Genomic DNA, 72,089 nt, shown 5'->3' with positions numbered 1-72,089 from the left:
CCTCATTCTTGCCACATGAAGGACTGCAGAAAACTGCATTACTTAGGGCTACTCTTATTATTCCCTAACAACTCATAGTTCAGTTGCTTTTTTTACTGTCTGCTTGAAAAGGTGATGATTAATATGTTTAGTGTTTATTCCAATTAAGTTTGGCATTTATTCCATTCTGTTATTATTTTATACACTGGGTTAAATATGTCATTAATTTTTAATAAGTCAATGGCAAATATAAAAGAATTCTCTAAGTAATATGGGTCATCTACTTGGCTGCTGTTTGTTGATCTGTTATTGTAGATGAATATCCAGCACCCTGTTCTCTAAGGTAATTTCCTCTCATCAAGTGATATCAACAAAGGTTAAAGTCAGTTCCTTAACATATAGCTATCTAGAAGAAAACTACAAAGTAAAGATGTATAAAGAGTGAGCCTGATGATAAGCCCAGAAATATTATAGGAGCTGTAGTAAGATGAGGCCCTGATATGAGGCCTAAGGCTAAACTAAAGTAATGGTCAAGACTTTGCTAACATAAAGCAAAGTTAAGCTGTGAGCCAGAGGGAGGCCCTGCTCACAGAAGCTGGCAAGGAAAGAGCTGATGCTCCAAAAAGAGACATACCTAAAAGGTACTAAGCACTAGTAAGAAAAACATGTGCCAGGATTGTACCAGAAATTACAGTACTAACACATTTCCACATAGGTAACAAGGAACAGGCTGACCCATCCTAAAGACAGGATCAAAAGGGTAATATGGTGGATAGAGGTTTTATTCGAACCAACATGTACCAAGAGAGAGGCAGCACCCCAACACAGAGAGGAGTTGTACCTAAATATGTCAGGAGTGATGTGTAACTCGTTTCTACCTGTGTCTAAGAATGCACCCCTGAGGAATTGTCTTTGTCTGGCCTAGGGGGAAGTGGAGAATCCCACCACAGACTGGTCCATTGTCAGACATGTAAACATCTAATCTGGGGAGCTAGAGACTGTGTTTCTTTTGGCAATAAACCTGGCCGGGTACCTTCGTACCTTATCAGAGTCTGTGGTCCTTGGGGTTTCTCTCGGGGTTTGCTGTGTCAGCTATCTGCGCAGAGCTGAGGCAGCACACAGACCGCACAAAGCCAACGGTGGGGGCAATTCCTATGTTTCTAAACTTTAATCCTTAGAATTAAGGTTGAAACTTCACATTTCACACTGTATTGTGCAAGATGTATTGTAGCAGCATGATACATAAGACAGTGTTTGGAATCCATCAAAAAATCAGACACAGAGAGAACTAAGAATGTAGTGAAAGGCAATCTTGGCACTATAAATGAGGGTTCCAGGGTTTACTTAGGGCTGAGTCCACAGCACTGCATTTGTCAAGACTGATTTTCAGAAAGTATTTCTGTTCTTTAGTTAATGCTTGTGCAGCCTCACATACACATGTTAAACCCACATCCGATATTCATTTTGTATATCATGTGAATCACTTTTGGAGTCTGAAACTCATAATGCTAAGTCCAAAGTACATCATGCAGAAAATTCACAAATGCAAAGTAGTGAGTTATAAGCTTCCTTAGCTGTGTCCAACTTAATGCTGCCAACCTGCCTCTGATTTCATCTCTTAGGGATACTTATATGTCCAATGGGAACAGTGGCATTGCAGCATGGCATGCCAACAAAATTCATACAACCTGGTGACATTCCTCAGCAATCTGCTGTTAAAGGTGAGGCTGCCCATCTGCAAGGAATGACCTCCCAGTCACAGTCTGCAAGGCTAGCTACCTATTCTCACTCACCACTGAACCAAAGCTCACTGAAGTCAATGAAAAATATCCCCAATGATTTCAGTGGGTTTGGGTCAGGCCCATAGATGCCTCCTAGATTATTAGTTCTTGCATAGTGCCCAGAAGGTTAGATGTTCAGGTTAGTCATCACCTTGATCAATCAGTCCTTCAGATCTCGTATAGATTGTGCTGATCACAACACCTCTTCCATTCTTCTTGTATCCTGGCCTTCCTTCTCCATATGAAGCCATGTCTTTTCACAGTAAAATCTTCCCACCTCTTTGGAGGTTGACCGAGTGGTCATTTCAGTTCCCGTGGGTGCCACTCAGCAAAAGCTGCAATTCATCGATTGTCAGTGAGCCTCATTATATACCTGGCCTATCACATTTTATCATGCCTGCTCTTAACAGTGTCCTGCACTCCACTCTGCTTTCGATCACTTCTTCGGGGACTCGGTCGCAGATTAAAATCCCTGGAATTCTTCTTTCCATTGCCTTCTCCATGACAGACAGTTGCTGCTCCTCTGTCTTCCTCAGTGCCCATGTTTCACTGCTGTACAACATTGCTGGCAATACTGTTGAGTTGAAGAAGCTGGTGCGTGTTGCCTTGTTGATTTTTCTTTGGAGGACATCCTTGATAGTATTGAATGCAAGCCAACCTGCTTTCTTTCTTCGCGAGAGTTCACCTTCCTGATCCTGGCGCATGTTAATTTCTTTGGCCCAAATAGGCATATTGCTCAACTTCGTCTATTCGTTCTCCCTTGATTGCTATTTGGGCTTTTGGCCAGGTATCAGACCACATAAATTTTGACTTGACTGCTTTTTGTGCCAAGTTCTTGCAGCATTGTCTGTAGTTTGATAGCATTTTTGGCGATCAACACAATATCGTCCACGAATCTGAGGTGGGTTACCTGCTCTCCACTGATGTTGATTTCACCCTTCCAATTCATCCACCTCATTACCATTTCGAGGCAGGCTGTGAAGAGTTTCAGTGAAACCGTGTCTCCTTGTTTCACACCTTTCTTAACTGGGATGTGAACGGGAGTATCAAATAAAGTTATATCTATAGTGCAGTCAGAATTTGCTTCCTTTAATAGTCTGATATAGTTTGTGTTGATGCCCTGCTCTGCAAGAGCTTTCAATACTGCATTGATCTTTACCCTGTCAAATGTTTTTTCATAGTCGATAAAGGCAATACATAAAGGGAATTTGTATTCCCTTGAGCATTCCAATAGCTGGCTTATAGTGAAAATATGGTCCATTGTGCTGAAATTCCTTCAAAAGCCTGCCTGCTCGCTCAGCTGCTGCTGGTCCAGGCTCTGTGAGAGTCAGTTTGTTATTATTTTGGTGAACATCTTGTAGACATGTGAGAGCAGGCATATTGGACGATACTTCTTTAGATCTTCATGATCGCCCTTCTTATACAGCAGAACAGTGTTGGACTCCTTCCAGCTAGATAGTATCTTCTGCATTTCCAAATAACGGCTAAACTTCTGAGCAAGGGTTTCCTCCAGCCTCCATTTCTTATCATTTCACTTATCAATCCATCTTTACAAGGGCCTTTCCTTCCTTCATTTAGTGAACTTCATGTTGAACTTCTCTGACAAGGACTGGGAATACATGCTCATTGGTCTGTTGAAGTGTTGGTCCTGGTACATTTATCTGAGACACAAACAGTTTCATGTCACAATTAAGTGAAAACAAACTAGCTCAAGTTATTCCCTCCTCTAGGTTTCCCCCCATTCATTTTTAGATTACAAGCTCCTTGTGGCAAAGACTACTCTTATTTCTTTTGTTTTACACCACTGAGCACATTAATTTAGAGCAGTGGTGGGCAACCTGTGGCCCCTGGGCCACACGCGGCTCATTGAGGTAATCTGCTGGTGGCAAGACATTTTGTTTACGTTGACTGTCCACAGGCACGGCTCCCAGAGCTCCCAGTAGCTGCAGTTCGTCATTCCCAGCCAATGGGAGCTGTAGAAAGCAGCACTGGGCTGCAGGGACATGCTGGCTGCCGCTTCCCGCAGTTCCCCTTCACCAGAAATGGTGTACCGCAGCCACTGGGAGCTGCGGGGGGCCATGCCTGTGGAAGATCAACATAAACAAAATATCTCGTGACCCGCCAGCAGATTATTCTGATGGGCCACATGCGGCCTGCAAACTGCAGGTAGCCCACCATTGATTTAGAGCATTTACAATTTAAAAACCAGCATTGCACTTACCAAAGAATAGTAATTACATAGAAATATAATTAATATAACATATGAAGATGATTCTGCCATGGCTGAAGTGTGGGACACTGGCTATGGTTCTAACTTAGGATTTAAGGAACCCAGGTTGAGTTCTGTTCTGTCACAAACATCTTGTGTGACTTTCGCCTCATCACGTAGGCCCAGATCCTCAAAGATATTTAGGGGCCTGAGTCCCACTTGACTCAATAGCACTAGGCACCTAAATAGCTTTTGAAGATCTGGGCCATAGCCTCTCTGTGCTTCTGTTCCCTGTCTGTAAAATTCAGATTACAGCACTTGGCTGTTGTGAGACAATGAATACAACCAAGATTGCGAGGACCCCTGATGCTAGGGTAATGGGGACATATAAGTACCTTGGATAGATAGCATATAAGTAAGACAATGACATGTTTTTCTCAGTTGTCTTGCCTTGAAATATTTCTCTTAGAGCAAAATGCTCCTCCATCCATCTTCTGTATGGAAGGGTGTAAATTAGTGCAATAGGCCCAGTTAGCATTATTTATAGAAGATTCTTTAACTTCTGCTTGCCCAATAAAGAGCTGCAAAAGGAATAATGACCTACACTACTATGTAAATAGCAGCAATGGGCTGGGCTATGTAAACTTTGGGAGTTATTAATATTGTTCTACTTTGATTTCTCTGAAGAGAGCAGTCAATGTTCTTCTGCTTTATTTTCCAGAGTCTGCTCCCTGGCATGGTTAATTTTAATCTTTTCTGAAGACATGAGACTTGCAGCCTACACACTCTGCTGCACTGTCCTATAGCTATGGACTTGGAATACTTGTTCCTGTGTCCGTAATGGGGTTAAATTCAGAATTATGATATTCCTGATACAGTTTAGGAAATACATTGTTTACAACTGCCTGGCACTGGTGTTGAAAATAGAAGGGATATCAGTGGATTGAAAAACTAAATGGACTTGCCAGTCCTTTAACACATCTGATAGCTGCCTAGACATCTCCCTCATTCCCTCAGAGGTCCGCTTGCAGCCTGTCATGTTGATTCCCTCTCCACCAGACTGTAGCCACTATATCATATCCATTGTGGTTGTTTAGAAACTTCACTAAACTCAGGCAGTTTTCCTTGCTGGAGCCCGTAAAGACCATCTGTCTGGAGGAATGAGCAGTAACTTTCTAATCAGCTGCACCACTCTTACCAACACGTGCATTTTATTGGTTTCACAATACTCTCACTTAGTATTTCTGTGCCTTGTCCTCTGAGAAAAAGTACCACCACTGCCATCTACTGGCTCTATATCAATTTTGCATTTAGTACATTAACTGCAAAAAGAACAGGAGTACTTGTGGCACCTTAGAGACTAACAAATTTATTTGAGCATAAGCTTTCGTGAGCTACAGCCCACTTCACTGGATGCATAGAATGGAACATATAGTGAGGAGATATATATACACATACAGAGAGCATGAAAAGGTGGGAGTTGTCCTACTAACTCTAAGAGGCTAATTAAGAGAAAAAACTTTTGTAGTGATAATCAAGATAGCCCATTACAGACAGTTTTTCCAGAGATGTGAGAATACTTGATTGAGATTACTGAAGTGAAGTTTAATTATATTAGAAGACTGAAGTCTTTGTATACAGAGCGCTGAATTTTCTCGGAACGCCTTGTTTTGAAAACTTCTCTATGCCATTGTGCACTGCATGAATAGAAAATCATGTGCCCACACTGCCTGCTGAATGTTCTTCACATTTAAGGTGCTTGGGTCATTGTATTTGGTGAATGAGATAATCTGCAATTGCTGGGCAGCACTGCAATGCATTTTGTTCTATACAGATATTTGTTTGTGTAATAGGTCAAATTCAGTGCTAGCTGCAGGTGCAGCTCCAGCTGAATTCACCTGAGGGATATAATTGGGCCTATGGTTATTATTTTGCAGCTATAAATAGTTCAAAAGTGTGGTCTAACAGTTAGCACAGACGAATGTGAGTCAAGACGCATAGGATATGTGCCCAGTTCTGCTTCTTACTCTTCTCTGAGACTTTGGAAAATTCACTTTAACCTATTTCTACCTCAGTGTGCCTATTTGTACAATGAGGATGATAATACTTACTTAGCTCACAGCTGTGCTGTGAGGCTTAAATTAATCTTGTTCTTAAACAGGCAGAGTAGGTCTGTTCAACATAGCTCAGACTGGGGCCCGTGGGCACCTATCCCACCCTAGAGGGGGCAAGAGAGAGGTCTTCTGCAGAGAGGCAGACTGCCTTCCAGAGATTCTTGGTGTGCTGGTAGGACCAGGGCCGCCCAGAGGGGAGGGCAAGTGGGGCAATTTGCCCCAGCCCTGGGCTCCGCAGGGCCCCCCAAGAGAACGACCGAGGCTCCCACCTCAGCCCCTCTCCTGGAGCCTCAGCGCAACAAGCAACGTTCCCGCATGGCGCTGCAGAGTCCATCCGGCGCACCTCCTGAGTTCCACCCCGCTCAGAGCCGAGTGGTCAGGGGGCGGGGCTGCGAGCTCCGGGCTGAGCGGAAGGAGCTCGGGAGGCCATCTGGAGGCGCGCTGCAGCTGTTCGGGGGCGCGCTGAGCTCTGGGTGAGCCGGGGTCAGGGAGTCTTGGGGTCAGTCAGGGAGGGGGCAGAGGTTGGGAGGGCGGTCAGGGGACAGGGAACAGGGGGTTGGATTGTGGGCATTCGGGGGGTTTGTCAGGAACTCAGTGGGGGTGGAATGGAGTCGGTGCAGTCAAGGGGACAAGGAGCGGGGTGGGATCCCTGGGTGTGATGGGTGGTTTTCTGGTGGACAGTGAAGGGAACAAGGAGCAGGGATGGTCAGGCTTCTGATGACGGGCAGTCGAAGGGGCAGGACGTGGTGGGGGTCAGATAGGGCAGGTCCAGGCTGTTTGGAGGTACAGCCTCCTGCCTAAGAGCTCATTCAGCATTTGAGGCTTGCAGAAGAGCCAGCTGTTAGGTTTTCGTTAGGGCTACCATCCCTTTCATTCTCAATGCCAAATTATAGTCAATATTTAATTTTCAGTGGCCCATCGGGAGATTCATGCAAGGGAGGGTAGCTTGCATTTAAAAATTAGCCCCTGGAGGAAGGATCACATGAGAAGGCTAATAGCCTTCCCAACCCTTACCAGTGGCAGATCCTCCCTCCCCTGCCATTCCCTGAGGCTTCAAAGGGGTTAAATTCAGTGGTTCACAACACTTTTGTCCTGGGTGACCCCTTTCAGAACATGAGCAAACCATGCTGAGCTGCGAACGCCTCTCCCTTATAAATTGAAAACACTTTTATTATTTAACACTATATAAATGCTGGCGGAAAGCGGGGCTTGAGTGGAGCGACAGCTGCGACCCCCAGTAATACCTCAGACCCACTGAGGGTCCCCAACCTCCAGTTTGAGAAACCCTGGTTAATTAATTTTAGCACCGTGGTGCCATTACATGCATTGCTATTTTGAGCATTCAGTTTCACAACATGAGAAATCATCCAGATTCGGCAACAAGAGCTAATATGCTCAGTTCGTGGAGTATGTGCATTAAGCTAATGTAAGGAGAAACCACAGTAACCATCTCCAGTTTTGAGGGACTCCATGGACCAGTCTCTAGGAAACAGATAAATGCATGGAGGGTTAAGTCCATTAAGGCTTTAGCCAGGACTGGGTAAGAAATGGTGTTCCCAGACCTCTGTTTTGTCAGAGCTGAATGATGGATGCGAAGGCAGAAGAGATCACTATCGATCTACCTGATAAGGTTCACCTTATGGGGCACTTGGCAATTGGCCATTGCAGTAGCAGACAGACTGGGCTGGATGGACCCTTTGGTTGACCCATATAGCTGTTCTAATGTTTCTACCTAAACGAAAGCCAAGTTATGGATATGAGTCAAGGAAGCCAGCAGTGTAATCAGAAACCTGAAAAATCTCTGACTGGATGGGCTCAGGCATTTGGTCACAAGTAGGGTAGTTCAAAGTTTGGAATTTTTTAAACAGAATTTTTTTATTGTTTCTTTAAACAAATCAACACAGCAAGCAGCAAAACAATTGGCCATACAGTTCTGAAACCTCAAACCATGTTCAGGTTTTGGCAGATGAATTTCAGCTTTTCAATTAAAAAAAAAACACAACAAATTTTGATGGAAAGCAGACATTGTCCATGATTTTTTTCTGCTTTTTAAAAACGCCTAGTTTATGATCCAAAAAAAGTTTTGATGGAAAATATTTGTCCAACCCTTTCAATGAGCTTTAGTGCCTTTTAGTGCTAGCTGATGCTGAGAACCAGCAATACCTTGTAAAGCAGTTTTCTCAAAACTGGGTTTGTGCTGAGATGTGGAAGGTTTATTTTTCCCCAGGTCTGCCTGTGGAGGGGAGCAAATGGGACAATTTGCCCTGGGCTCCACAGGGGCCCCCATGAGAATATAGTATTGCAATTTTTTTATGGAAGGGGCCTCCGAAATTGCTTTGCCCCAGGCCCCCTGAATCCTCTGGGCAGCCCTGGGTAGGACTGCAAACTGCTGCACCCATTTAAGGGTACAGCATAGTCATGTAGTTGTGGCTGTCCAGCTCTTCTGGCCAGCACATAATGCCACTTTCCAGGATCAGTATTTCATGTTTTTATCTAACTTCTCTGTATGCCGGATGTGTTTTTCCCAAATAAGGAACATTGAGTGAATAATAGGAGGTGATGACTCTGTGAAGATGATCTCAAGCCTCTGTGATTAGGAGAAAAGCTGAGACTTTTCAGTGGCCTCTTGACTATAAGGACTATTGGGGACTATCATCTTCCTGGTCACAACTCATGTCCCTTTGTCCTTTGACTTACAAAAGTACAAAAATACTTCCTCACCCATTCACACATCTCCTTCTTACACTTCCTCAAGATGGACAAGGCCTCTTAAATAATAAAAGAATTTGCAGAACTGTTACCACATCTGGGATACTGGGTGAAAGGTTACTTCACTCTATCAAGGCTCAAAGTCAAGCTGCATCAAAGCTACTTATTAATGCCGTAACATAAAGCGAATGTTTACACTTGGTGTTTCCATGACTATGTGCCTTTATGTCACGCACAGGTCTTCTACGTGTCAGTAAAGACCATGGCAGTCTTTCATCGCATTAACCCTATCAATTCTATGGTTGCTGTTAACATGCGGCTATGGTTGTCTCTGATTGTCTCAAGTTATGGACTCCCATTTGTGATTTTTATGGACCTTGGGAGGGGGACAGAGTTGTCCTTAATTGTTTATTGTTTATTGTGCACTTTTAACTAGATATCCTTTTTCTAAGGGGGTTTACTGACATTTCAAATTTATGTGGGGGGAACTGATTTTTTTTAAATGAGTTTTTTTGTTTGTTTTTGGCATCTATCATGCTTCAATCAGATCTTTTCTTCTGCTTCCTTTAAATATTTGACTTGTCCTTTTCCCAAGCACTGCTTTTCATATTTAATTCTGGCCAGATTGGGCCTAGTTTGTGGGAAAAGGGCAGACCATTACATCGTCTAATCTGACTTCCTGTACAACACAGGCCATAGAATTTCACCCGGTTACTCTTGTATTGAGCCCAACAACTTGTGTCTGACTAAACTATATCTTCCAGAAAAACATTCAGTCTTGAGATGAAGACTCTCCCACTTTTGTAATACCCCAGCTTTTCTGGAGGCTGTTGGATCAGGAGAGCAAAGAAAGGAAGCAGCATAAGTTGGCTGCTTAGATGTAGCCTTATGGTGTTTACAATATGTGGGGGGGACATTAAAAAAAGTGGGGAGCCTGAAACAGATGCTCTGAGAGCAAGGGGTCTAGAGAATTCCAAGAACTCTCAAGCAGTTGAAGCAAGCTGAGCTCGAGCTCCGAATGGTTTGAGGGGGAAAGAGGAAAAGAAAAAAATCATCATCAGCTTCTCCTCTCCCCGCAAAGTGCTGCTGCGACCAGGCCAAAAAGCCAGTGGTTTAAATGTCTGGTGAAGTCTGGAGAGAAGCTGCACAGTACTGGGAGAGAAAGGCCAGAAGCAAGCGAGGCAGCAACTGCACCAGAAAAGAAGGGACACAGAAGGAGGCCAGTGCACAGGGACCCCGGCGGCTGAGTTGTGGCATTGGAGAAGCTGAAAGGAAGAAAGTCCAGGTCAGAAGAGACAAGAAAAACAGAAATAGTAGGAACAATAGGGATAGAAACAAAAGGAACTGTAGCTAGAAAGAGGAAAGGTAGTGGTATAAGGGAAATTGGCTAAGTTAAAGGAAGAACACTACAGTTATACAAGGGGCAAAATAACTAGAGTTTTAAATTATATGCAGTGTTGTTGTAGCCATGTTGGCCTCAGGATATTAGAGAGACAAGGTGGGTGAGGTACTATCTTCTATTGGACCAACTTCTGCTGGTGAGAGAGACAAGCTTTCTAGCATACAGAGAGCTCTTCAATCTGGGAAAGGTAATCAGCGGGTCACAGCTAAATACAAGGTGGAACAGAGTGTTTAGCATAAGTAGTTAACACATATTTCAAGGGACCATTCAAGGTAAAGTGTTAGTATCAGTTATTTGTTCTTTATTTATCATTCAAGCTAGAAGGAAATTATATACGTGTCAGGTAATTTACTAGTAATTGTCATTTCTTATATTCTGTGCAATCAATCAATTTATACATGGTTCTGGTTCTACTTATTGGGCCAACAGTGAATATTTTTTGCACAATAAAGCAAACTATTTTAATAAATTGTGAAGGGAAAACAAAATTCTACTGAAAAATCAAATTATGGGTAAAAAAAGTAATTATTAAAAATCCCAAGTTCTGTTACCTGATTTCTTTTGTAAATACCCTGTACAGTAGAACCTCAGAGTTACAAACACCTTGGAAATTCATAATGCCGTACAAAACATTATGGTTGTTCTGTCAAAAGTTTACAACTTAATACCGATTTTAAACTTTATTATGAAGAATGTTGCTTTCCCTTTGATTTTTAATAGTTTACTGTCAACAGAATACTGTATTGTATTTGCCTTTTATTTTATTTTATTTTTTTTGGTCTCTTCTGCTGCCAAATGAGGTGTGTGTTTTACTGTTCAGTTTGTAACTGGTGTTCATAACCAGGGGCGGCTCTAGGCACTGGCAAATCAAGCAGGTGCTTGGGGCAGCCCATTTCCAGGGCGGGCAGCTGGCAGGGATCCAGCCTAGGACTTGAGAACCAACAGCTGTAGTTCCTTGGTTAGCTCCCCGTCTATAGAGCCAGTCCTGGAGCAGGGAGAGAACTACATTTCCCAGCATTCCCTTGGCTGCTATCAACAGGAAAGGGAGGGGGAGGGAGTCTGGAAGCTGAGACTTCATGCTGCAGCTTGCTATGAATGGAGAACTCACTGTTAGAGTGGGGTGGCACTGTGAATGGGGAGCAGCTGTGCCCAAGTAGTAGAAGGCTTTGGCCCAGATATTCCCTTCAGAAGACATCCCCAGACTGGCTTAGGGATACTGGTTTGAGCTCACCTTGCAGCCCCTAAAGAAGGAATTGAGTGGACTAAATGGACAGGTCCCCTCTCTATCTGAAGCCTAGCAAGGGAGGTATGTGGATCCCACTAGAATTTAAAATGAAAAGTAAGGGAGGGGAGGCTCTGGACCTGGGCAGCTTTAGATAGGGTACCAGGCCTGTAGGAGGAGCTCCACTTCTGAGTCATGGAAGCAGAAATTAACTTTTCCTTTCCAGATTTAGCTAATATTCAGAAAGGGAATCTAGCACCTGCCTTCCAGATTTGAACACCTCAAAATTCAGGAGTGCTCAAGCTCAATTTGGGCAGCTGTTACATCATTTCTCCCAGATCAAATATACTGATCCCCTGTAATTTGCTGTAGAAAAAGTAGTATAAAACTGAGCAAGAAATGCTTCTCAGTGGTTTTTAGGACTGGAATTGCTATTTTCAACAGCAATTGCCTTTTTTTTTTTAAGTTTTATTTGTTTAAAAGGAAGACAGTGATATTGCATTGGCAAATTCCCCATAGAAACAAAGTGGGACAAAAGAATAATAAAGACACCTCAACTTTTCCTCATTTATGGAGGACAGTCTTATAATATGCATCCAGATATCCTCCAATCACACAAGCTGAAAATTGTCCACCTTACTGCAGTTCTGTAACCATATGAGAACCAATCCTGTCTGTGTTCTGTGCATATCCAAATTTCCTGCTGAATGACCCACGATGGGAGCAAGTTACCAGTGACCCAGGGCTGGGGTGGAAGGAGGGTGCAAGTGGGTGTGGGGAGAGCCCAGGACTGGGGCGGCAGGGGGTGTAGGTGGAGGGGGAACAGCTCAGGGCTGGGGTGGCAGGAGGTGTGTGGGTGAAGGAGAAAGAGGGAGCCCAGAACTGGACCAGCACCGGGTGTGGTGGGGAGAGCCCAGGCCTGGGGTGGCAGGGGGTGTGGGTTAGGGGAGAGAGCCCGGAGCTGGCGAAGAAGGAGGGTTGCAGGTGGGTCGGGGTAGAGCCCAGGGCTGGGGCAGCAGGGGGTGCGGGTGGAGGGGGAAGAGCCCAGGGCTGGGGCAGCAGGAGGTGTGTGGGTGGAGGAGAAAGGGGGAGCCCAGAACTGGACCAGCACCGGGTCTGGGGGGGGAGAGCCCAGGGCTGGGGTGGCACGGGGTGTGGGTTAGGGGGGAGAGCCCAGAGCTGGGGAAGAAGGAGGGTGCAGGTGGGTGGGGGGAGAGCCCAGGGCTGGGGCAGCAGGGGGTGCGGGTGGAGGGGGAAGAGCCCAGGGCTGGGGCGGCAGGAGGTGTGTAGGTGGGGAGGAAAGGGGGAGCCCAGAACTGGGGCAGCACGGGGTGTGGTGGGGAGAGCCCAGGGCTCGGGTGACAGGGGGTGCAGGTGAGGAGGGAGAGCCCACGGCTGGGATGGCAGGGAGGTGCAGGTTTGGGGGGGGGAAGCCCAGAGCTGGGGCAGCAGGGGGTGCGGGTGGGGTGAGGCCCAGAGCTGGGGCGGCAGAGGGTGTAGTTGTGGGGGGGAGATCCCAGGGCTGGGCCAGCAGTGGGGTGCAGGGGGGAGCCCAGGGCTGGGGTGGGGGCAGCCAAAATTTTTTTTGCTTAGGGCGGCAAAAAACCTAGAGCCGGCCCTGTTCATAATGCTGAGGTTCTACTGTAGTTCTCTTTTGCCTTTTTGGCATACACTAGTCCATATTACTGAATAAGACTCAAAATTCACTTTAATTCATTTAGTTTATTTAATACCTTTTAAAGTTGAAAAATAAACATAGTCATGCATTGTTTGTGTTGACTAAAGAAACAGTGGACTCATAAGGCACTGGAACAATTGAAATAAATATAAAATGGATTAAAAACTTTGACTTTAAAACACCAAAAAGTATAATTTTAACATTTTGAAATGGATAGTCAGATTGTCAGCTGTTGTAAATCGGCATCACTCTAATGAACATCAGTGGAGCTGTGTCAATTTACAGCAGGGGTGGATCGGACCTGGACTGCTCTCAATTGATCTATATTAGAGCTAGATTGCAGCCTCCTTCCCTGAGTGTCTCATAACTCTTGGTGTTTGCCATCTCTTCCTGGTTTCTACAGTGTCATTCAGGCTAATGGTTTCCTCTGAGCCTGATTTAGGCATCTTGCTGTTTCACCATCCTCACTCTGGCTTGTTGTAAAGATGCCATGGACAGTGGTTTCCATGGGGACACACCAGTATGAAAACATTTTCACATTCCATAACTCCAGAATCTCAAGCTGGTGTCTCCACACCCCTGGTATCAATCCTGCTGTCCTGACCCATTCTTTACACGTATGAAATCCCAATGATCTAATGGAATTTTTCCTAAGGTAAGGGCTGCAAAATTAGCCCTAATTACTTAAATAGTGGTCACCACTGGTATGTTCCTGAGAGGTGCCAAGAACCTCTTACAAGATGCTACACGCCCTCAAATTATTGGAGTTGTTTGTCCTTGCCATCTCACAGGATGCATTCAGCATCTTGAAGGGGGATCTGGTTTGGTTCTGCATTAATTTTAAACGATCTAATGTCCCTTGAAATGCTAATCATTTTCTTCTCTCTCCTCCTATTAAATTAATTCAGTTCCAGACTGACATAAGCTATATAGTTCCCATATATACAGTATAGATTTGGTGGTAGATAAACAGAGTTTCTTCACAGAATCATTCTCTATAAATCCCTATTCCCACAATAATATTTCCATTTGCGATAGGCTGTTCTACAGCCTGCAGCATGGTACCCAAATTGAAAGTGATTAGCACAAGAATATGGAGTTTGTTTTCAAGACACGAACAATTCTTTTACTCCAAATGCTATATTGAAACTGCAGTGGTCCGTTGAAAAAGTAGATGTAACCTATGGAGGAAAAGACTTGTTAAAAGGGATTGCAATCAGAAATGAATATCATTTGGGGATTTAACAACAGTATTATTTGAAATAAAAATAAATCCTGGATTTTCAGACTAAGTCTCTTCAGCAGAATGATTTGCTATTTGAAACTCTGAGCTAAATTTTCAAATTGGCCTCATTCTCGCTCTTAAATTGGTCCCAGCGGTCAATATTTTGATGCTCAGAAACTCGGTTCTTCTCTTTTTACATAGCATATGCTTGTGAAAATCATGTGGTTACTCATTTATTTAATTCTCTGATTTTCAAATGCTATTTAGAGATGATATAGTCTGGTCTCAGAGACATGGACACATTGCATAGAGTTCTGATGCTGAATTCTGACCAGATTCTACCAGAGACCTGTTGCGTGGTTCTGGAAAAGATACTTCATCTTCCTTTCTAAGTTTCCCTCCTACAAAATCCTAAAACCTGACCACCAAACTCACTCTTTTGAATATGTAAAGCACTGTACAATTAAAAAGGAAGAAAACAATTTAAAATCTCAGGAAATAATACATAGTGATTACAGCTGGCTGAAAATTTTCAAATGGAACACTTTTCCATCAGAAAATGTTGAATGACTATCACAAGAACATATTGATTGCATGGAAAACTTTGACAAAATCTTTGAAACATTTCCTTTCTATAAGATCAATGTGCTTTGATTCAACTTTATCAGTTTGATTTTTATATATTATGTTACTTGAAATTTAATATTTCTATAAGATCAAAATGAAATATTTTTAAACAAAATGGAATAAGGTTGTTAAAATTTCCAAAAAGAATTTTTTTCAGATATTTAATTTCACAGGAAAATTTCAACTTTTTGTTTTGATTTGGGATGGAAAGAAATTTGTAAATGCTGGAAATTCTGAATTTGAACCAGTTCTAATGATAGTAATGAAAGGGAAAAAATACCATTTTTTTGGTAGACTGCATCCACTCTATTGCCAATCCCTGGGAATTCTTCCTCTATCAGTCTGGGGTAGCCTTTTTCCATAACTTGGTTTTCCTCATCATAGCTATGTTAAACAGGGAAAAAATACAAATTCAATGAACTTGCATGACTTGCAATCTAATAAATGTCCTATCGCCTTTAGGTGCCTTGTTCAAAGATACCCAGGTTGCAAATAGCTGGAAATCACTAGATTGTCTATGCCAAATGAAATGGTGAGTTTGAGTTCAATTCTGTAGGCCTCCTTATACCAAAAACACAACCTCAGCTGATACAAGAACAATAAAGGTAAATTTTTAAAGGTTGGGTAATAAACTACAGAACTGAAAGGCTAGATTGTACCTGGATTGTACCTAGATATATAGGGGTGATGGTGCTGCATGTCTGTCACTGGAGCAGATAGGCAGAAAGTGTCAGGGGATAGATGTAACATTGGCTCTAGGCCCACATCATTGACCAGCACAAGAAAATTAGAACAAAGTGGACCAAATCTGCTGCTAGTTTAGGGCAGCAGTAACTTGAAATCCTGTGCCACACAAAACAATTGGCCCTTTTGTATGCAATTAAGCTTGGCAGTATTGAAAATAAGAACTAGTAAATCTCTAACATACCTCCAGTACTTGTCTCCAGTAAAAAAGAGAGTCTTGCCAGTGTCTTTAATGTGGACAGCCCCATCTATTGTTTTCATCTCTCTGGGGAATCCCAATTCATATATTTTTTTAGGGTAACCTTCAACTATGTCATAGGCATTCAGAGCCCAGAATTTCTTGCCTGTAAATAATGATGACAAAATGTTGATCTTTTATAAGCATCAATGAAAAGGTATCAGAAGAGTAAAACCCAGCAATAGTGAATACATTGTTATTAGTTGACATTATAAGTTTTATGTGACTTAGATTATATGGGGCCAGATCCTCAGCTGGTGTAAAATGAAGCCATTACACCAGATGAGGACCTAACCTTCTACTCTAAATTCTGCACTCTCTAGTCCGTTGAAGATCTTGTAGTGTTGCATGGGGTGAAACCAATGGAAGTTTTGTTTGAGTGAGGACTGTAGGATTTAACCCTAAGTAGCTTTATTAGATGAGACTGATTAAGATACTTCCACTTTTCTGCCATTTGCAAAAAGCTTACCCCTGAATATGAACACATGATCTTTCATGGGGTTTTCATAGGCAGCGTCAATCTTGTTTGGAAGTTCTGGCCAAAATGACTTAATTAACACCAGTTCTGCTTCAACCATCTGAGGATGTAGGCGCCAGAAGAACCTAATTCAGAAAGAGAAACTTTTTATCATCTTCTTCATGGTATGGCATGGTATTGTTTTCACAGTGTTTCACAAATATTAACTAATTTGGGTTTCTCAGTCTTTTCTATACTGTGGAGCACATTTTAATTCAAGGAGAAACTTATAGACCATCATCTCCTCTCCTAGCCATGATGGTTCAGACTACCTAGCTCATTCATAACATAAACACTTTCACAGGAGAGAAAAAACTGATGTTTTGATTTCATTTTGTCCAACTTTTTTCCCTTAAGAAGAGAAAGTACAGATAAATGTGGCAGTGCACCATGTGAGATTACTGTGTGCAATGCAATTTTGCACAGAAAATTAAATAATTTCTGAATTTTGGAGAAAATTCAGTGCAATCCCATGAAACGGTAAATATGTCTGTTTGGCCATGTGGAGACTGAGCCTTATCCACACCAGTTTCACATCAATATACTGTAACTGCATTGTCTTCCAGGAATTCTTGATTGTCACGAGTGTGATGGGGAGTCAAGCCCATATTTGTGTTCTAAAGGCTGTTTAAATGTGATATGCTGTACAGCTCTTACAGTCATTTCTGTTGATTTCACAACCTGTTCTAGTTGTGCTTAGTAAAAGAGATTAACCTCTAAAGGAGAAAGTTAGCAGATTTTTTGGAAGATAGAAAAAGATCTAATCAATTTTATTTTCAAAAACAAATGATAAAGTAATGGAAATTAAAAAGGGTTTGGGGCCAGTTTCTTTTCTCAGTTGTACCAAATGTAGTTCTAGTAGTGAGTTGGTTGGGCCCTATACAGCAAAAGAAGCGTGTGTGTAAACCACCCATTGCATCATTTATTGTTATCTCACTTGTCCTTGAAGATCACCATTTCTCCTCGAAGTTCTGTTATTGCATCAAGTGACAAATTGTCATCACATTTCTCTGGAGTTTTGGGGTGTTTGGGGTTGGGATCTCTGTCTCCTGCACCTGTAACCATAAATTATAACTTAGCTTTGGCTGCTTTTGTTCTTCTTCCATGTAAGATAATTATGTACTAAATGGGACACTGAAGAGATCACCAGTGCCAGAATGAATACAACTGTCAAGGACAAACTGTCTGGACTAATTATATTCGCTTTCCCTTCTTATTCTTCTTCTGGCAAATCACGTCCCTACATTTTGAGGTTTAGTTACGTTGCAAAAATATTTGAGGCTAAAACTAAATGGGTGCCATTGACACCATGTCTTTAGGGCCTCTGAGAAGATTGCTTCCTCCCAAGGTCTCCCATATGGGCATTTCTGTTTCTCCTACTTCATAGTCTTCTATCATCCTCCCCTGGGAGACAGCTCAGAGACCTTAAGTCCACTATAGCAGGTAACCAGCTAGCAGCAATCACCTGTGCACTTGATGCAGTTTCTGCCTGACTGTTTAATGTGGGTGTCTTCGGACCCTGAGGACCGGTTCCCAGGATCCAGGGTTTCTATCTTAATTTACCATGGCAGTGACCATTAAGCAATAGGAACACCAACTGCAGATTGCTAACCCTAAGGTAAACTGTAGTGCAAAATGTACATTCCAGGATACATGGATAAAATAGCAAAAGGAAGACAAACCATAGAGAGCTTGGATCCCTTGCACATCATCGTCAGGAAGCAAGAACCCAGTGTTGCCAGTGTACGTGTAAATAGGGAACATCAGAGCTCCCGGGTCTCTGGAGTGCTCAAGTCCCAAAGAGTGACCAAATTCGTGGGCAGCCACAAGAAACAAGTTGTATCCTATAAGAAAGCAAAGCAAAAGCAAAAATATTTGTTAAAACAATATACACATGTATCTGAATGGAGTTTATTGCCTTATCCTCTTCACATTGTCTTTTTTGCACTGATGATACAAAACAATTAGATAGATCTCTGCATCTTTTAAGAAGTGAAAATTCATGAAATAATTAACCCTAAATATTATTAACTCCATTTTACAGATGGGGATGCTGAGATACACAGTCCAATCCTGCTGTCTTCATTCAGGACAATGGGAATTTTGTTTGAGTAAGGGTCTAATAGCCTGAGCCCCTTAAGCTTTTTCTTACACTAAATTGTATTTGAAAAATGTCTCACTATCACCAACCCTAGTTCAGCTCAACCATCTTAGCAATGTTGGAAGTTGTAGGGTGAAACCCTGGTCCAATGAAGTTAATGGAAGTTTTACCAGGATTCCATCCCTAGTGTAGATAGTTCATTGACCATCAATGTTATTTCCAGCATTGGATCTATTAAATCTGTTCCTAGCAAAGCTAGATGAAATGGTGCTGAAAAACAGTGTTCACAGTTGAAAAAATGTTAGTGACAACTGGATCCATTTTTCAAAAATGGCTCCTTGTGCAGACAAGGGCAAATATTTTCAAACTTCGTAAAAGTGGCCTGATTTTCAGATGTGGTGAGTATCTACAACTCCCACTGGCTCTGCTGGGGGTCAAACCATCTGTCTGATATCCAAGCTGGATACCCTCAAACTGCAAGTGAAACAATGAGATGTTTGAATAGTAAAAAACCCAAACTGCCTTGTTTCTCTGGGTTCATGGGTCATGTGATACATTATTCTGGTGTATTCAGACAACTGACAAGTATTCTGGAAGAAAGTTGCAAATTCCAAATTTTAACACAAATAATTGTTTTGTCCATAATTCATGCAAGGCATGTACCATGCTCCTATCTACAATCTGGGATTAAAAACAGCTCCCTGAGACTTCAGTAACCAGACACACAACATAAATAATAAAAAACAAATAGGGAACAGTCAAAGCAAACTGTTCACAAACAACATGTAGGATGAACATTATCCATCCAAAGTATCTGGCAAATATTCTGAGTAGCAAATACATTTTATGAAATCAGGATGAGATTGTGAATGATTTGCCATCCAAAAGGGACAAAATTCATAACCAATATGATTTGAAACAAATAGTGCATCCAGCTCTAGCTAAAGTGATCTTTAGAACATATGTTACCTCTGGAATCAGTTGACCAGGTTTCATCATCGTCAAAATGGGCATCTCCTCCATAATTTGGTCCAGGAGGAAAAGCATGAGCCAGTAATCCAGAAGGTCCATCAAAGGGATAAAAGTCACCATGTTCTACAAAGCAACATTTAAAATACCGACAGTATTTACATCTAATTTTTAAACAAGTGAAAATATAATTAAACTGCCAAAAAGTAATCTTTCTCTGTTACCTTTAGTTCCAAAGGAAATCATGATATCAGCAGTGCCACTACGAATTCTAGTAAAGTTCAGTGGTGTCACTTGAGACCAAACCTTGAATGCCTTTTTGAATGCTCTGTCCACTTCAGCACGTGTCAGATCTCGAGTGTAATTCACAATTCTATCAATCAGATAAAGTATCTTCAATTAACCTTTCTACAGGGCCAAGGAACTTTGCAATGAACCTCCATGAAAACCTACTTTTGACTGGGAGACAGCCATTTCTCAAAAGCTATCCCTAAAGTGTACTTATCTCAAAACAAAGAATTGGATTACTGATGTATAGTACTCCAAATATAAAACTATACATTTCCATCTATCAGTGTCATTGAGAAAGATAATGACCTAACAGTTTAGGATTCATTTTTTTGTTTGTTTTTTTGTCATTGTTATATGCACTAGAGAAACCCCAGAAAACTAAAAGTATGTTCTTTATTAATATATTTTGTATAGATAATATGGGACTTTATTCAGTATATTTTACTACACATATTTTGAGAGATATGAAATATCTCATGCACCTGACCATTCTGGAGCGACAATACGTGATCGAGGGGACATTAAAGAGATACAGTGGTCATCATTACAAAACAATGTTTAACAGCTTACTACATAGCAATATCAAAGATACCACTTTTATTCCCGTATTCAATACATAAGGAAAATAGCCCTCTCTCTTTCTCTCTTGTTTACCACTCTTTGGTTTCTGGCAAATAGTGACTTTTTAATGGCATCATTGTATCATATTTTGATAACTGAGTTCATTAAAGAAATTTAGATAGGCCCTGATCCAAAGCCCACTAAAGTTAATGGTAAGAATCACATTGACTTGCATGAGCTATAGATCAGGGCCATGTGATTTTAAAACTGCAGCATGAGATTTTTACAAAGTCTGAACTACCCTTTCTTCTTGCTGAGCTTGTCAACCTAATATACAATATAATGGCTGTTGAACAACTATATAGCAGGATAACTTGAAAATACGAAACAATAACACTAACTATTATAATTTTACCTGTATGTTAAATTATTTTTTGACCATTTTAGTTTTCTCGGGAAAAAGTTGTATTCCCCCACATCGGGGACACCACATCTTGGCTGTTGCATCAGCTCATATGTTTCTTCATCTAATATGCCAGTCACCTCCAGCCCAAAATAAGACTGCATTTCTCGAAGTTTGGCTGCCACTGAGTTGGCATTCTTCTTCCTTATGCCAGCAGGACTGGAATGTAGGTTGTAATGTGTCTTTAGATAGCGCTAGGGAAAAAATACAATCATATTTCCAGTTTCCAAAGAACAAAGGCAATCAAACAGCCAACCTTAATATGTGAAGATTGATTTTATACTGTACCTCTGCAAACTGGAGGTCTTCTGTTGTGAATTCATCACTGTCTTCATGAGGAATAGGCAGCGTCAAACAATATGACAAGCCCAGCAAGAAAAGGAAGGCAGCTGCAAGGCTTGGATGCATCATGCTGAATTCTTGGGTTCTGAAACTCTGATTTTTAGAGTGTAAATACCTTTACTTTTATAGACCTAAACTGGTGAGTCATCTCTTGTGGACAAGTTAGAATGTCCTTGTCATTGCAAAGTAAACATGCTTACACAGCTGCTTTATTTCTTCATTCCAAGAAGTCCTGGTTTGGGCATCTGTGGTCCCACTAAGGGCTTAGAAACCATATCTTTATATAAACATGCTCTAAGCATATTTACAGATGCTGTGGGAAGTATTGTGAAGAAGCAACTCAGCATTATTTCATTACTTTGCAATAACGTACACTGACCTACTTTTTTGCTTTTGATAGAATAATTACTTTCCTTTTATTTTGTCAAAGTGACACTATATGACGAGCTCTGTGAACAGATGGATTGTCTTAAAGTAAAATAATTGCATTATTTTAATGTCTATCCTAATTCATTAGCATGTCAATTGTTAAGCAAACTTACCATCTTGATTCATAAGACAACAACAATGTGGAGTATATTATATAACTAACATGTTCCTGTTTTGGGGTTTCTTTATGTGTTTTAATTTTTAGTCTAAAACTATAACAGCAATTTTGTTGCTGGAATCGTGATAGTAGTTGGTCTAGTAAAGATCAGAATCATTTACAGACACATTTTCAGAAATGGATTTGGATGACCCAGATTTTGGCTCCTAGTTGAGATGTACCTGAAAACACAGCAACTGAAAATCAGTATTCACTTTTGAAAATGCTGGCCTTAGAGAAGTGTTTGATCAATGGCAACTATGAGCCTGTAAAATGGCTAGTTCGTGGAATCTGACTTCGCTTAAAAACAATAATATAATTTATGTGGGATACTGTCATAGGTCCATTAGGCACACAGTTACTGCTGTCATGTGGGCTGTGTAAAAACTTAAATAGGTAGATTCTGTTTGTGTACAAGGGATGATAGAAGCATGTGATTATGATAATTTACAAAGCACAAGATGTAGTGAAACTAGTAATATGACAGCAGGGAATGCAACAGAATTTTTGAGTTTGAGGCTACTCCTTTTCTCCATAAAGTCAACTCAATCTCAGCGCATTCTGCGCTTTGGAAAATACAGACTGGCTACCATCATTGATTCTGTCCATGTCACATTACATATTCTTACTTGCCTGTATGTCAGATCAAGGTTCTCTCAGTGTTGAAATTCATCCACCACCTTCATTTAGTCTGATCTTCCATCAGAGACTTTATACTACACAACACGTCTCAGCGTAATTCAGCATGTTGATGAAACAGGATCCAGTGAAGCTAAATAGGTAAAAATTCAGCCAGTTTCTCAAATGACAAATAATGTTTTATCAAGAGATGACAAATTGCAAAAATAGATGAAAGTGGGTGGAATTTTGTGCTGGATTATTTAACGGCAAGTTTGAACTGATGCTAAATATAGTCATAGCAATTAGAGATGGAAAACACCTATTAAATCATCTTGTCCATTCGCCTACAAATGCAGGATTTTCCCTTTCTAATATGCTGATGTGGACACTGAAGCAAGAACATATGCCAGAGTATAGTTAAATGTGGAGGCCTTTGTTTTTTTAAACCATTAGGCAATGAGAAACACCTCCCTGGACTGCCCAGCAGAGCTGTTCTAGTGTGGAATTTAGCTGGGCCCTGGGTTCTACAAACCTTAGGATGGGTCTGAGGGCAATTCCCGTTCTACATGCCCAGGCCTGCCCTGGTGGCAATCAGAGTCCCAACCCATTCCTCTCCTCCAGGCTGGAGCTAGGAGAGATGAGCCATGAAGGCTTACTTCCTTACCATGCAGTGTTGTGCTCTGAGCCCATTGGGTTACAGAGGCCTCACATCAGGCTCTTTCTTAACGCACCAACCGCACTGGAGCTTGCCAACATTGTGACAAATGTAATGTAAAGCCCTAAACCAGATATCCAAGATGCCAGATGGAAGGTGAAAAAATGTCAAAGTCATTTCTCAATTTTCCCATATGGGACAAAAAATCCCTTTCAGATCCTCCATAAAATCTGGTGATCAGTATAGTTCCCACCAGCCCAAGAACTCCAGAAATAAGGGTGTGAAAGGGTGGTGCTGGAACAAAGCTAAAATGGCTACAAGCCAGCAGTGGGCAGAAACAACCCCTGCTTCCTCCCCTGGCCTCTGGAAGTGGGAGCCAGTCGGTCAGTCTGTCCTGACCCCAGTCATCCAATTGCAGTAGGAACAGATAGGAGAGGCTCAGAGCTCAGACCCAGTTAAAGCCAAACCCCTGTCCCAGGGAGGGAGGGGAAAGGGAAATCAAGTGGAGCCAAATTCTCCTCCTTTTCTCCTCTTCTCCCCCTTCCCCCGCCCATCACCCACAGGGGAGAGGAAGGCAAGGGTTATCTGCACCCTCGCCACTCCATGGCTTTCTAGTTACACATCCCAGTTAGCAGGTGAGTGTTATCCAGTCCACCTTTAGATCCTTCCACGTGCACTCAGATACTGTGGTAATAGGAAGGTAAATTCTCGTCTCTTCTTAAAATACAATTCTACTCTAAGAAGCAACTTTGACATAATAGGATTGTGGGGTTTCACGTTCTCGTGTTTCATTCATTCCTTGTCAAACTCACTAGGTTTGCCACTAAAAAGATAATTTTTTTAACTGCAGCATCTGCAAACTCCCCCTGGGTTGTGACCATTACACTGGTTTCTTTTCCTCTCATGCATCAACATCAGCAATAACTAGCTAAGTTCTTTTGCTTTGCTCATCCCCTCTCTCCTGCCCCTTCTCACTTGGTTGTGACTGGCAGCTCAGTTCTGGTGCTCTGCCCAGTCCCTACTCCTCACCCTACACTGATGCATCTCAGGTCATTGGTGCATTCCCACTCACTCTGCATATCGTATAGCTGGTGACTCAATGCATAGGCAAATCACAGGTAATAACACTGTAAATTCTGGCAAATAATCTTTCTAATAATGCATCCAATAATGATTTATAGATCTCCTACTTCCTTCTCTCTAAAAAAAACCCCACCCTGAGTCAGTCAATTCTCAATATTGCATTACTGACATATGTGGTATTGCATGTAACGGGATTAAGTGGTAGTGGCAGATTCTCGGTTAGTATTAATTGTCATAGCTTCACTGACATCAGAAGAGCTATGACAATTAACCCCACCTGAGTATCCGCCTTGTAGTGTTTAAAATAATCTTTGAAAGTAACCCTTTATTAAATTCAATCCCAACTGTTGTTGTGAAGTTCTGAGCATCACTGCTGTGTGAAACAGCAGCAAATCTGAGTCCTAAGCAGTCTCAAAGATGTGTGTTAGTGTCCAGGAATAATTTAAACTCCTGTGAATCTCAGACGCTCTGAAATTAACTTCTTCTAACTAAGGGAGTATGTAATAGAACAGTTGGCGTGTTTGTGCACCACTGCCCACTATAGGCTGGAATTAGAAGTGACCCACTGTGAGTCTTAAACTCTATGCTACTAATATCAACTCTTTTCTTGATCAGGTGGTAGGAGCAGTGCTTAATTTGTTATGAAAGAGTTGCTGGGGCTCAAACAATTTTTTTACTGACATGGCAAGCCTAGAGGTGCCGGGACCATGAACTGCCAAACCTAGAGGTGCCAGGGCTCAGACCCCACAAGCCCTGGCACAAATCCAGCATTAGGTAGAAGTCTGTGTTTTTGGACTATGCTCATTGTCATAGTGAAGTTCTGAGTGGCTATGGTGTGCAACACGGTGACACTGGCAAATACCTAGGTGATCACAGAGTAGGGTGACAAGATAGTAAATGTAACAAATTGGGACAGGAGGTGGGGGGTAATAGGTGCCTGCATTAAGACAAAGCCCGAAATATCAGGACTGTCCCTATAAAATCAGGACATCTGATCACCCTACCATAGAGTTATTACAATAAGTATAGATTGGCTAAGTGATGCTTAAAGGTGAGGATGGATAACCACCTACAAACATTTGAAGGTTATAAACATAGTAGTGAGAGTACTTATTCAGGGACAAATGGGCAAAATTAAGAAAAGGGAACAGTGTTAGACTGTAGTATCATTCCCCCAAGGAAATAGTTTGAAGCCCATAACTTCGACTATTTAGAGTGAGACTAGTCAAAACACCAGTAAATATACTACCAAGGACTGTCCTGCACTAGCAGGAGGTTGGACTAGATAACCAAAAAGTCCCCTTCCATCTCTAAGTTCTATGATTTAATGAGTGTTTTAAAGCTACTGTATTCAGGCTTCTGGGTACCTTGAAGCCCATAATGAAAGCACTCTTCTAAGACTCTGTTTTTATGTCTTTTCAATAATTACCCTGAGCCCCCATGGCCCAAAGACATAGACATTTTATTTATAGAAAAAAATTACAGTGGGAATGATTTTTTTTCTAGGCAAACACCGTAACTTATTCAGACATGCATTAAAAGGCATAAAGTTAAATATAGAAGGAAAAGGGGTAGATTTTTGAACTTTAAATGTTAAAAGAAAAAGGAAAAACAATCCACCCAACAGAAGATTCTGCATAATAAATGTTTGTCCTTTTCTATTTAAAGGCAATGTCCACAAATGAAAAGAAACTCCAGTAGTTTGGATGGTCTTTGCTGGTGGGTAGAAAGACATACACCAAAGAAAAAGAATAGACTGAAAGGTTGTTTGAGTACATAATTATTTTATCACAAACACTAAACAAAAATTTCTCAAAACATTAAAATAGAAGTTGATTGATGAAAGATCATTTATAAAAGCCACCTTAAGTGCAGGCAATGGGCTGAATCCTGCATTCCATGCACACCCCGTTGTTTTCATTAGGAAATTTTGGACATACAAGGAATGCAGGCATGGATTGTATTACTATCATTATTTCTATTACACTCGTGGCACAAAGTCCCAAAAGAGATGCAGGCTCCTTTTGCTAGACACTAATGGGAAAACACTATCTAAATAAAAAAGGCGGACAAGGGGTAGGAGGAACTGGAAGTGAGTCATAGAAAGATCACATGACTTAAGATAAGAGAGCAATTCCATGACAGAGCTGGGAATTGAACCCACCTCTCCTGAGTCCCAGTCCAGTTTCTTAACCAGAAACAGCAGTAAAGCCTGTTGTTATTAGCTGATGTTTCCAGCTACCAATTATTTGCAGTGATACCAAAGCGGTCTGACAATGTCCGATGGTGTGAAGTATAAAATGTCATAAACATACAGTTAAGGGTAGCATAAAATCCCTCTTTACCCTGTAAATGGTTGATTCGTCTTTACCCTGTAAAGGGTTAAGAAGCTCAGATAACCTGGGGACACCTGACCAAAAGGACCAATAAGGAGAGAAGATACTTCCAAATCAATGGGGGAAGGTTTTTTGTCTATGTCTCTCAGAGCCAGCCAGGAAACAGGGCGGGGGAAAATACATCTCCCTAGCTATATCTGAACTAAGCATCTAGTCTTGCAGAAATAGTAAGTAATAGCAGAAAAGAAATGAGTTAGATTACCTTTTGTTTTAGCTTGTGACTTTTCCCTGTGCTAAGATGGAGGTTTATCTCTGTTTTTGTAACTTTAAAGTTTTGCCTAGAGAGGAGATCCTCTGTGTTTCTGAGTCTTTTGTTATTCTTTTAAAGTATTTACCATCCTGATTTTACCTTTTCTTTAATTAAAATTCCTCTTTTAAGAACCCAGTTGATTTTTCATTGTTCTTAAGATCCAAGGGTTTGGATCTGTGTTCACCTGTACCAATTGGTGAGGATATTATTTTCAAGCCTCCCCAGGAAAGGGGGTGTATGGGCTGTGGGAGATATTTGGAGAAGGTAGGGCTCCAAGTGGCCCTCCCTGAATGTTTGGTTAAATCACTTGGTGGTGGCAGCGAAGGAATTTGTGCCTGGGGGAAGTTTTAACCTAAGCTGGTAAAAATAAGCTTAAGGGTTCTTTCATGCGGGTCCCCACATCTGTACCCCAGAGTTCAGAGTGGGAAGGAACCCTGACAAGCATGTTGATATTAGCTGATGTTTCCAACTGGCAGTTATTTGCAGTGACACCAAAGCGGTCTGACAATGTCCGATGGTGTGAAGAATAAAATACTATCCACATAGGTTCAGCTGATAACAGATGACACCACTATTAATGTTAAAAACATCCCGTGAAGAGGGTTGTGAAATAAAGCTTAAGCTGGGTACTGAGTGTCATAGGCCTTGTGCTGGTCCTTTGCACATAGGTAAATTTCACCCAGTACAAATGCGCCAGCACAAACTGTGACAGCAACAAACACCTGTCAGGAATGATCTAGTTTTACTTAGACCTGCCTTGAGTGAAGGGGACTGAACTAGATGACCTATTGAGGTCCCTTCCAGTCCTACACTTCTGTGATTCTATGATTTTGCAAGTGTGCAAGTCTGCCAAATTGCTGAACGATACGCTAACAACAATTTCTGTAATTCTCATATTTTGGGGTCATGTGTAAGGTAAGTGGAATTGATGGTCATTTTCCAGGGAGTTGAGAGGTAGGAGTTTTCATGAAGAATCTTTTTTTCCCCCCGGAAAGACATAGACAGTGAGGAAGAGAGGTGGTGGGATTGATTAACTCCAAACAAGCACTGAAGTGCTAATCATTCAAAAACAAAGACCATGCCAAGAAAATGGTTTCAAAACAAGTTAAACAAATGAAAATAATTGAAGCTGTGCCATATTTTGATTTATTCCAAACCATCAGTGCCCAAAATAGCATTAGAAGGCTTTTTTTTTTCCTGTGACCCTAAGCTGGCAAACAGTGAACTTTAGACAAACAAACAGAAGTGCATAGGCCACTTTGTCAACCTCTGCTATAGCAAGTTAACTTTAAAATAGAAACATCTCTGATACTTAGGGCTAGCTCACTATATTCAGTAACACTTTGCTTCCTAACATCTGTGTGTGATAGGAAAGTATTAAAAGGCCTATTTTACAGCTGAGTAAAGTAAGTACTGGAGCAGTTAAGTCGCCTTCCCAGGTCACACATAAAGGCTGTGCTCCTGCAACTATACAGGCAGATAGCTGCAGCCGTGTCATTTAAATGGGGCTCCACCCACTTCTGGGAATCCACTTGCAGCACCAGGGCCAAGGAAAGTTGGGAATAGAACCAAGGACTCTTGGGTTCTAGTGTCCTGGTCTAACCACTGCATCCTCATTTCACTTGCAGACAGTTGCTAGGGCTATCTAATAGAGCTGGTTAGGAAACAGTTTTTCTGTCCCTGGAAAACATTTGAGATTTCAAAAAATGTTCCCATCACGAATCAGGACAAAAATTCAATCTCCACAATGTTTGCACATTGACAAACCATAAACATTTCAGTTTGGCTCAATTAAAATGCTTTGTTTTGATCATTTCAAAATGTTTCATTTTTATTTTGGCCATTTTTTATTTTATACACGTTTTTATTTTTTACTATAATTAATTCACAGTTCAACACAAGAAGTTGTTTTGAGCTGAGACCCCAGAATTTTTCATTCTGAAAATGTCAAAACAGGCTGATTCAACAATTTTGAAACTTTTTTTTAAAAAATTTTTAGTTGAGAAATTCATCAAAACTGACTTTTTCCCATAAACAGTTTTGGTTTTGACAATTTGACTTTAAAACAAAACAAAACAGGAAAACAGTTCCTCAGAAAATTCCTGTCCCATTCTAGTATCTGAGCTACTATAGTTTTTTTGTTGCTTCAGCAGTGAATGTATTGTGCTAGCTATGTGGTATCTCTCGGCAATTGTTGACTTTTTAATGGCAATCACAGTACATACATGTAGACTTTGTCATTAAGAACTAGAACCCATAGGACTACTAGTCTGACATGTTCAACTGACTCACTTGTCGTGCTTACTGACTGAGAAGTGGGTTAACAGCACAATATGCAGTTTGCACTCAAAATGTGAAGAACATACTTATGGTAGATTGCTTTGATCCATGGAAGAAATAGATGGAACCTACAAGAAAAGAAAATCAGTTTAAGAATCATTGCAGCCATCATGTTACTTATGCTTTAAGAAGGTAGAAATATTGCTTTCTTTCATTCCAGTAAGTTTATCACTTTACTAGTTTGAACAATGTAGCTACAAAGTATCCAATGATCTCTCTGGCTGTCACAATATTGGAAAACAACCACCTTGTAGGCCAGCCAACTTCAGCTCACCCTTCTTCGAAATGGGAAGGAATTAGTTTGGTTTATTCTTTTTAAAAAAAGGAAGACAAAAAGCCAGAGGATACAGTAATAGTGCAAAACTTAATTTTCTGTATTGTTTTTGAGACTTCTAACACATTACATTTCTATTTTAAAGAATTCTAATATTAACATTAATACAAAAATCTGTTTCAACACTATGTTGGTAGCACTAGGCCTCTTTTACATAATTAGAGCTTGTTATGTTTTAATGCACTAATTTCTGTATGTCAGTCTCTGGGCACATCGAGCCATTATGGCAAAGCATTTTTACTAGCATGAAAACTTACCATTTTCTTGGTATGCTGCATCAATTTTATTTTCAGTTCCTGGGAAATCTTTCTCTATTAGTTTTGGATAACCATTTTCCACAGAATGACGTTGTTCATCATAGCTGTAGTAAAAATGAACAGGAAAAAACAAATTGTCATAAGCATAAATCCCAATTCTGAACCTTAGAGTCCAAAATGTGGGTGCCTGCATGAAACCTCCAAGCTTAATTACCAGCTTGGATCTGATATCGCTGCCACCAGCCAAAAATTCCCAGTGTTTTGGCTCAGGTCTGGTCTCCCCAAAACCTTCCCTGGGGGACCCCAAGACTCAAGCGCCCTGAGTCTTACCACAAATGGAAATAACCCCCCTTCCCCTTGGATCTTCTTCTTTTAACTTCGCTCCCCGTCTTCCCCTCCGTGGGTTTATCTGGAAGATTTACTGTACTTAACTCCTTTGAATTACAAAACAGAGAGGGCAACTTTACCTTCCCCCCTCCTTTCTTTTTCCCACTCCCCAGTCTTCCCTGAGAGAGACCGTAATCTGCACAGGATTTCTATCCCCTAGAGCCTCACTTAGAAAGAAAATCGCAACAGGTTTTAAAAAGGAAAAGTTTATATAAAGAGAAGAAAGACATAAAAATGCTCCTGTATCCAATGATAACAATATCACTAGGGTCAATTGCTTAAAAGAAAAAATATGAATAAACAGCCTTATTCAAAAAGAGATACATTTAAATCCCAGCAACACACACATGTAAATTACAAAAAACATATAAAAAACCTATTGTCTTTCTACCTATGTTACTCACAACTTGGGAAATGAGATTAGAAGCTTGAAATAGAAGTCCTCTCATAGCCGAGAGACAGACAAAAGACCCAGACAAAGGGACACACACCCAAACATTCCCTCCGTGAGCTTTTAAAAAATCTTGTTTCCTGATTGGTCCTCTGGTCAGGTGTTTGGTTCCCTTTGTTAACCCTTTACAGGTGAAAGAAACATTAACCCGTAGGTATCTGTTTATCACACAAATTGAAACAGATTATCTAATTGACGGTGATTCAGCAGTTCTTTTAAGCTGAGACAGCTCAAGGTGGAGACATATAGTGGGAAGGAAGGGAAAACCTTGCACATCTAATGCCTGTGCTGTATCTGTTCTGTGGATAAATTGAGGAATTTGATCTCCAAGTCTATGGATTCTACGCCTTCCACAAACTCTAAAATAGAGATATTAAATATAGAGCTAGCACTAACCTTGCTGAACTCAAATATTTGGATTGAATTGACAACACAAGCAGGTCATCCAACTTCTTTATCTCCCACCAATACTATACCTCCAGTACTTGTCTCCTATGAAAAACTTGGTCTTTCCAGTCTTTGTATCATGAAATGCAGCATCTACCTTCTGGAGGGCTCTTGGAAATCCAAGTTCATAAATCAGAGGCATAGCCATGTTAGTCTGGTCTGTAAAAGCAGCAAAGAGTCCTGTGGCACCTTATAGACTAACAGACATATTGGAGCATGAGCTTTCATGGGTGAATACTCATGCATCCAGCGAAGTGGATATTCACCCATGAAAGCTCATGCTCCAATACATCTGTCAGTCTATAAAGTGCCACAGGACTCTTTGCTGCAAGTTCATAAAGTTTCTTGGGGTAGCCTTCAAGTATGACATGTCCTTTTAGAGACCAAAATTTCTTTCCTGCATGAAGTATTGATGAAAGGAAAAACACTATAAATTTAATGATACAAAATCAATAGGGGAATTTTCAAAAAAACAGAGATGAGCATGAAGAGCAACCCCTACACTTTTCTATTCCATCTAAGTTTTTGTATCTCACATACTATTGCAGAATCTGAGCAACTGAGAGAAGCCTGCCAGGGTGGCACATGATTCCGTCCTTTCTCAAACCAACCTCAGGCACTATGGCCCTGAACTCTTGATGGGATGCATTCAGATGGTACCAAGGATGAAAACATAAACTCACCTATTTTAATATGAAGAAATTGCCAAAAATAGATTAAGGACCCAATCCTGTGGGATCTTGTCCTTAGTCTACTTTTGGCAACTTCTTTGTATTAAAAGAGATGAGCTTGCACTTGTCTAAATTTAAGCCAGTGAGTAGTGCCACTGGCAGTACGTACATGCATAAGTGTTTGCAGGATTGTGGTCTTAATTAGGACAGTGGTTTATTCAGGGTAATAGAATTCCTCTACCTCTACCCTCTGCTCCTGTAGTCTCAGAGGTGGGAAGGCTTTGTCTGGACCAGCAGGAGAAAGAAAACCCTTGACCCTTTTAAGGATTCCACCCTCCATTTTTCCTCCTCTCTTTGTGGGCACTCAGCACTACTTGTGGGTTTGAGAGGTGGAGTAAGGAGACTCTGTGTCTGATTGCTTGGACAGAAGGGTGAAGAGAAATCCTATTGGCTCCCGCACCCACAAGAGGAGGGTTTATAAGCCCTTCCCACTGCCTCAGGGTGCTATTCTGTGCTGGGAAGAAATGCTCCTGTCCCCCTCATGTCCCTTAGGATTAGAGATTTGGGCTTTGCTATGGATATTCTACTAGTCACCTTTTCTTGGCTGGGAAGGAATTTTTCCCACATTTTCAGATTGGCCTAGGCAATGTGGGTTTTCTCATCTTTCTCTCAGCAGCACAGAAACAAACATAGTGGGTAGGGTAATATTGTAAAATTCATTTGTTGCAACTTAGCAGGTGCTCAGTACAGGTGCTTGTTCAATAGTAAGCCTGATTCCCTGAATAACCAGTACTGGAAGTGGATTGGGAAAAGGCATTTCCTAGAGAAGATGGGGGAGGGGGTTGAGCCGCGTAATGTCAGGTACAGCAAGAAGACAAACCCCCTCCCTCCTCACTCCCTTTGTATGAGGGTGTTGGGGTGCCAGCGGTGTTGTGGGACCACATTAACTGTGTGGAGGGGGAGAAAGCGGATGACAGCCCTCCCCCCGGCGATATAGATGACAGAAGGAAGAATAACCTGCACTGGATGAGGTATTGCTGGGTAGTTCCCAAGTGTGTAACATAATAAAGTTGTCGCCTAATTAAACCATATTCCTGGTGTCTTGTCCTTCGTTCCTTGCAGAGCCAAAACCTGCCATTGACTTCAGTGGGAGTTGTGAGGTGCACAAGTAATTCAGGATAATGTCAAAAGATTCTGCTGAATCACACTAACATTGAAAATTAATGCTGTCATCAGTGCAGACTGAAGACAACAGGCTGTCCTTAAAAAAAAAAAAAGCTGGAAAAAAGTAGCTGTTGAAGTGAGGGCTACTGTGAATGTTTGTTTTGGGGAATTTTGAGAAACAAGAACAATATTTTGTTAAAGCATTTAAGTAAAGGAAAAAGAATCATTCAAGCCCTGGTTTTTGTTTGTCAACCACAGTTATTTTGTATGTTCAGCTGCTATTTTGAAAAGCAATTTTCAACTCCATTGTAAAGTCTCTTCAGAAAAACATTTTAGGAAGAAAGAAATAGAAATTCTCACAGAACATCTGGTGCATTAAGTTTTCAATGGAAAAGCTACAAGCAAGTAGTAAACTTACCATTTAGGATTTCAATTACTGGTAAATTATTGCCCAAATGAGGATTTAAGAAAACTCCTATTGCTGCCTGTAAAGTGTATGTTTTCAGCCTGCAGAGATGATCTTTATCACAGGTGGCATACAAATAAGTATCTGATATTTCTCTATCACAGTGAGGAATTGTGTTGAATGTTTATTTACTTTTTCAAAAGTTCAGTCCTTCACATCTTGAAAATAAGTTATTGATCATTTGTATACAAATTACATAGCTAATTTTCCAAGTCAAGAAGGACTATACACATCTAAGCAGAGACCCAAGCATTGGACAAATCATTCATATGATTATTATTTGTTGTTTTTTATGTAGCACCTAACCTTCAGTCATGGACCACTGTGCTAGGAACTGTACAGATATTGAACAAAGAGACAGTCCCTGCTCTGAATGGCCACATTTACACTTTGGATGGTTACATGAAAGCAATATAAGTAAAATAAAATGGAATTCTAGTCTGAAGTCAAGGGGAAAGTTACTTACCTCTAAACATCAACACAAGATCTTGCCTGGTCGTTCATAAGCTGCATCAATCTGGTTTGGAAGATCTGGGCAAACTGAATTAACAACAGGTGCATTTTCTCCTGTCAGCTGAGAGGTTTGATGAGAGAAAAATCTAATTTAAAAAGCAAAAATACATACATATATTGATATTCATTTATTTATGTAAATGATCTTCAGATTAAAGAGGGAAAAGATAGTGGAAGATGTATGCAGAGAATGCAAAGGAGCTTGATACTAGGAATTACTAACATGATGCCAGGGATATGTTAAGAGTAAGGAATGTCCTGTGGAATGACAATAACTAGCACTGTGAGAACATTTCCAAGTTCTTTTTATGAGGGGGTTGTGACTATTTTGTGACCATTCATGAACTAGACTGAATGGGTTTGTTGGCTCTGAAGTTTATAAAGTTTGGGTATGAATGAACCCAGTTTTCCCAGGCTTGAATGTCATTATGAGCCAAGGTTCAACGGGTTCTTGCATGTTCACACTGGTTTTGCTGGTTCATCCTGAACCAGAAGCAGGAATAGTAGTCACACTGAGAGAATGTCATGTGACCTTCCTCATGTGACTTCTCCTAGTAAACAAAGTTCAAACTCAAAATTCATTGATGAACAACAGCCCAAGTGTATCAGTAGCTCTCCAGTTGGGGCCAAATTTGGCACCTAGATTTTGGTGAACAACTCATGAAAAGTAAAAGGTTCTGATTTACAAATGCAGGTCAAATTTCAGCTAATGCTAATTCTGAATAGGTCAGTCTGATTAAGACCGCTAGGTGCTACCATTGTACAAAAAAATAACAAAATAATAATTCAAGCATTTTGCACAGGTCCCTTTAATGCTATCAAGCACCATGCACACCGACAGGATAGTGCTAGTGCAGTTAATGGATTCTGCAATATGTAAATAGAAGTTATAGAAAGGTACATTTCCTTCATTCTTCCTTCCCTCTCTTCTTTTACACTCAACACAAAAATAGGTGCAGAGGTGCAATAATAAATAGCAGTACTCTGGGGATAAAGTCTGGAAGGCTTTGTTCTCTGCATGGTTCCTCAGTAGGATACGCTCACCATCTCCTGTTTTGTGGCCTTAAAAGTAACTAAGCGGATAGCTGTGGAATGAAATGCAAATGATAGGGGTGAATTTCATTGGCATTTACATGTCCTTAATTTATTATACACATTATAGTTAGTATGGCAACACTCATTTTTTCATGTTCTCTGTGTATATATATATATATATATCTTCCTACTGTGTTTTCTACTGCATGCATCCAATGAAGTGAGTTTTAGCCCATGAAACCTTATGCTCAAATAAATTTGTTAGGCTCTAAGGTGCCACAGGTACTCCTGTTCTTTTTGCTGATACAGACTAACACGGCTACCACTCTGAAACCTTTTCCCCCATGTATCTCTGTAATGGCATCTGCTGAGAAGTTCGGATCACATCTCTCTGGGACTTTGGCATTCACAGTTCTTTCTTCTGGAATTGCAAATATTGAGATGTGACGTTCACTCAGCCATTACCTCTGGCCCAGCAGACACAGTGCTTCTGTTTCATTTCTGTGATCAAAACCATCTGCTGGTAAACAGGATTAGTTGGGGAGGTTAACATGCCACAGAGAAATAGTTTGGAATGATGTTGGTAGGCAGACATGACAGAAACTGCAAAAACAACATGAGCTTCCTGAGAAATGCTAGTTAACTTTCACATAATACCATAAAGAGCTTGGATGCCTTCCATATCATCTTCGAGAAGAACAAAGTCCCTAGTTCCAGTGTAGGTGTAAAGAGGGTACATTAGAGCTTCACGATTGCTGGAGTGGTCTAGTCACAAAGCATGGTCAATCTCATGAGCAGCAACTATAAACAGATTAATGGCTGCAAAACAGCAAAGCCAAATCAGAATTAGCCAAAGCAATTCAGTTTACAGGCTATACTACAAAAGTGGCTGGGAGTGTCACTGGCTTTCACTGAATTAGATATGTGTCCCAGACCCTCCCATCAAAGCACACATACACCCATGCTGAAACACTCCCTCTTTCATAATGGACCCATGAACAAAAACTCTCCCTTTAATTGGCACATAAATGACTTCCACACTCCTCGGTGCTCCTAGATGGGCTCTGTCCAAGATTCCCTGAAAGAGGGTCCTGACACCTTCCTCACTTTCTCCTTATTGGGATATTTATGCTGCTCTTTTTTTTCTTTCTTATGTTGTTTCTGCAGGAGACCAGGCAGCACCAGTGCAGTGCATATCAGAACACTGAATTAACAGACCTAACAGAACATAAGAACAGCCATACTGGGTCAGATCAAAGTTCCATCTAGCCCAGTATCCTGTCTTCCAACAGTGACTAAAGCCAGGTGCCTCAGAGGAAATGAACAGAACAGGAAACATCAAGTGATCCATATCCTGTTGCTCATTCCCAGCATCTGGCAAACAGAGGGTAGGGACACCATCCCTGCCCATCATGGCTAATTGTCGTTGATGGACCTAAAAACAGCTGATGAGATTAATGCAATAGACCAAGTCCTAACATGACATGTAAACCAGGTCAAACCACTCCTGAGTGGTGCAGGGTCTAAATCAAAGCAGATTGTAGCCCATAGAATTTTAAAACACTAATAGCAACTTCCCACAGTCACCTTTTGTTTCAAAAGAGATCATGATGTCAGCAGTGCCAAAGGAGAGTCTGAAGAAGTTGAGAGTCACATCAGTCCAGATTTTGAATGCCTCCTGGATTGCTTGGTCCACCTCTTCCTGGGTCAGATCAGGAGTGTAATTCACAATTCTGTTCATTAGCACATGCATGGGTTAGAAAATCTTTCTGTCTACTCATGGCAGAATATTTGAAATGAGTGACATGCATGGCCTCACAATTTTTCTGATGCTTGTCCTAAAGTGTAAAATATAATGTCCTGAATAAAGGTCATACTGCAAGGAATGTTTACAAGTACAATAAAACCTTTGCTGTCTCTTTGTTTTGCTTCATAGCAAAATTATTTATTAAACGTGTTTAAGGCTGATGAAGAAAGTACTGACTATTAAAAACAGCTGTGATATCATTTAACAACAAGACTATTCAAATTCCAGACATAGATAAATGTTAGAAATAGAGCTTGTTGTAGAAAAAACATTTAGGGAGAAGGGAGAAAGAAGATATGCAAAATAATAATAATAATTAAAAAAAATATGTAAACCGGAGGTGAAAGTAAGCCAGTCTGGTTCAGTATGGCATACCAGGAAGAGCTGGTTTGCTGTGCTGGACTGGTCTGGCTTCTCCGGGGTGATTTAAAGGGCCCAGGGCTCCAGCCACTGCAGCGAGTCCTGGGCCCTTTAAATCACTGCCGGAGCTCCAGCAGCTGGGCTCAGGCAGGGATTTAAAGGGCCCGGAGCTCCAGCCCCTGCAGGGAGCCCCAGGCCCTTTAAAGCACCGCCAAGTCCCGCTGCTGGAGTTCTAGTGGCACTTTAAAGGGCCCAGGGCTCCCTGTAGCGGCTGGAGCCTCTGGCCCTTTAAATCGCTGCCGGAACCCTGGGGCTCCTGCAGCCAGTCTCAGGCGGGGACTTAAAGGGCTTGGTGCTCCCCACAGTGGCAGGAGCACTGGGCCCTTTAAATCCCTGCCTGAGCCCTGCCACCCCAGGATAGAGCCCCGGGCCCTTTAATTCGCCCCTGAGCCCCAGGGGCTCCGAGCCACCTCTGCAGCTGGTAGCTTCAGGGTGATTTAAAGGATCTGGGGCTCCCAGCCACAGCCGGAGCCCCAGGGCCTTTAAATCTTGAAAGGCCCCACGTCTTCCGGTTGAGGTCATGCCCCGCTCAGCACTCCAGCGTACCGATAAGTTCTTTAAGTTACTTTCACCCCTGATGAAAACCAAAATCTTTTAGTTTTGTTAAAGATTTTTAACAAAAAAAAAAATTAAGGAAAATGGAAAGTTTCTGTGAAAATTTTGTTGCTCCAAAATAGCTATAAATTAAAACTTTCTGAATGAGAAGTGTTGAACAGTTCCAATTAGACACCATAATATACATCTATGTCCCTCTCCTCCTGTCCTGGAGGAAAAAGTGTTGTGCCTATGCAATAAGTTAGTCCACACTGCTTTCCAGTGACAGAAGGCCCAGTTCTGCTCTCCTTGCTCAAAGTAAGTAGAACCTTACTCTGTGAGTAGGCCAAATAATGTACATCATATGCAATTATTTGACAATCTGAGTGGGGTGGTCTTTCAGCTCCCCCCACCTTTTTAAAATTAAAGTCAGTTCTGCTCAGTAAATACAATACCTATGTATCAAAGACAGTGTTAGCAATCCGAATACTACAAAGTCAGCTTTGACATTTTCAACCCAAAGAAGCCCGAACTGAGTTAATCTGGCAACATTTACCATCGAAAAATGATTCCCCCATCTCTAAAATTTGCCCAACTTCATCACCGTAACCAAAACCTATTATGCATTTTTGTGCTTGGACTCTGTCAATAATTTTAATATATGTATGTACGGCACCTAGCACAATGGGTCCCTGAACTCACTTGGCACTTTTTGGAGCTACCATAATACAATAAATGCCAGATAGGACCACTGGATTTAGTTTTGAATTTATTGAACTTCAGTTTCCACCTGCTTCTGCCTTGTTCTGTAAGGCTGAAAAGCCTCCCACCTTCAGATATCTTTTCCATGTGTTATGTACTTATACACCAGGGGTGGGCAAACCTTTTGGCCCTAGGGCCATATTGGATACAGAAATTGTATGGAGGGCCGGGTAGGGAAGGCTGGGGGAGGCTATACCTCCCCAAACTATGAGGCATGGCCTCTATCCAACCTCCCAGAACTCTCACCCCCATCCAGCCCCCCCTACTCCCCACCCCTGACTGCCCCTCCAGGACGCCCGCATTCTATCCAAACAGCCCTGCTCTCTGCCCCCCTGACCATCCCACCAGGACGCCTATTTCCTAGCCAATCCCTCTTGCTCCCCAGCTCCTGACCTCCCCCAGGACCCCTGCCCCTATCCAATCCCCTCTGCTCCCCACCCCCTAACCACCTCCGTGACCCCCACCCCTAACCAATCTCCCCTGCTCCCTACCCCTGACTGTCCCCCTATCCAACCCTCCCTGCTCTCAACGCCCCATGTTACCTGTTGGGTGGGGGGAAGGGGATCTCAGTCCTTTCCCTGTGTGTTTCCCCTGTTCGTTTGGCTGCTCTCCCTGGCAGCTGGGCAGTGCTCGCTCCCTGTCTGGGCTTGGCTGCTGGGGACTGGGAACAAGCATGCTGCGAGTGGAAGGGGGCAGAAGAGGATGGGACAGGGGCTAGCCTCCACCCTGCTCCACAACACTGCCGGGGAGTTGGGCTGGCTCCTCCACAAGCCTGTCCTGACCCCACTCCCTGGCAGGAACTCGGGGGTCAGAGGGAAGCATCCTGTGGGCTGGATGTGGCCCACGGGTCATAGTTTGCCCCCCTCTGCTATAAATGGTGACTAAGTCATTTCTCAGACTTCTCTTCAATAAGCTGGATAGATTGAGCTCCTTAAGCCTCACATTGTATGGCTTGTTTTCCAGTCCCTGGGTCATTTTTGTGGCCCTCCTTTGAACTGTCTCCAGTATTTCCACATTCTTCTTGAAATGTGGAGAACTGGACATAGTATTTTAATGGTGGTCTTACCAATGTAGTATACAGAGGCACGATCACATCCCTGCTTCTACTTGATATTCCCCTTTTTATATATCCAAGGATGACATTAGCCCTTTTTGCCACAGCATTGCACTGAGACTTCATGCTCAGGTCATTATCCACAAAAATCTTTAAATATTTCTGGATTATTATAGGTATGTTGTAAATATATGCACACAAATTATATAGCATTGATTTTTAGCAATAGCATCAGCAGGAGAGAAGCAAGAGACCCTTTTTTCTCGAAGAGCTATAGAATCAGTGGAAAGTATTGCCCAACAAAAACAGAGAACTAAAAAGGGGGGAGGGGAATGCAAAATATAGCAGACTCCTTCTACCTGTATGTCAAGTTATAAGATGGCCATTTGATTTTCCTGGGGAAACAAGTTGTACTCTGCCACATCAGGGACACCACATTTTGGTTGTTTCATGAGATCTAAAGTTTCTGAATCCAGCCAACCATTTATCTCCTGGCCAAAGAATAATTGCATATGCTAGAGTCGACATGCCAGGGAGCCTAAGCTTCTTTTCTGTACAATGTCTGCATTAAAGGGAGCTTTGTAGAAGGCATCCAGATAACTTTGAAAGGATATGAGAAACACAGCACTTTGTGAAACAAAAATAAGATTAATGAAGAAGAATGTGGGTTAGATGAGCTAGATACCTCTGCAAAGTCTTGGTTACCATCCATGATGGCATCAGTTTCTAATGTTGCCATTCTAGGAACTGGCAATGACAAATAATGTGCCAGACAACAGAGTAGGAGGGCAACGGAAACAGACATCTTCATCTTTATCATGTATGATTACCGAATAGTGCTGAGCACCCTTCTGTAGGGAAATTGCATTTTATAATGAAAAATATTGAACATTTGACTCATCTCCTATCCACATGATACTGGTACATCCTCCCTCTAATTCAAGGACACAAATGGTCTGTATCACATTCTTTTACAAAAATTCAAAGCCTGTGGTTTAAAAGTAAAAAACAGTGAAATCTCTCTTTTTCCTTCAGGTCTCTGTCTCATGGAAGTAACTTTTTTTCTATAGAACTGGCATAACACAAGCAGTGAGTGACAATAGTAAGCACACACAGCATACCGCTTTCTAAACTGGAGAGACCACCTCTACTGTAAAAAGATATTAAAGTCCCAGTTCTTCTTTGGTCTCTCTGCTGACTGACCCAGAAAGCTGTTTAGAGTTACATTGTGGTGTGTATTTAGATAAAGACTGACATCACCCACTAATTTCATACAGGACCACTGAACATCTCTGACAGCGATCGTTAATGTTAATGATACACCCTACCCAGATTCCACAAAGGATTTTTTGTGGGTGCAGGGATCTGTACAGGAGAAAAGGCAGGCAGTGCAGATTAAATAATTAGAGCTTTAAAAAGCTGGACTTGATCATTCTTTTGTGAATAAAAGCATCTAGTTCAGATTGCTATCATTAATTGGAATCAGGTTGTTTGTTACTTCCCAGGATCCACCAAAATGCTCGTGAACTCCAAGAGTTCCATGACTTCTGGCACAAATGATTATCCATAATGGAAGTGCATTATTTGTCAGCCATTGTTCACTACTCTTTATTCCCCCATTTATAATATGCCAGTCATCCAATAAGGGATGAGAAACAAAACCATATTATTGAAGTGATCAGCCCTATACTGCAAACAGTAAAACACTGCAATAAACAGCTTCTGAAAGATACATAGGCCTCGTACAGGAAAGACTTAGGCATGTGCTTAAACATATGCTCAATGAGTAATTCTATTGGAAACAGTGGATCTCAGTTTGAAAATTATTCCTTTGAACTATTTTGTGACACATTGAAACATTTTTAAGAATATCTAGCATGGTTTGCAAATGATTCACCTTGATCACCCACTGCACTTAGGATGGAAGAATCTCATTCACTGTTACAGAGTAGGGACCGAATGGCTAGGCAGCAGTTCTGCAGAAAAAGACCTAGGAGTTACAGTGGACGAGAAGCTGGATATGAGTCAACAGTGTGCCCTTGTTGCCAAGAAGGCTAACAGCATTTTGGGCTGTATAACCAGGGGCATTGCCAGCAGATCGAGGAACATGATTCTCTTCTATTTGACATTGGTGAGGCCTCATTCTGGAGTAAACTGTGTCCACTTTTGGGCATTGCCAGCAGATCGGGGGATGTGATCATTCCCCTCTATTCAGCGTTGGTGAGGCCTCATCTGCAGTAGTGTGTCCAGTTTTGGGCCCCGCACTACAAGAAGGATGTGGAAAATTGGAAAGAGTCCGGCAGAAGAGAAGAATGAGGGAGGGTTTGATAGCTGCTTGGGGGATTCCAAAGACTGAAAGGGGATTCCAAAGACTGTTCTCAGTGGTAGCAGATGACAGAACAAGGAGTAATGGTCTCAAGTTGCAGTGGGGGAGGTTTAGGTTGGATATTAGGAAAATCTTTTTCACTAGGAGGGTGATGAAGCACTGGAATGGGTTACCTAGAGAAGTGGTGGAATCTCCTTCCTTAGAGGTTTTTAAGGTCAGGCTTGATAAAGCCCTGGCTGGGATGATTTGGTTGGGGATTGGTCCTGCTTTGAACAGGGGGTTGGACTAGATGACCTCCTGAGGTCCCTTCCAGCCCTGATATTCTATGATTCTATGATTCTATCACCTTGATCCATCAGTCCTTCAGCCCTCATTTAGATTGTGTCAGTTACAACATATCTTCCATTCTTCTCTTATCTTGGCCTTCCTTCTCCATGTGTGGCCATGTTTTTTCATGATAAAATCTTCCCATCTCTTTGGAGGTCAGCTGAATGGTCATTTCAGTTCCTATGAGTACTACTCGATAACAGCTGCAGTCCATCGACTGTCAGTGTGCCTAGCTATGTGCCCAATCCATTGCATTTTATTGTACCTACTTTCAACAATGACATCCTGCATTCCATTCTGTAGTTTGATCACTTCTTTGGGGACTCAGTCATGGATTGAAATCCCCAGAATTCTTCTTTCCATCGCATTCTCTATGACAAACAGGTGTTATTCCTCTATCTTCATCAGCGCCCAGGTTTCGCTGCCATACAACATTGCCAGCAGTACTATTGAGTTGAAAGGGTTGGTGCGTGTTGCCTTGTTGATTTTTCCTTGGAGGACATCCTTGATAGAATTGAATGCGCACCAACCTGTTTTCTTTCTTTGCAAGAGTTCACCTTCCTGATCGTGGCTCATGTTAATTTCTTGGCCCGAATAGACATATTGCTCAACTTCTTCTATTTGTTCTCCCTTGACTATTATTTGTGCTTTTGGCAAGGCATCAGACCACATAAATTTTGTTTTAGAGCAATTCATTTTCAGTTTGACTTGGCTGATTTTTGGGTCGAGTTCTTGCAGCATTTTCTGTAGTTTGGTAGTTTTTTCAGCGACCAACATGATATTGTCCATGAATCTGAGGTGGTTTAACTGCTCTCTGTTGATGCTGATTCCACCCTTCCAGTTCATCTGCCTCATTTCCATTTCAAGGCAGGCTGTGAAGAGTTTTGACGAAACTGTGTCTCCTTGCTTCACATCTTTTTTGACTCGGACGCAAAGGGGAGTGTTGAACAGAGTTATATCCACAGTTCAGTGAGAGTTTGCTTCCTTTAGTAGTTTGATGTAGTTTGTAGCATCACTCTTCAAAAAAGGGGCTGAATTTGTAAAGAATGGTATTTGTAATAAATAGTTTGACCAGATCTAGTCTATGTAATAGAGATGAAACCAAACTGTAACATTTGGATCTGTATCCTAGTTTCAAATCTCCAGAGTTTCTGGGGATCTGCGATTAAGATCATTATAGACATAGAGGTCAGCCATGAAATTAAGAGCTAGATGTAAATTCAGATGCTATCGCTCCCACCCACCCCCAGTATTTGAAGGTGTTCAAGGTCAGTGGGGTTTGGTGTGAGCCAGTCGCTTGTCCAAATGGTAGCAAAGATTCATAATTTTAGGGATAAAGATTTCAAAAGCATGTAAGTCTCATTTTAGGAACCAAAGTCTCATTGACTTTCAATGACATGTAGGTGCCTAAGTGCCTAGGGGGCAGATTTTCAAATGTGTTTAGGTGCCTACAGATCCAGACTGGCACCCAGCAGGTTAGGTGCATAACTCACATTGAAATCTACGAGAGTTAGTCACATAACTTGTTCCGATGCTTTTGTAAATACCACTAGGAGCCTATATGCATCTTTAGGCACTATAAATACCTTTAAAACTCTGGCCCTAAGTCACTTTTTAAAATGGGACTTATGTTCCTATGTCACTTAGACACACTTGAAAACATTGCCTTAGAAGACTAAATACCTAACAGAGAGAGCACCAATTTAAAAAAACAAACAGATTTCTATTCAAATTGTTATACATCATAACCTGAGCAGAAAAGGAAGAATGGAACACCAAGAATGCAGCTTTCTCCATGTAGTTTCCAAACACAAGGATTGTTTTACCTTGTTAGGCAATTCTAACTACAGTGTCATCATTATCTCTGGCAGGAAAAGAATAAACAGGAAGAAATGATAAATTTCAGGCTCAAAGCTGAGACTCCAAAAAAACCACATGTGACAAAGTAAACTGTCAATGACTCAATTTATAGGATATATGGATCAGTGGCCACCAGTTAACCAACATGCAAGTGTTTGTTTCTTTCTTAGAAATGTTGTTAGTAATAAAACAGTGAAAAAAATACTAGTACTTAGCACTTATAGAGGGTCTTACAGCTTCAAAGGGCTTTACAAACATTAAATAATCTTCAGACAGCCCAGTCAGCTAATTAAATGATTATTATTATAGAGAAAAATGTAAAATTTGGAAACCTGAGGTTGTCAGATTAAGGCCCAAAATTTCAGAAGTGGCCTTTATTTTGAGTGCATTAATTTATGGCTGTCTAGCTTTACACGTACGGTCTGATTCTTAGAGAAGCTAACAACCCCCAACTCCATTTGAAGTCATTGCGTGATTTAGGTGCTGATGCTTTTGTAAATATCACTAGGAACCTATTTGAATCTTTAAGCACCATAAATATCTTTAAAACTGTGGTCTGAAATCAGGTCCCAAAACTGAGCCACACAAAATCACAGAGCACTTTTGAAAACATGAGCCTAAATGACTTGATCAAGGCCTCAGAGAAAGGCCCCAAGCAGGGAAGACAATTTCCAGCTGCTTGGGATTGCAAGCTTGCCACCATATTCACTTGGCAGAATTTTTATTGTTTTATAATTTTGATAGACAATATCAAAATTATGTTTTTATTTATTTAAATTTTTACAATTGTGAAAAATTATGCACGGGCAAACAATTATTTAATGACAGTAGATGTTCAGATTCAGTAAGTTAAAGCTTTATAATCATTAAAACACAAACTGTCAACATCACAGGTCAAAATATACAAGGTAAATATCCTTAAATAAAACTCTAAGACATTCTCAAGAAGCATTTTTTTCTTACTTTATCTATTTGTAAATTTCAGTTATTATCAAATGAAATATTTTTTCATCTTTTGTGTGGTGAAATTGACATTTATTGACGTTTAATGATAAAAATCTAATCCTTCCAAGCCTATTTGTAACATTTCTAAAACAAATTATGGCAAAATGTTCTTTGCAGTCCAATCCTCCAGACAACAGGTCTAACAAAGTTATGTCTACTAGCACTGGCCTTCCACACCAAATCACTATCTGATCTCTCCTTGCCACCTGCATAGTTCCAACCAGCTGTCCCCATGATGGCAACTCAATACAGAAAAGAAAAAATGTGTAGGTTCCTTCCTCTTGAACCACATGCAATGCACGGTAGTGAGCAATATGCTTAGAAACAGGAGTATGAAGAGAAAAGTTCCGGGTGAAGAAATGACTATCTGATGTTATCTTCAAAATGCTACTTGTAAGAAGCTGAACATTTGATAGTGTCTTGGAGCTAATGTTTCAGCTGAGTCCATCTCTAATTCTTTCATTAGGAGATTCAGAGCTACAAGACAGTACCAAGTCAATAAAAGTAACAAACTGCCTGTCAGACCCAGAACAAGCATTTGTGTTGCATGCAGCTTATGTACACATTTGTACAGGATCAATTAATTTTATGTTTACGATGACTGAAGTGAACTAAAACTAATCTCTTATGAACTGATAAGATTCAGTACAAGGCCCTGTGAGTCATATGAATATTGTGAGTCAAGCTCTGGTCTCAAACAATATCGTGGCTTATTAAAGAATGGGAAGACAAATGGTGCAGGGAACTTCCTTGTCCTGTTCTCTGGAAAAAGAGAGAGGAAGGTGTTGCATACCTTTCACAAACATTTTAAAGCTGGTATTTTTCAGTTAATCACTATTTCCACAGCTAGTAATAAATAATAGCCCCAAAGCACAAAAACAAACTGTTGGCTTGCAAAATGGTTTCATGTTAAACAAAGGTCAAACTTCATTGCAGAAAGTGAAGACAGCAGTTGAGGGACAGCCATTTTAGACTTGATTCTTGATTCTAAATACTTTTAAACACCTATATATATTTGCCACTATATGGCCAAACACTGCTAGGAAAAATATAGAGGGCATTTCCTCATCTCCCAGTCTTCAGGCACATGATCCATTTTTAATATATGTTACTCTGCTATGAACTTTTGTGCTGCAGCTCTCTTTTACCAGTCATTAACTGCACTGGCCACCTCTTCCAAAAACAGCAGCTGGTTCTTTGTAGATTTAACTACCTGTATTTGAAACATTCTAGTTAATATATTTGACTTGCTTACATCAGTATTTCCACATAATCTATAATGTTTCAAGTTTCTGAACACTGGGTACATGTGGTAAAGTGTAACCAGAGTGTTCTTGCCATTAATCTGAATTGCTATATACTGCGGGGGCTGGGATAGGTAGAGAAGGTAGTTAAATTCCTTCTAAAGTAGTGACAACCATCTTGATCACCACCAGGAACTGATGGGACTTCCAGAACTAGAATCATGGGCTGCAACAACTTGAGCTAAATGTCTAATTCCCATAGCTGATGTTTGTAATAATCCATATCTTCTTTGGAACAGACACTGGGTAGGATGCGTAACACACAGTGAAGTAGGTTACTCCTACATGGCCTGAGTTCATCACATTTTGGACATCAAATAACTGGGTTTGGAGGAGGGCACAGCTTGCCAGAAACAGTTAAGATTTCTTCCTAATGAAAAATGACTAACCATGCACCCACATGAAGGAAAATGAAATGGATTTGCATTGAAGCTTGATGTGTCATTTGGATTCCATTTACAAAATAAAATGTTTGTGTATGTCATTTTGTGAAAATCCTTATAATTGTTTCTGATGGAAAAGCTGCTGAGCCTGATTCTTGTGTCACTTACACTCCAATGCAACTCCATTGAAGTCGGGAGAGCTACACTGAATTTACACCAGGGTAAATTGATTAAACTCTGGCCCATTATTGCCTTAGCATCTTGGAAACAGCAAAGTTGTTATGCACCTGAATTATGACAACAAATGAAAAGAAATGTAGTGGCTTTAAACACCTATAGCTAGATTCTTTATACAATGCATTCCCTTTCTCTTTTGTCATACATGCCCCTTCCACCCACAGAATCTGATTCTTGCTTTGGAGACAATGCACTTCTCAGGGATGTGTGAGGGTTGGGGAGGGAGGATTCTCTCTCTTTGTGGGCACACTGTTAAACTTTCTTAATTCCTGAGATTTACCCTCCTTCAGACATGCCCGATTAATGAAGGATTGTTCCCCACAATTTGATTTCAAGTACTTTGCCCTGACAAGCTTCACACCTCTTAATCAGTAGGGTTTCTGACATTTTCCTCCAGTCAGAGAATCACCTTAAGGAAACTGTTCCTGATATGAATTTAAACTGACCTTAGTTTCATGCCATTACCCCTAGGAACGCAAAGAGGCCCATGAACCCTAACCTGCTCACATCTACCTCCTTATATTAGGGTCTGACCTTGTTAAAGTATATCTACACTGCAATGAAAAACCTGTGGCGTCGTCTCAGAGCGTGGGTCGCAGACTCAGGTTCACAGGGCTCAGGATGCAGGCCTGAAAATTTCAGTGTAGACATTCAGGCTGCAGGACAAGACTATAACAGGGTTCAAAAAAGAACTAGATAAATTCATGGAGGATAGGTCCATCAGTGGCTATTAGCCAGGATGGGCAGAGATAGTGTCCCGAGCCTCTGTTTGCCAGAAGCTGGGAATGGGCGACAGGGAATGGATGACTTGATGATTACCTGTTCTGTTCATTCCCTCTGGGGCACCTAGCATTTGCCACTGTCAGAAAACAGGATACTGGGCTAGATGGACCTTTGGTCTGACCCAGTATGGCTGTTCTTATGTTCTCATGCTGGAGCCTGGCTCTGAGACCCTCCCCCTCCCAAGGCTTCAGAGCTTGGCTCCAGCCCACATCCAAATGTCTATACAGCCACTTTTAGCCCAGCAAGCCATACTCAGCTGAGCTTGGCCAGCCACTCCATGACATCAGACTTTTATTGCAGCATAGAAAATACCCTGAGATTCTGAGTACCAGGTGCAAGGGCACTGTCTGCTCTGAAAGTGGTCAATGAGTGTGGTGGATTCTCAGCAAATCACAAGATCAGGGCTCTTATTGAAAAGAAGAACATTAAAAATTTGAAAAATTGTAGAACTGACAACACATGTGGCTTAACTTTTCCATTTCTTCACCTAGCGCTTAATTACTCACCCGTCTCCTCTTTTGTTTGTAATATGGGGGTTGGACTAGATGACCTCCTGAGATCCCTTCCAACCCTGATATTCTATGATTCTAGATCTATTCTGATTCTTCAGGGCAGGGACCTGGTCTCACAGATGTCTATAAGGCATCTGGCACACTGTGGGGCTCTGCAAATAAAATAAATAACAGAACGGTCACCAGCCCTTCCAATCTAATAGTTACCTAATTTCCAATCCAGGCCGAAGCACTGGGTGAAGAGTGACCAGCTATGAAAGTTGAACAGTAACCACCATGTATAGCTTCATAGTTTTCCTCACTCTTTTATGATGGATTAACATGTTCTTCTACATCTCCTCATCATGTTAAGGAAAGGATGGCATTCCTCCTAATGTCCTCCAGGCATCCCCTCACACCTCTACGCATCTCATACCTATGCAATGGTAGTCCTGTTCCAACCAGTGTTGCCAGCTCTCGTAATTTCATAGCAAGTCTTGAGATGTTCAGTGTTTTTCTCAAAGCTTTTGGAGTCACGTGGCTACTCACATGAGTTAAATTTCTCAAGTATATAAATCTTTACAGCATCAAGTCCTTACACAGGAATCCTGATGAGACTCTACATTTGGGAGGAGGCAAGAAACTTCTCATATATGCATCATTACTTAATACAGTGTTTATAAACAATATTCTCTAAAGCAGAGCAAAAGTGGGGAAGAGCCATGTTTTACATGAGAAAAGTACTAAATTGGGCAATATTTTGAAAAATGTACAAAGATGTATTTTTCAAACATGTGTTTTCCTTTCATACTGGAAGGAGCTTGTTCTCAGGGGCAGAGTAAGGCAGTATCCTTGGATCTGGGCACCATGAGCAAGTTGGTCCCAGATGAAGCAGTGAATCAGAGGTAGAACAGTGGAGAAGCGCAAGCACCAGCATTGGGCACTCCTCCATTTGTTTTCATAGAGTAGTCAAAGATTGGCTCTCAGTCTCAAATGGTGAATGTGTCATTTATACGGCACTGGTTTGATTTGATCAGACTGTTGCCTTTTCTCAGATTGGTCAATTGCATCAATCTGGCATTCAGTGAGTATGCAATATATGGGTGAATTTAATGGATGCACATGTCAAAGGGGAAGAGCATGTTTGTGTCTTGTTTTGCAGTATGTTATGCTACTTTGCCACTTGACAGCCATTTTCTGGTCAATTTACATGCAACGTACTCTGACATTTATGTCACTGCTGCATTTGGCCCATAGACTCCCATGGGAGTTGCCTTCTCTCATTCCAGGCTTTCTCCAGAATGAATTTGAATGGAGATCAGAGAGGCCTTTCCTGCTGTTAGGTTTCTGTCAGGAGTCAAGGGTTGGCCATAAATCCTCTTCAGTACAGTGTGTGGTAAAGCAAAAGAAGTAAGTTTGTGTTGGAACCGTATTAAGGATATGGCTGGCCTTAACCGAAGGTAGGCAAGCACCTGTATTTATTCTTCCAGCAATGTAACTATATGGAGAAGCAATTCATGGCTTGACACTTTGGTTCCAAAATTTCTCTTCTTCCTTTGCCCCAACTCCTATTGCTAAAGGATCCACAAATTGTAAGGCTGGCAAAAGTTAAGCAAATTATTTATGCTGCGATGGGAATTCCTGCTGGAGGAGTGCATTAAAACTAAAAGGGAAATTTTTCTTAGTTACATACACTGAGCCTGGTTTGTAATTAGAGTGGAAAAAGAAGGAAGTTAAATGCCTACCCAAGCAACCCCAAAACTTTTCCATACTGGTGAGAACTATGATAGTGTAAAGTTTTACTGTGTTGTACAACTAAAGCCTGAGTAAAGAAGGACTAGTAGCAAGTAGGCGGCAAGTTAGAAATGTGAAACAGTTAAATTCAGTGAGGAGGTAAAATGCGTGGGTGAGGGAGACTATGGCTCATAGCAGGTGTGGAAAAGTAAATGCATTTGTAATCTTAGCTGTCTCAGGGCTCACCCTCTTGTATTGTAATGTCACAAAAATGGTGGATGAAACCTAATAAATAAAACATCTGAGCCATATTCTGGCAGCAAACTCAGACAGCACCTAATAATTAAGTCAATAAAAGTGTACAGGGGAATACCTGCTACTTATCTTGAAGTTTAATTTTTGTACCCGAGAGGGAGAATTTGTACGTCATTGAGGAAATATTTGCTGCCTATTAGCAAACAAGTTCATACGAAATGCTAGATGTGAAATAATAACAATATCTCACACACAACATCATTCATTCCAAAAGATCCCAAAAGAACTTCAGAGATTATAAACAACAAAATAATCCTTTCCCTTCATCAATGCAACAGGGCCAGCTCTGAGGTGGCACAGCAGCTGTTTACCTCTGCATGTCAACCCGTGATACCTATGAACATATTTAAAACCTAAGATCTATTTACCTCAACTTCTGTCTTGAATAGCTGTAAACATAATAGATCCTAAAGGTGTAAACAACACTCACTCAGTCCCCCTCTAGTTGTAGCTGAGATATATAGGGGTTGATGAATGTGTTTCCTATAGGCAACAGGTGGAAGTCTTTTAGCTCATTCAATAGCGGTTCGTGCCTCAAGATCCAGAGGTACCAGGTTCACTCCCCATGGTCAATGACCCACAATTGTGTTATAAAGACAATAAATAACATATTCTAGAAATGACACTGAAATGCAATACAATAAGACATTCATGCCAACGCACTACAGTTACTTTTATATGTCCAGTACTTAACACTAGCCAAAATAAAGATTTCAAAGAAAACCATTTTCTATTTGTTTACCAGATGATAAGCTGAAATGTTTATTTTTAAAATACTTACTAGTATCATATTTTATGCCTCCAGGACAAAAGTTAATACTAACAATAAAACAGAATGAACATTTGCACAAGCCTGAGATCTGTTTTTTCATAGCATTGCACAATACCTGATCTTACTATGTATGTTGTTTTTGTTATTTTAAGTTAGTCATGGATGCAAAATGCCAACTTGCAATTCAAAACATGTAGTGTCCAATCCTGTTGTTTTTGTACAGGCAAAATTTAGGGCAAGATCCAAAATATTGAATAAGTTCACTACTTATTACACAGATACCTATTATGTACATTAGCTACCGAACTTTAAGAAAAATAAATTTTATATTTAAATAATACCTTATGCACAGGATAGGCCACAATGTGGCACTAGGAGAAATTCACTCATAATTATTACATGGAAATGTAGTCTTCCCTTTTAGATAGAAGTGGCAGATTTTTGGGCTATCCTTTACCTTGTTAACAAAATTAAACAAATACAGAAAGTTATAGTTGCTGTTTGCATTTCTGATATTTGGGATTGAGGGATCCATATTGGAGTCTATCTGGATCTGTAACATGAGATAAATAATTGGAGATTTTATAAGAAAAATATATGTCTATCTGTTGTCATGTTTGTAAGCCAACATTTTGGAATACTTCAGTGAGTCTGGCACTTATCTATAAATGAGACCTTGAACAAGTTCAGAGAACTACATCAGAACCTGGTCAGGACCATATCCTCCACTTCGAATAGAAGAGTTATTTTTCCCAAACCAGATGAAAAGCTGTGATCATAAGGACTGAGCAAATCACCATAAGCTTTTTAGGTCAAATTAATTGCTAGCGTAATTCAATTGGTTGCTATAAAGTTACACAAGAGATGAATTTGGTCTGGTGTTTTGGACTTCTCATCATATAATTATAGGGGCAAAATGGGCACGAGAAGTGGTTTTCTGGCTTTCCCATCAATGTAGTGAGTGATCATTTTGGGAACTAAGACAACAGCAGGCTACATTTATATTGTTGTTTAGTATTTCCTTTTTCATTAAATGCTTAGGCAAATCTTCTCTTTCCTCTGACTCTTTCTTGGCCTGAAGAGCTATGACTGATTTTTGTAATATCCTGAATCAACTGAAATGATTAAGAAAGTCCTGTTCATTGAATCATACTGACAGAACTTTTCCCCACATTCTCCTTGGCTTGTAGAAGCCGTTGAACTTTTACTTTACAGATCTCAGGTGAAACTAAACAAAAAGTACTTGTTTTGGGAAAGAACAGTCACATACATAAGAACAGCCATATTAGGTCAGACAAATGGTCCATTTAGTTCAGTATCTTGTCCCTGACAGTGGCAGTGCCAGATGCTTTTGGCAGTTGGAGGCTTAGGACACCTGGAGCATGGGTTGCATCCCTGACCATCTTGGCTAATAGTCACTGATGGATTTATTCTCCATGAATTTACCTATTCTTTTCTGAATGCAGTTATACTTTATGACATTCCCTGGCAACAAATTCCCCAGGTTGACTGTGTGTTGTGTGGAGAAGTACTTCTTTTTGTTTTTTAAACCTGCTGCCTATGAATTTCATCAGGTGACCGCTAGTTCTTGTGTTATGTGAAAGGATAAATAACACTTCTCTATTCACTTTCTCCACACCATTTATGATTGTATAGGCCTCTATCATAATCCCCCATAGTCATCTCTTTTCTCAGATGAACAGTCCCAGTCTTTTTAATCTCTCCTAGTATAGAAGTTGTTCCATAACCCTAATCGTTTTTGTTGCCCTTCTCTGCACTTTTTCCAGTTCTAATATATCTTTTTTTGAGATGAGGCGACCAGCACTGCATGCAGTGTACAAGTTGTGGGAATACCATGTGTTTATATAGGGGCATTATGATATATTTTGTTTTTTCATATATCCCTTTCCTAATGGTTCCTAACATTCTCCTAGCTTTTTGACTGCTGCTGCACACCGAGCAGATGTTTTCAGAGAACTTCAGTAGCTATATTAGAATCTGGCTAATTTGCACTTGCTACAAATGACGGGAAGTTACAGACCACTAGGGGCTGGATCTTCAGGATCTTCCCTGCCCGTAGGCACTTGTGCAAGGGAGTGAGCGAGTGTATAGCACCACCAGTTGTACTCTATCAGTTGAGCTACCTGTACCGTGGGTTGCAGCATGAGAGGCCACACAGGCTCTTCCTCACTTCCACTTCCCTCCAACAGACAGATGGGAGGGTATGGCAAGGACTAGGTCAAGACTTGGCTTCAACGCATCAGTAGCTATGCCTTGGTGGCTGGTGATGTACACTCGATATAGGCACAAGGCAGTTTACTTCCTCCCCAGAGTGCAGGGGAGGGGAAGACAGGGAGTTAGACAGTGATTCTCAAATCACAACCTGCATCTCATGCTGCTCCTGGGGCAGTTCAGCAACCCACTGCCTCTTCCTCTGGGCATTTTACAAAGTGACCATCTATCCCTGAGTAAGCAAAAAAACAAAACAAAACAGGCAATGCTGCATCACAAAATGTACCTTATTAATCTATTTGATGAGTGTAACTTATGCCTGATTATTTATGACCCTTCATAGTATCCTACTAAATGCACTGAAGTAGATTTTGGAGTAGAAACAAAATCTTAGCAGTATGAAATATCACCAGCACACTCAACTAGTAAATCTTGGCTGAGATGTGATAAGCAGCTGCTGACGGCAGCATGTGAATTATAGGGTATGTGGATTGGTGAAGTCCCACGGCAGTATGCAGACATCTCAAATTATGGAGAATGAACAATCCCCTGTGTTGCCTCAGAGGCTGACCACCAAAGCTAATTCAGAATCCAATAGATGATTTCCCTGTTCATTTATACGCAGGAGTTTTCCCAAGGGAATCGTGACATTGATTATCTCGCAGCATAATCTAACCTTTATTGCCTGTTTATAATAGGATAATATCATTTTTAGGGCCAGATCTTGCTTGCATTGAAATTGTTTGGGGTTTTACTATTGATTCCCATGAGAGTAGCGTAGGTCTCCTGGGCCCTGGTCCCGCAAAGCACTGAAATGTTCTTAACGTCAAGCTTTAGTCTCATTGCCATGATTTCAATGGACTTTGGGGGACTTTCCCATTCCTCTCCCCATAAGAGAGGCTCATTTTTGCTTCTGTCACAATAACAGAAGCAAGATATTGCAAAAGTTCTTTCTTCTGGAGGACCTTGCTGCAATACTTCATTTAGTCATTTACTCTCCCAGCTTTTTAACAATGAAATGCTAATGCGTTCTTCTTGCATTACCTCACAGCAGCTGTGTACAACAGTATTTCTCGTGGACTACAAACAGATTGTTATATTTCAAGTGACATGGAGTATTATTCTGGTCTCAAATATAAGCCTATGCACCTGACATCTGAATTGACTGAATTTTGGGACACTCATAGCAGAGACTGGTCTATTCAGTCAAACCAAATATATGATAGTGTTAGGCAATGTACATACAGCAAATCTTAGAATGAAGATAGCACTTGATAAAGCTGGATTAACCTGGTTCTTCCAGAATGATATTGCATGTGTCAAAAATTGTTGGTTATTGAAAATTTCAATAAAGTTTTTCAGTTTTGGCAGAAAATGGGGAATATGGGTAGTTATAATAATAATATATAGCACTTATATGGGATTTTTTGTCAGTAGTTCAAAATTCTTTATCTCACACCCATTTTATAAATGGGAAAACTGAGGCACGGACTTGCCCAAGGTCACTCAGCAGGCCAGTGGCAGAGCAAAGATTAGAACCCAACTCTTTTGAAGCCCAGGCTAGAGTGTAATCTACCAAAGATGTTATACTAGTGTAAAGCTAGTGTAACTGATATAAGAACGATTGAGCCCAAAGAACATAAGGATGTCACCTGGGCATCACTCCCTTTCCATATTGTTACACCACATGTTTTAAAACTAAAAGTGGGGAAAGGGGACAGCCAAGGTTCAAAAAGGAGGAATTTTCAATACGATGAGATGTTACAGGAACTAGCACATACTGTACGCTGGACAACATCTGTTGGTCAATGAGGCAAGCAAAGCAGGGCCTCAGCAGTTTTGTGAGAAGCCTGGACCTCAAGCTGCTCAGGCTAGTAAAAAGTCAGACAAAGCCACTCACCACAAACAGCTGGGAATTGAGAGGGGGCCCTAACCAAGGATGCTGATATTCCCAATGGACACTTCAAGCTCTCTGAGATTTAATTATGCCTTGTGGACAGGGCCAGGCAAAGACAAACTGGAGATTGTCCTCTGGCAAACAAGTGTTTAATATGATCCAAAGTCTGTGGCCAGTGTGGTTAGGAGACTTACTGTTTCCCAGTAGAGGTGGGTTGTACAGGTTTTACAACACAGGCCATGCCGAGGGCAGGGAGAACATCCTCCACAAAGGCCTCTGGAAGGACAGCAGCAGTGCAGACTAGAAGGGGAGAGGAGAAGGGTCACTGCAGGGGCTGAGCATAATTGCACCACTCAACTATTTGCTTTCATAAGTGCTTATATGCACAAGACAATGACCTTTTTTTTTTAACTACACCACAACTCATAAATATATCTTCTACCTGGCTTTCGAGACTCAGTCATGAGGAGCATTTCTCACCACTTTTGTCATCCAGCACCAGCAAGTCTTCAACTGTCCATAGTCACCCGTTGCTCTCCCACATTTCTGATTGGCTGTTTACGAACCCTCCAGAATGCCCAGCCCACTACTAGCCAGCAATTACTGTTTCTCAAGAACAACATAAGTCAAATTGAAGTCTCTCAAGGTTACCAGCATAATGAATACACCTCAGCCAATTGCCATCAGACACATACCTTTAGTATTTATATTCATAAACATCCCTCGGCTGCACTCTCTCCAAAGCAGTAATAGCCTTCTAAATAACACAGCTCTCTCCAGAAGGGCCAGCTGGCATTTCTTTACTTTTTAGAGGTTTTACTGTTTGTAGCTGGAATGGATCTAAATCAGCATCACCTCACTGCTAATCAAATGCTAGTTGTTCTTCTGGCTGGAAGTAATTAGTGCCATCTGACATAACTAATGCAGAATATTTAAAACTACTACTAATAAATATTATTGCTCCACCTAGAAGCCCCAAGGTTCTAGGTGCTGTACATACACTGTCCCGAAAAGCTTACAGTAAAATTACCCAAAAGGGTGGAAGGGAAATGACTGATATAAGGTCACAGAGTAAGTCAGTAGCACAGGCAGGATTAGCACCCAGCTATCCTGAGTCCCAGTTTAGTTCTCTCTCCACTAAACCATGGTGCTTCTGAATATGCTTGTGATGACTATGTCTTTGATTTTTACATTAGTTTAGTTGGCATAGAAGAAGCTTACCAAGGATGAAAAATCCAGAGTTAAACATAAATGTTTGCCTGATTGAAATAGCTTGGTTATAGGAACAGTATGTTACGGAAGGTGTAGTAAAGAGGGAATCTAGTCTACCCAGAGTACTAGGGCATGTTGGCAGACTCCACCCCTTCCTACTTCCTGTTTGTCCATGGGAGTCTTCCTCCTTATCAGCTTAGGTTGTGGTGCAGTTGAATAAAGCAGCACGTCTGCAATCTGGCGAGTATAGTGTTACTTGTGTTGCACTGAGCCTCTTCACAAGGAGAGAAGCAAAACTGAAAGAGCTGTTTGCTCTGAGCAGTGTAATTAAAGCTCAAAGTGATTTGCTCCAGTTCTAGCTAACCCTTTAACTGAAATGTAACCCACAGCTAGGGTGACCAGATAGCAAGTGTAAAAAATTGGGATGGGGATTGAGGGAGTAATAGGTGGCCTATATAAGACAAATGCCCTAATATCGGGACATCTGGTCACCCTACCCGGCTCAGTGCATGTGTTATGTCCTCACTCTTTGGCTAATCCAAACAGTGGTAGCCACTGCTACTGCTCCCTGCTAATGGATACAATCCTTTAGCTCAAACAGCAGAGGTCTCTGTCTATGTTGCAATGCTGAAGGTCCCTAGTTCAGAAATCCCTGGTGGCCTATGGACGAGGGTTACTACATGAACATACAATGTAACAAAAATGAACCATCATTCCTTAACATAGTCATACACAATAAACTGAGGTTCACACTATAAGTGTCCATCTTTCAGATAAGATATAAAACTAAGGTCCTGGTTTCTAAAAGGTAACAGATAAGATATTAACCCTCAATGATCTGGCATAAACACCCCCTGAAGTTGTTTTTGTATGTTCTTCTTTACTTCCCCTCTAAAAGAGGTACATAACAAAGCCATGCACTGTTCAGCAACTTGCCACAATCTCCTCTTAGGTAGACTAACCAGATAGCAACTATGAAAAAATGGGACAGGGTGGGGGGTAATAGGTGCCTATATAAGAAAAAGTCCCCAAAAATAGGACTGTCCCTTTAAAAACAGGACATCTGGTCACCATACTCTTAGAGCAGTGTAGTTCTGCCCTTCCTCTTTCTCAGCTCAGTGGTTACCAGCCACAATTTACTCTTCTGTGTAAGTAAAAGCAATGACATAATTTTGAAGTGCAGCTGGAACCAAGCAGATGGAGTCTGATCAGCTATTCACTGGCAGAGTTCTGCCTGAGTTTAGAGAGAGCGTGGAAACACACAGCTGAAACTGGAACTCCCAGCTTGAGATACTTTCTGACTATGCATTTTACCAGACATTTGAATTAATGGTACTATTTGTCAAAATTCCCTCAGAAGGTTCTTTCTCCTTCCTGGTTTCTCCCCTTTCTAAAATCACAGTTACTACTATGACTCAAGTTCAGGGTCAATGCTAAAGCACAAAATGCATTGGTGGGGCCTGATCCTGCAAAGAGCAGACTGCCTCCAGAGAGGGACAGAGCACCACCACTCAGCATTGAAGTTATTAAGGGAAGGAGGAACACTCTCAATGCCTCTTGGGACCAGGCTCTTTCATTTAACCATACCACATAAGAAAGATAAGCATGGGATCCCACTTCACATTCTCTTTCCTAGCTCAATTCTAGCAGAATTTTATAGGCATTGGTCCAAATTCTGCTGTCAATTACACTAGTGATATCAGAAGATTTACTCCAGATTTGTACTAAGAACATTGACCCATTATTTTTAACCCCTTTTTTCCCCTAAAAAAGGCAGTTTCAGGACTCCTTCAGGTAGCATGTGCTTGTAATAGCTGCCTAAGAGCTGTTACACTGGCTCAGGATTGCCAGAGTGCAGGATGTTTCATCTGGGGAAAGTCCCTAGCCACCCCCTTAGGGCAGCTTTTCATTTCCTTTGCGTTGCTGACAAGGCACAAATGGGCTGGCATGGAGGCCAAGATCAGGCCTTCTAACTCTTTATTTCCTGTTTATCATTCTAGAAACTTGTACAACTAATCAGGTTCAGTAGGGTTTTTTTAAATGATGCCACTTGGTTCTTACTAATTTCAGCTCCACACAGCACCGATGGTGTAAAATAAACTAACCCAAGGCTGGCCTTGACAGCTCATTCCCAAAACCACTGATTTTTGCCAGGAATGGTAACCACAAAAATTGCCATTTGGATTATGAAAGCTGTTGGGACAGACAACAAGTCCCTTCCTTGTTAGATGTGGAAAAGGAAACAGGAGGCCTAAGGCTGCATCGGCAAAAAGGTGACATGCTCTCTGAACTAGTGTAGCAGGAGAACAAGACAGGAAATATAACACTAGTAGTGGTTTTCTTGCTGCCAGTAAGGGTTGAATAGTGAGTAAAACACAACATTTTGGAACTGCTGCTGCTTTTTGTTGTTGTTCTTTTTTGTTTTGTTTTGTTTTTTGTTACAGGTCAAGTCTTGCCTCCAAAACACCCCCCCCACACACACACACACAACTGGTGCCTGTAGTAAAACCAATTAGTATTTATGCTTCATAGGTTACACAGCTCTAAACAAGAGACTGAAATTCCAGGGAAGTGAGAAAGCGTGCTTCCCCTGACAAATATTTGCAACTTTTCATCAAAATGAAGGCAACGTGCAGATGTGTACAGGAAAATATTAATGATCATAACACTGACCTCTGAAATTAGAAACAAAAGGTAGGCGGGGCCTGCACATTTTCCCAAAGATCTTTTAAAATCTCTTTTACATTCCTTCCTATGTAAAAGACACAGGAAGGGGATAGCTCTGTACAAATAATGTATTATCAGGAGCTCTATCCTGCAAGGTGCTTGAGCACTCAGGCCCTGATCCAGGAAGACACTCAGGAATACAAGCAGGTCTGTTGAAGATACTAGGATTAGGGTAAACATGTGCGAAAGCTTACAGGCTGGAACCCTCTGTATGGAGTACCTATACCGCACTGCTTGAGGAACAAGTTCAAATCCTTCTAAGTCCAGTTTAGCCCTTCATCTTTACAAGATGCACTAGTTGAGTTCCAGCCACTTTATTGTGGTTTTTTTTCTTTTAGTTAAGAACTTGAGCACTGAGATTCTACCTGAATATTAACATCTCCCATGGCAATTTTTATCAGACTAAGGATTTGCCTTAGTGCCCTTGGACAAAATTTCTCCCTCTGCTTTTATTATGCCAAGTTGTTCTCAAATTGTTTCTTGGCTGCTGCCCTGCACTTAGAAGCGGCTGTTTTACAGGTTCTCTGAGTGTATACTTTGTCCCTATAGAATCTTTAAACCACCCTCTAGAATTCTATAGCAGGGATCTAATTCTGTGTTATAATCTATTGGTTGGTTAAAGAATCCTGTAGAAAGGATTTTATTCTCTAGTACTTTGCATAGGTTTTTAGAGTAATATCTATATAAACCTAATGAATTTCTATAGAACCCTCCTGATTCCATCCCTACTTAATCCTAGAAGTCTTTTCTATAATGGAATATATGTTTTAGAGATCCTTTGGGATAAAGGTAAAATACAGCAATTATTACTGCTAAGTGAAATCAGTTGTAATAAGCAGTTACATCCTGTTATGAATCACTGAAAGAAAAGAGACCATTTAAAAATAAGATAGTAATAAAATACTTCGCATCTGAAAGAAGCTAGAGAAATTACTCAAACGTCCTATTATCAGTGTGGATCATCACCTACCAACTGAGGCACTCCATTCTGTTTTGCCACAACTTTCTATTCTCTGACCTATGTAAATGACATGTCCTGGCTGATTTGGGAGTATTACAGTGCTGTAGGCCCCACCAGGGATCTCCTTTCTTTAGCTGGCAATATTTTATTTGGCTTTGTAATACTTTAGTTGTCTTTTCTATTGTCTAGTCTACTTTGTTGGCTTTTAACTGGACTGTCTGCTAACACAGTTTTCAGCACCCTGAGTGTCCACGTGACACTGAGCACTTTACACATAATAGACCCAATCTTGATTACTTCAGTTAGCTTCTATGTGGCAAAGCTCCCACTGAAATCATTGGGCCCAATTCTGATCTCACATCAGTTTTACAGTAGTGTAACTTGGTTGATTTTAATTAAATGATTCCTCATTTTTCTTGATGTGAGAAGAGAAGCAAATCCATTGACTTGAACAGGAATTTCACCTGAGTACAAACCGAGCAAATTTAAATGTCAAGATCTGGCATAAACTCAGTCCCATCAGGAAGGCTATTGGCCAAATGGCAAGATAAACTGTTCTTTAAAAGAGGCTATGGTATGGCCAAGAATGGATAGTTTTACTTTTGGCTAATTGTACTTGAAGCACAGAGATGGAATCTAGTCTCAGTATGTATCGAAATAAATCTCGATCTCAGGTGAAAAAGAATATATAATAATACTTATCCTCAGTATTATTATTTGTGTTATCATAGCATCTAGGAGCAGTAGTTATGGACCAGGACTCCATTGTGCTAGGCACTGTACAAATACAGAACAGAAAACCAGTCCCTTCCCCAAAAAGCATACACACAATATGAGACAAGAGACAACAGATGGATACAGGCAGATAGACATCTAAGAAATTTAAGGAATATGACAAAATTATGACACAACAGCCCCATGTGGCAGAAAGTAGTAGGATATTTATCCTACAGATGAAGAACCTGAGACACAGAGACACAAAGGGGGCTTGGGAAGAGTCAGGCCAAGCTAAGACCTAGGAAGTCCTGATTTCCAATCCCTGCCTCTAGATCATATTTGTTCTTTTTTTTTACATCTAGTAGCTGATACACAGCAGCCACCTTAGATGCTGGGTATTTGCTAAATGGATGGACACATTTATATCTTGGCATAGAGGTCTAGTAACATCAAGGTAACATTAGCAAGCTGTAGCACCAAGTATGTTGTGGCTACTCCGTGGAAGAATTCTTCCAAATGGAACCTCTTCCCCTCCACAAGTATCAGAGGGGTAGCTGTGTTAGCAAAGAGTTCTGTGGCACCTTATAGATTAACAGACATATTGGGGGATCCGACGAAGTGGGTATTCACCCACGAAAGCTCATGCTCCAGTACATCTGTTAGTCTATAAGGTTCCACAGGACTCTTTGCTGCTTCCCTTCACAGAGATTCTTGTTTTTCATGGCCGTGAATTTGGTAGGGCCCTACCCATTACCATTAGCCTATGTGGGGACCACTATATTCGAAAAGTGTCTTTTCGTGAATAAACAGTAATCTTGGTCAATCGTTGCTTTTTAAACATTAGATACAATTGTATTCCATTGGGTCAGAGATAGTTGTGTATCCAAATCTCTGTTCCAAGCAACTCCCAAATTATCAATCTCTGGCAGAGTTTTTTGGGCCAGAAAATCATAAAACGATACTGCTGGTCAATTGAATCCAGGATGTTTTCACCAAAATAATAAAAGCTTTGAAGGTTCTGGAGTTCCCAGTGCATCTGGTCCAAATACAAAATTAAAGCTTAACTGCTGTGTCACACCATTGATAATCTGTAGCACTGAACAGCATGCATGTTGTGAGCAGACATTACATACTCCTGGGGGAATTCTGCGCCAAAAACATAAAAAATTCTGCACACAATATATTAAAATTCTGCAAAATTCTGCATATTTTGTCAAAATAACACAATATAATCACACCAGTTTCAATTATTTTTGGTAAAAATTTCAAAATATTTCAAAATACGTGTTAGCAAGTTTGTCTCTAACAATACAGACAACAAAAAAGATTCAGAAAATGTTTTTTGATGAATATACGAGGCATACTAATGCAGAACTCTGAGTAATCATTCATTTAAACTAGAATATAGAACCATATTTCCAGCACACCTCAGAAGCAGTGCAAAGGCTTGGGGAACCATGGGTAATGGAGGAGCTGAGGGAGAGGGAAGTAAATTGCTAGGAAGGAGCCTGGATGTGAACTTGGAGAGTTGTTGGTTATGGGTGAGAAAAGTATGGAACAGGTTTTTTTGCAGGGGTGGGGAGGGATTGTTAGGGAGCTTCCCCCATGCAGACCCTGGCTGACCCCTAGCCTCTCCCATTCAGTCAGGTACATCTGCCCATGTCCCCATGTGTTCCTGCACCCCCATGTGTCCTTGTGTAACCTACACACCTTCTGGTTGTGGTGTTCCGTCCCATCTAGTGGCACTGAGACCACTTAGAGAAAGAGTGAGATGAATGAGTTTGCTCTACAGCCTTAGCTAACAGCCAGGTGCCTTTTAGCTTATGAGGTAGAGGCTCATGCACTAAGCTCCAGAAGCCACAGGTTTGATACTGCCTGCTGATGACCAGGGTCTGTCAGCGTTACACTTGCACCCACTGTCCATGTGTCCCTCCTCCCCCACTCAGACACCCACTCCCTCAAACCCCATATGGCCCTACACCGCTATCCCCATGTGGCTCTGTACCCCATCCCCATGTGTCTCTGTGCCCCCCACCCAGCTTGTCCCTGTATCCACTCCCCATATGTCTCTGTGTCCCCCACCCAACCTGTCCCTGTACCCCCTCCCCATGTGTCTCTGTGCCCCCACCCAGCCACACCCCATCCCTATGTAGCTCTGCACCTCCTCCCCCATCACCATGTGTCTCTGTGCCCCCTACCCAGCCTGTTCCTGTACCCCCTCCCCCATCCCCATGTGTCTCTGTGCCCCCACCCAGCCATGCCCGTGTCCCCATGTCTCTCTGTGCCTGCAACCAGCCACACTCCTGTCCCTATGTAGCTCTGCACCTCCTCCCCCATCACCATGTGGCCCTGCCCCTCCCTCCCATCTGGTGTCCTGCGCCTCCATTCCCATTCAGCCCCTGCCCCAGTCTGTCCTCCTCCACTAGCCTTCATGAACCTCTCTGCAGGCTCATAGGTGGCTGGGAGCTATTGTATTCTATTGCCACAGCGCCCTCTGGTGGGAAAAAGGCAGAACTGCAGCAACGTTGTGGCAGAAGCTTTTTTCTGCACACAAAATTAAAAGTATGCCCAGCTCGTTAATTATGCACACATGCAGTAGTGCAGAATTCCCCCAGGACTAATTACATATGACATATTCTTGTCAGCATGCCATCTAATGCCAGAGTCCTTTCTGGTTCTTTTGAGCCTAACTTCTTGACAACAGTAAACATGAATTCTTAGATGGTCTAGCACAAGAGCTGCCTGGTTTTTGGCATATAAATAAGGCTCCGTGTCTGTCACAGAGGTCATGGAAGTCACAGATTCTGTGACTTTCCATGACCTCTGTGACTTCTGCAGCAGCTGGTGTGCCTGGCCCTGGGCAGCCTGAGCAGCTCAGGCAGCCCCTGGGACAGGTGCACCGGCTGCTGATGGGGCAGTCTTGGGCCCCCTTGTCCCTCGGCAGCAGGAGTTTGGGTGAGGGGGGAATCAGGGCTGGGGATTGGGGTGTGGGCAGTGCTCACCTGGACGGGGTGGCTCCCCTCCCTCAGCTCCTAGCTCCCTTTGCTGCCTTTGCTGGCTGGCACCACCTCTGCAGCTCCTATTGGCTGTGGTTCTCAGCCAGTGGGAGCTGCAGAGCTGGGGCTTCGGGCAGAGCAGAGGCAGCAGGTGGAGCTCAGGAGCTGGGTAGGGAGCCTGCCACAGCCCCGCCAACCCTCCTCTCAAGCACCCGCGACGCCCCCGGGCCATCCCCCAAACCCTCCCTGCCCCTACTTTTTATATAGTAAAAGTCATGGACAGGTCATGGGCTGTGAATTTTTGTTTACTGCCTGTGACCTGTCCGTGACTTGTACTAATAATACCCATGACTAAAATGTAGCTTTACTTATAAGTGACATCAAATACTTTCTGGAAAACAGAGATTAAATAAATTTTGGGTTTTACCATTGCAACCCTAGTCTATATGTTTGCATAATGTTAGTCCCAGTCAGAATTATGTTCTGTGTACAGTCAGGTGAGGTAGAATTAAGGAACTTGGTCTGAAAAAGGGACATTGAACCAATTACATATGTTTAAATCCAGCCCCAGACATAGGGCAAGCTATTGTGGGACGCTGACCATGTGCAGGACAGTGGGTCTGGAAACCTGATCCAAAATACAGAACCCGATTCATCCGATCTAATTGGGACTGGGGCCAGATGAGATCATCAAAAATTCAGATAATGTGGAGAATGGGAATGTGCAAGGCTGCAGAACCATCTAGTGGCCACAGGAGACATTGCCCGCTTCTGAACCTGTGTGCGCTGATTGTTTGGTTAATACAGAGAGCTGGATACATGGGTTATATTGTACTGGCAGAGCTCACAGGCAATGGAGAGATCTACCTGTGGATCTCCTTACCAAGATGATTTCCCCCTCACTAACTAAACAACCACCTTCTTCAGTATATTACAGAATGATGGAAAATCCTTAATTTTGCAATTTGTGAATATTCAGGAAGGCATTTGTAGAAGTTCTGATGAAATCATGTGCAGATGCGTTTGGTTTATTGGATTTTTTAGAAGTCTTTACAAATACCAGCCACGACTCACCCCTTACAACATAAGTTAGCAATTATGTTAAAAAATATGCCCCTACATATCTTGCCAGTATAAACTAAAGACCACATGAAATGATTGCTCTCAAACTTCACATTTCAATGAACTGAAGGTTTTTTGCCATATTTTTATAAGCACTCCTTGGCTTCCATTTTCTTGCACTTGCAGTCAGCTCTGTTGCATGATGATCTCAGCATTCTCTTATTGCAGCATGCTTTATTTATCTTTCATATCACATTATGACTTCCATCATGCAGGCCAGAATTTAGCAAAATAATTCCATAATGTAAAATTGTCCTCACTTTCCTTATTGGCCCAGGTTGCATATAAGATTTAAATGATTAAATTACTTACATTAATATATTAAAATCATATTAACAATCTGAGACAATTAAAATACATATTGGTTTAGTTTATAATTATCAGTGTGGACTTATTTTTCATTCTTTTTAGAACTTCAAATTTACTGCCACGTACTTCAACAGGTCTTGATTCCTATTCATTGTAAATAAGACATTCTCACTAACCAAACAACCAAATAGATCTTATGAGTCAGGTGAGGGATTCACAAAAGGAACACTCTCATGCAGAGGTCTTCCTTAAATATATTTGTGTTGTATCTTATGATGATTAGTTATAAAGATGTCACATTTATTTGGAATGCACTATATATAAAATCTTCAGTGATAAACGCATTTATAAGCATCTTTATTTGAAATAGTTGAAACATAGGGTAAAGCAACAATGGAGACTTATTTTTTTCTGCGAAAAGGATTCTGTGGTGTTATGCAAGTAAGAATCATATTGAGCCCTATATTTTCAGCACTAGGTGGTGCAAGCAGATTTTAGGATTTTTGTTCTGTCTCTTCTCTGGAGTACTCCTCCATCACATATTCACGTATTTACTTTCTGAGCAAGTTCAAGATTGCAAGTTTTGACATCAGAATAACAATGAAAAATATTAAAATGTGTTTGTAGGATTGCTTAGTGGGCCTAATATTAATACTATGCCCTACGATGTGAGAGCATCAATGAATTCCACAGGAATCCATATGTATGATTCTGTTTGCAGGGTCAGTCTCTTAGATGGTAATATCTTTGGATAGTAACAAAGGACCAAATTCTGATCTCATTTACATCAGTGTAAAGCTAGAGTAAGTCTATGGAGTTGTTCTGGTTTTACACTAGTGTAACCGAGAGCAAATTCTGGTGCTGTGTTTTACCGTATATGCTGTTCCATGTCAAGCAGACAGCTGGTACTCCACAAATAATAAATATTATTTATACGTTTTTATTATTATATTCCAGTAGCAGCCACAGTATGCTAGGAGCTGTATAAACATGAAGTAAGATGTGCTGCCTGCAATAAAGAGTTTATAATCTCAGGAACCAATCCTGCAATTGATAGTATATGGGTAGGTCGTTGTGCAGTTACATTTGTAAGATCGGGGCCAGGAAAGATAATAGGTAAAAGAGTAGGGGTACAATATATAATTCAAGTAGTCAAGGTGATGAGTGGCCATGCTTTGATAGTATATTTTTTATATTGGATATTCAATAAATATTGGGGGTCACTAATAATATAAACTATAAATCCTCCTGCACAAAACAAGAAAAACAGAGCAGTATATCAGGCCTGATTATTTCTAAATACAGAAGTGTAATTTGCTGCTATATTGAGTTCAGAAGCTGAATATTTCTCCAATTCAGTACGTAAAGACGAGCCAGCTATTAGGCGGTGTCACAATCTTTCTGAAATTTCCAGCCATTCCTGAGCTGACACTGGAACAGGCAGGACATCAAGTGGCTACTTGTTAGGGTTGCCAACTTTCTAATTGCACAAAACCTAACACCCTTGCCCTGCCCCTGCCCTGCCCCTTCTCTGAGGCCCCGCCCACACTCACTTCAGCACCTCTCCCTCCATGGCTCGCTCTCCCCCAATCTGACTCACTTTCACTGGGTTAGGGCAGAGGGATGGGGTGCAGGAGGGGATGAGGGCTCCGGCTGGGGGTGTGGGCTCCCGGATGGGGCCAGAAATGAGGGGCTTAAAGTGCAGAAGGGGGCTCTGGGCTGAGGCCAAGGAGTTTGGAGTGCGGGAGAGGGTGCAGGATACAGGTTCCGGGAGGGAGTTAGGGTGTGTGAGGGAGTTCTGACCTAGGGCGGGGGGTGGGTTGGGGAGAACTAAGTTGTTCCTTAATATATATTGTAGTCTAGTGTAGATTTCTCTGAATGATGAAGTAGGCTACATAAAACATAAAACTTTAGTATTTTGAGGTACAAGGAGACCTCTAGTGGTAGCACATGGGTATATACCATTGTCTTTTGAATTTTAAAATGTGTCATCTAAGTACAGTAACTCCCCACTTAAAGTCATCCTGGTTAACGTTGTTTTGTTGTTACATTGCTGATCAATTAGGGAACACGCTCATTTAAAGTTGTGCAATGTTCCCTTCTGATGTCATTTGGCAGCTGCTTCTCTCCGGATGGCTTTGAAGGGGAAAGCGCGGCTTCTTTCTGGCCGCTGGCTGCGTGGCTGCCCCTGCTCCTCCACGGGCTGGAGGACTCAGGGCCAGATTCCAAAAAGGGGCTTTACAGCTGCAGGCCAGGGCCCCAGGGCTCCCTTAGCCCAGGGCCCTGCATTCCCTAAAGCCCCTGCGTTCCGGGTGGCCCTGCCTGCCAGGGGCGAGGGGCAGCTTCCCCACTCGCTCCCTCCCTCCCAGAAAGTCCTAAGCGCCTCCAGACAGCTGTTTGGCAGCAAGGGAAGGGCTGGGAGGGAGAGAGGAAGGGAGGGGAGGGGATGGAGAAGAGAAACTTGTGCAATGCTCCCTTGTAAAGTCAGCCAAATGAGGGAGCATTGCACAACTTTAAACAAGTATGTTCCCTAAGGGAGCAGCAATGTAACTTCAAAACAGTGTTAAGCGGGAGGCTGTTAAGTGAGGAGTTACTGTACAATGTTTCTATATGGTTGTGAGACATAACTGGTTCCATATGTGCTGTCTTCAGTCTGTTTTCAGGGTCAAATAGTGAGACAAGATTCCTAGTATTGAAATTCTTAACTTTGTAGGATGTCTGGCATTCAAAGCATGCTCAGCTTAGGGTTAGGGTTATTATTTAAGGGCTATTAGAAGAGCTCAAGGTGGAGCAATGTGGACCAGGGAGCCATTGAAAGAGCACTTTCACAGTGAGCCACAGTAATGCATTGTGATATACTGTGCTCTACCTGGCCCTGCAGTTTGAGGGCTGTTAGGAATTGTGTGGTATTTGGTGTACCTATTAATTTTGTGTTGCTTGCTGTACATTTTATGATTATGATACTGAGTTTGTCACTGATCGTATGAGTTGTGTCACACTGAACAATAACAGGTAAGTGGATGTTTTCACTACCACTTGGCATTCTGCAGTGTATTTGGGGATCTAATGAAGATGAAGTATTTTCCAAACAATAGAATTTTATTGAGTAATGAAAACACTTCAGAAATTCTGTGCAAGTTAATAGCAAGTATGTTAAAAACTTAATAAATGTATGGAACAGAGCTTAAGACGAGGAAAAAACATTCATGTCCAGTTTAGCTACACGTGCATTGACCATGACATTCACAAGTCAGTGTATGTGAAGCTTGTCCTTACTGTCCCCTGAGTGGAGTGGTAGGGGTATGTGGCCCCCTGATGCCACGGGGAATGCTGCGGGGGGGAGGGCTTGAGGGGTGCTGTGATGGAGTTCCCCTTGGACTGCAAAGGAAGGCAACCCCATGTTTGTTGAACCTGTAGGTCCATAAGAGTTTACAGTAACTTCTTTTGCTGTGCCTTTCTTCCTGGCGGCTCTGCCCTTCTCTGTACAGTCTATAATATTCTCTCTCCAGGCCTTCTGCTCACGGTCAGGGCCGGCGCTTGCATTTAGGCAGCTTAGGCAATCGCCTAGGGTGCCAGCATTATTAGGGGGCAGCATTTTGCCAGAGGGGGCAGCAGGCGGCTCTGATGGACCTGCTGCAATCGTGTCTGCGGAGGGTCCGTTGGTCCGCGGCTCTGGTGGAGCTGCTGCAGGCATGCCTGCGGATGGTCTGCTGGTCCCGCGTGGCTCCGGTGGACCTCCTGCAGGCATGGCTACGGCAGCTCCACCGGAGCCGCGGACCAACGGACCCTCCGCAGAAATGGCTGCGGCAGCTCCACTGGAGCCGCAGACCAACGGACCTTCCACAGAAATGGTTGTGGCAGCTCCACCGGAGCCGCAGGAGCGGCGCGCGGGTCGGCGAAATGGCCGTGCGCCTAGGGCGCGAGAAACCCTGGCACCGGTCCTGCTCACGGTCCAGTGCAGCACTGGCTTGCAGGATCTCGCTAAACATGTCATCCTATGTCCTCTTCTTTCTCCTCTTTATCTGGCTCAGGCGTTCAGGAGGTATGGACGGGGAGCCCCTCAAGGCCACGATGCAGCAGCTACAGATAAAACACACAGCGATATCATTGTCAGTATAGTCACAACGGAATGGGAAGGAAGATTCAGAACTCCCTTCCTTTGCTCACCTGAAGTTTTACACAAGACATGCTTATTGATTCTTCTGCTTGGGATTGTTTGTGCGTGGCACCATGCACAGCACCAGCCATGGTAAGCATGCCCCTCTGCGGGTGAGGGAAATCTGGAGAGAATTGTTCGGTTGCATGAAACTATGAGTATAACACAATGACACTGAATACTGGCAGGCTTTTCCACAGGCACTGGTGATTTTAGCTGGTATCTCACTCCTGAGGGTAACAAAGATACACAGAGCACAGCTGCTGCTGACATCCCGAATCCACCCAGGTCAATATACCGCTAGCCTGTTAAGTGCAATGGTGCTTCCCAAAGTTATCACTGACTGGCATGGGCAAGTGTCCTATGGCAGAGGAAGAAATAAGGCTGCCATCCCTTAAAACCATTGGCAGAAGATTGCAGAATGCCTCCAGGAAAGTTTCATTGAGATCTCTGAGGAGGATTCAAGGGACATCCCTGTGTACATAAACAAACTGCTCTGCAGCCTCCCTCCAGGGCTGTCCTTAGGCATATGCAGCTGTGTAGGGCACCATGAAATCTGGGGCACCAAATTGCCCCAAATTTCATAGTGTCCTAGGCAGCGGCGTGCTGCATACGCGGCAACACCAACCCCGCGACCAGCCCTATCCACTGGCTGGCCCCCCAGAGGCTGCCCCCCACTGCAAAGGGCAGGACCGTCCCTAGGGGGGATTTGGGTCCCCGGACAACTCCCTCTGCCCTGCATCTTACCCTTCCCCCCTGCTCTGCCCCCAGCCCACCCCCACTCCACCTCTTCCCCCAGTGACCCTGCACTCACTGGCTGCAGCGAGAAGCAGAGCAGCCCAGTCCCCGCCAGCTCTATTCCACTAGATCCCAGCCACTGCACTCCGCCTCCCGACACCAGCAAGTCGGGGGTGTGGGGGGAGACTTTCCCTACCCCCCCCCAAGCGACACGTCTGGGGCCAAGGCAAGGGCAAGGGCAAGGGAATTGGAGTGGGCTGGGGTCGCGTCGCTCCACTTCCTGACGTCGGCAGGTGCAGGAGGCATCCTTTCCCCAACCTCCCCGCACTCACCGGCAGTGGGAAGTGGAGGACCATGGCTAGGAGCTGCTGGAGTTGCTCCACTTCCCACCACTGCTGATGAGTGTGTGGGGGGGAGATCCCTTCCCCCAAACCCCCTTTCCCAAGCAACATGGCTGGGGCCGGGATGAGGGAAACGGAGTGGGCTGCTTCTGCCCCCCCCGCTAATCCAGTGGGCCCCCAAAAATTCCGCCCCACATCTCCTGCTTCCCAGACCCTGGGTGGAGAGGCTGCGTAGGGCACCTAAAAGGCTAGGGATAATAAATGCTACCTCTCTGTGTTGTACTGCTACCTCTTCTAGTACAAGTAAATTAATGAAAAATCAAGAGCTGTTTCCTGCTAAGTTGGGGCATCATCATTAGAATGGGAAATAAATTTACCCGAGGTTCCTTCCCCTGCAGCAAGCTCACCTGTGCTCAACTGCTAGGACTGACTAGACTGCAGTGGAGGCTCAAACAGGTCCAGGCTTGTGGCATAGCTAGATTCCCTGGTCACATGTCCCCCTTCCTCCTCCTCATTGTTTACACCAGGGGCCTGTGACTCAGGCTCCTCAGAGGTACCCGCAGTGGTGTGGGGGGTGCTGGTGGAGTCTGCATCAAGAATGGCATGTGGCTCTTCGTAAAAGCAGCAGGTCTGCAGCTTGGCACCAAGTTGACCATTGACCTTGCTGGCCTTTTGATATGCCTGACGTAGTTCCTTTGCTTTTATGCAGTACTGATGCTGATCCCTGTCATACCTCTTTTCCTGCATCCCTGTGCAGTCTGCTCATAGATGTCCACATTTCTATGGCTAATCCATAACTTTGCTTGCACTGCTTCTTCTTCCTACAGGCCCAGGAGTCAATATCTCCTATCTATTCCAGGTCGCAGTGTGTGTGACCTTGGCCAAGTCACCTAGTGAATGTCTATGCTGCAGTCATAGAATCATAGGATGTCAGGGTTAGAAGGGACCTCAGGAGGTCATCTAATCCAACCCCCTGCTCAAATCAAAGCCATGCCAGTGTAGTTTGCATAGTCAGCTGGGCAGTTGCACAGAACAATGGAGAGCTGCTAGGTATGTTCCCCAACATGAACAACCAGAAAAAGGCATTTCAAAAATTTGCACGGTTTTAAGGCTGGGGAGGGGCTTCTGGCCTCTATGACCACTGCCCGGTCGAGTTCACAACTGTGACCAGAGTGGTCAGTGTTGGGCACTGTGGGACAGCTGCTGGGGAACTGTTAGTGTCAATGTCGGTAACACAGTGTCTACGTTTGCATTGCGTTGACCTCAATATATCAACCATTACTCAACGCCGCTCAGAGAAGTGGTGTTACTGTGTTGGCATAATGGAGCACTTACATCACTGGGAGACATATTTAAGTGCACACAGTAGCATAGCTAGGGGAGGAGCGGGGGGAGCAGTTGCTCTCCCACTGGGCACAAGTGGAGCTTTGCCAATTTCCTGGGGCCTTTGTACTCACCCGTGGGAGCAATTAAAAAAAAAAGGGCGCCACCCACTGCGGCGCTTTCATTTTACTCACCAGGTTTTCAGTGGAACTTCAGCTGCGGGACCTTCACTCGCTCCGGGTCTTCAGCGGCACACCCAGAGCGAATGAAGGGCCCTCTGCCAAAGACCCGGAGCACCTCCGGGTGAGTAAAAGCGCCGCAGTGGGTGGCGCCTTTTTTTTTTTTATTACTCCCCCTGTTCCCTCCACCTGGCTATGCCACTGAGTACAGACACATGCACAACTAGTTCGACACAG

The 72,089-nt window shown here is 42.2% G+C and overlaps 1 protein-coding gene and 1 pseudogene across 1 annotated transcript; both read right to left on the bottom strand.

The window, feature by feature from the left end:
- Positions 1–13,231: 13,231 nt before the first annotated feature.
- LOC116837661 (collagenase 3-like) lies at positions 13,232–21,241 on the bottom strand. The gene is made up of 10 exons (XM_032802239.1): positions 21,119–21,241; positions 20,783–21,024; positions 19,740–19,888; positions 19,516–19,641; positions 18,128–18,289; positions 17,383–17,500; positions 16,398–16,531; positions 15,875–16,034; positions 15,227–15,330; positions 13,232–14,275 (listed from the first exon to the last, which is right to left on the bottom strand). Exons 1-10 carry the CDS (start codon positions 21,239–21,241, stop codon positions 14,175–14,177), a joined length of 1,419 nt encoding a protein of 472 aa, XP_032658130.1. The 3' UTR covers positions 13,232–14,174.
- A 7,868-nt stretch (positions 21,242–29,109) lies between these two features.
- LOC116837663 (collagenase 3-like) lies at positions 29,110–36,581 on the bottom strand (annotated as a pseudogene).
- Between the last annotated feature and the right edge of the window lie 35,508 nt (positions 36,582–72,089).

This window comes from Chelonoidis abingdonii, chromosome 1 (genome assembly GCF_003597395.2).
Source record: "Chelonoidis abingdonii isolate Lonesome George chromosome 1, CheloAbing_2.0, whole genome shotgun sequence".
NCBI lineage: Eukaryota > Metazoa > Chordata > Testudines > Testudinidae > Chelonoidis > Chelonoidis abingdonii.
This window is presented reverse-complemented; position numbering and strand designations above follow the sequence as displayed.

Coding starts and splice junctions, on each gene's coding strand:
- LOC116837661 (XM_032802239.1), bottom strand. CDS start 21,241: ATGATGCATCCAAGCCTTGCAGCTGCCTTCCTTTTCTTGCTGGGCTTG. Junction 16,532..17,382: donor ATGGTGATCTTCAAGGACAA/GTGAGATAACAA, acceptor TTTCTGAATTAG/GTTCTTCTGGCGCCTACATC. Junction 14,276..15,226: donor TGCAGTCTACCAAAAAAATG/GTATTTTTTCCC, acceptor TTTCCTCCATAG/GTTACATCTACTTTTTCAAC.